Source organism: Netta rufina, assembly GCF_964035555.1.
Source record: "Netta rufina genome assembly, chromosome: 1".
Lineage (NCBI taxonomy): Eukaryota > Metazoa > Chordata > Aves > Anseriformes > Anatidae > Netta > Netta rufina.
The window spans coordinates 121,943,825-122,014,003 of record NC_140123.1 but is presented as its reverse complement, the minus strand read 5'-3'; the positions used below and the strand labels follow the sequence as shown (position 1 = coordinate 122,014,003).

Below are 70,179 nucleotides of genomic sequence, written 5' to 3'. Positions count from 1 at the left end.
TCCAATACGGTAGGTGTCTGTAACAAGTTTTTCCCACAGAGTCTTGTGCAGTCCTAATAATAAATAAGGTCTTTGTGTGCCATGCATATCACACACACGCATCTTATGTGGCACACATAAGGTCTTTGTGGCACAGAGAAGGCTTCCTGGCAGGGTTTTGTACGTCTACCTGCTTGGAGCAGAGTTGCACAAAGAATTCAAACAAGTCTTGAATTACATTTGTCCTCTCTCATCCTGCCTCTAATCCACCCACCTTAGTTCTGAGTACCCAGTGTGTACTCAGGCCTCTCTCATCCTTGGTAAGGTGTTTCGTTTTCAGCAGTTCTTGTCTAGAAGCGTGAGGAAAATCTCACCCTAGCTTAGGTGCAGCTCTCCTGGTGTTTACCAGCTTAACATGTGGCTGCTGGGGAGGCTGGCAACAAAACTCTTCCGAACTGGAGCTTGGACAGCATGACCTTTTAGCCATAATAGTATAGCTAAGCCACTTACTTGTTGATCGGATGGTTTATTATAATAATTACTTATATTGCAGTACTGCTTCTGGCCAGCCACTCTGTCCAGATATGCTGGAGTGCCCCCCGTCCTGGTTCTGCCATGCCTTGGAGCAAGCAGAGAGGCTGCCTGCCTTCCCTCGCTGGGATGGGAGCAGAGGGAAGGATGTGTGGGACGGTGCTACAGAGCCTTTTTAGAGCTGGTGAAAGGCTGGATGTGCTGGAGTTTTTTTTTTTTTTTTTAAAGTCATTCTGCAAGTTTTGAGCTCACTCTTTCCTGCAGTGTGAGAGAGGTAACAGAGGGCTCTTTATGGTGTGGAGTTTCCTGGCTGAAAAGCGCCTGCCGCTTGCTCTCTGTGCTTTTTGCAGTGACTGCTTTGCAGGAAGGTGGGATGTGGCGGCAGCAGCAACAGTGAGTGGTTTAATATGCTTGTTTTCTTTGGCTTGAAGTCCGGAAAGAGGGGTGGAAAAGGTGTTTGTGTGAGGATTGTGGGGTTTGTTAAATGGCCCGTGACTTCTCTGCTACTCAGTGCAGTCAGTGATTCTTTAATAAGAAGATGCAACAGTGTTGTTTAAGGGATAAAAAAAAAAGTGTTGTTTAAGGGATATTAAAATCCATTACTGTAATGCCTGACAGCTGAAGATGAAGAAATGCCTGCAAAAGGAACAACTTTAAACTCAAAACTCAACAGCTCGAACTGTTTAGCATAGGGAAGCTGATGCTGTATAGTGATCCTTCTGTCTTAGCACCTGTAAAGAATTTAATTATATCTAGGAGGGTTTAAGGAAGAAACTTCCTATGCTTACCTATTGACACTTCTGATTTTTGCCTGGATAAAATACTAAATAAGTCTGCATAGTACTGAGCTGATAATCACTGTTTCAACAAACTCTTTTATGACTCATTTTCTGCTTTCACTTAAGAGGGTTTTTCAAGTTAGATAGAGGTGAATCCTTTTTGCGGCTGTACCTGATGTGTCTGGAATCTGTGCGTTTCACCCAGTTAGAGAAGGCTGCAGGGGCTTCTGGAAAAATTGCATGACAAGAAACGTCTCCTTTCCAGGCAGTGTGAAAGAGGAAGAGTCAGAAGGTTAGATTGCATACGTTCCAAAAATCATCTATTAAATGCATCATGCATCAAACAAAAATCTCTCTGGAGCTGTTCCACAGGTGTTCTCTGCAGGGTGAATTGTTTTTAATACAGGCATGTGAGAAAGAGAACTGAGGCAACAAGTGGTTTCTCACTGATAACTTATCAAACAAGTTTAACAGTAAAAATTACGATGTGAATCTAAGTCTTAGTTTAATTGTCATCATGAAAACCTTTATCTTAAAAACATGTAGGTAGAAAACAAGTGTTTGAAATTAATGAGGTTTTTATCAACTCCAGTTGCATATCAAAGTTTGTTTTCCTTCACTAACATAGAGATTAGGGCTACCGCTAATCTACCTGCTGATACTCTCGTCCACCCAGGATTTTTGTCCAGATTAAAAAATGGCTTTTAGCCTAGGGCTCCTGGATAGCCTAGGTTTGGTTTGGTTATGCTTCACTGAAATATGTTATTTCACAGGAAGAGTTGCACTTTAGGTTTCTGCGAAGGTTTCTTGGGTACCTTTGAAGGTCAGACATAGCTAGAGGCAGGTTTGAGGGCTATGAGAAGAGTGCAGTTATGCCCCTTAAGTGTTCCCACCCTTATTGAGGGATAGTCACCCTGAGTCACTGAGTGTAGAAGAGGAAAGAACCAGTTTCCAGCATCTTGGAGATTATAGCAAGATACGTTTAATCAATAAATTTTAGAATTGAGATTTTGTTTCTGTTTGCATGTGATATAACATCTGACTGGGTAATTTCACCCCCGGTATCTGCTGGAATTTGGTGATGGTTTAATTTTATCTATTAGGAAGTTAGGAAGTGCAATTCATCTGCTGTGTTATTTCTTGTGGGTTGTAAAGGGACTGTTAGACTTCAAGGCTGGATTCCATGTAATTATTCCAGCTGGTATTTTATTAAGGCTATTCTAATTGTTATGGCTCTAGTATTTATGCTGCTGCTTGAAGTGTGACTTTAACACTAGGCCCTGGGACTAACTTTTTTTTCTTGAAGGCCAACACTAGTGATCTCAAGTCTGGGTTAGCTGCCCTAGCATCCCAGGCACACCAGTCTTTCAATGGTGAAAACTCACTTTTTCAAACCAAAAAGTTGTTAGATTAAGTAGCACAGAACATGAAGAGTCCTTAGCCTGAAATGGTAAAATGACACACTCCAGCGAGGTAATGGTCAAATTTTCCTTTCATTCATCTGATGAAGGTTAAGTATTAATAAAATCTTGTCTTACTTATCCTTTCATTTTCTATTACTGTCATCTTCTATTCAGGAGTCCTTAGTGGAGGCCATAAAACACCATCTCTTCACCGTGTTACACAGCCGATTTCATTCATGAGGGTGCAGTTTGAGGTGTATCCAAGGGATCTGTTCCATGACGGCCCCCTTGGCAACACAACCTGAGATGTGGGTGACACCAGAGGGGCTTGGTGTGTTGACTCTAAGAGAAACACCACAGAGGGTGGAGCGGAAACACCATGGCCAGGCTCTGTGCTATCGCCTCAGGGATGGGGAACTTGGCGGTACTGTGGAACTAATAAACTGCATAGCCAGCCCTGAGCCAAACTGATAACCAAATCCTGTCCTCTGGGTGAACTCTCCTCGTTATAATCTCACTATAGTGCCAACTCTCCTCATTATAATGCCAAAGCACACCTCCATCCCAAAAGGCACCCCCCTCCCTGGCCTGACCACCCCTCGCTGTGTGTGTGCTCTGAACGTCTCCAGGCCTATACCCTTAAAGCAGAAGTGAGGAAGTTTTATACCGATCACAATGAATGTACGCATGACTAAAATCACTCGAGCTCCACCTAAAACTGAGAAAATAAAGCCTCTCGAGAGGAAGACTGGTATGGAAGATACCATCACAAACAAGTCAGGAGGTCACACAATGTTTCAGAAGCTAACTCATGTGCGGTTGGCTGTATCAGTTTTGGTATCTGCGTGTACTTTGCAGGCAGTGAGCGCATTTATCACCAGCAGTCCAAGAGAACCTGCACTCCTTTTGCCCCAATACACTGCCCCAGTTATTAATTTACTAGACTGAAGGTGTGTTGTGCTGTTTGTGCATCTGGGATCGTGGTAATGCAATATATTGAATGCAACCAAGTGAGTGCCGAATTGGGCCTCACTCGGAATCCATGCCCGGCCACCCTCAGCCCCTCTGATATTTCAGGGTGAGCTGGAACTGAAGGGGCTTTAGGTCCTGCCAGACCTCATAGAAAACATCAAAAATAACAACCTTTGGGTTTATGAAACAAAAATGCGCTTCTGCATGTGTTGTGATGAGTTGAAAATGCCTAATTGTTTGTGATGGTGCGTGCATATTTCTGCCACTCTGTAGAAGTGCTCCAGTGTGTTTTAAGCAAGATTGGCATTCAGTTAGTGCCACAGAACTCAGTGAAGAGGTAGCTTTGGTTATCATAAAAATAATTCTGATTCTATGACTATTGTGAACTTTTAATAATACCTGCTTGCAGAGGAAACTCATAAAACTGACAAAAATCTGTATGTGTGAGCTTCCACATAGCTGAATAGTAGGGGAAGAGAGTAGAAATAAGGTTGGTGTGGTAGGGTCAGAGTTTTTCATAACTTATCCTTGTATCTTAGCAATTTTACATCTAAATGCTATTCATTATATAAAAAATAAAATCGAGCAATGTATTCTTCTGACTGATACTTCTGATATGCCTCCCAATGTTTTTTCTTCCATCCAGGTGTTTTTTCCCTTCGATTTTTATTTTTTGTTGTTTATTTATGTGGAAAAAATTAAATTATTATGAGGGTAGGCCCATTTGTGCTAGGCTGTGCATCAGAGTTAAGTGGCTATCAACTCTTTTTAAAAGAAGAATGTAGTCCACTTCTGAAAGACTGAATTTAAGAAATAGGTTTTGATCAAACACTTACTGGTAGTCATTCCTGCGTTTTAAGTTTGGTATCTTAACTTGATGTCGTCTGTCTGAGCTGAGGTTGGTCTAGAATGTGTTTGGATTGGGTAGAGGAGAAGCAAATCCCCCTTACAGGTGCCGATACCTTTGGTTTACTGAGAAGGGATTACCACCATTAGGGAGAGTGCTTCAGCTGCAAAATGGTGCACGGTAACAGTGGGGTTGTAAAAGGCAGTAATCTAGATCACTCCCCAGAAGCTTGCAAGTAGAGTTTACATAAGCAAAATATGTAATTTGCAATGATTCATAACTCCAGGCTAATATTGCCCGTGTTGTCCATAGGGTTCTCTGTTCTCAGGTCATTTGTATGTAGGTTATCACTGATGCCCCTCCTGTATGGGGCTGCTGCAGGGTGTAAGCTGGCAGAGGAAGGAGGGGTGCACGTCCTCATTTTGATTTGCATCCCTATTGTTTTGGCGTTGATATACAGTGGGGTAACAGGGTACAGCGTTTTGGGCTGTTACTTCTTCAGTCAGCGCAGCTGTGAATCGGAGTCCAGAGGGACCACGCTGAAATCGCTTCTGTCACGCAGCAGCCTTTTCCTGGTATGACAGCTAATTAGGAAATGATGATGGGCTGAAAGGAACGCGCTGATGTTTCAGCAAGCAGTATTCAAAAACAAACATTATCCTGTTTAATGCTCATTAGTCAAGCTTGAAACTGGAATTATTTAACTCCAAGTGTATCAGTATTTCTGCTGTTACCTCCCAGGGCATCAGGGCTGCTAATTCTGTTATTATGGCATGTCTGCCAGCAAGGCTCAGAGAAATGTAGGAAGTAAAACTCATCGCTGAAGTAAAATGCATACATTGAAAATCTCAGCATCTTTGTCTTTCATTGTTTTCCTGTAGTTTTTCCATTTAATGTCATTCCAGTCACTCTTATTTTGTTGTTTTATGCCTCGCTCCCTTTAGTATTTCATACATGGTAGTTTAATCTGCAGCTTGTTCTAGTTTGGGTGTTTTCCCCCCCAACTCCTGTTACAGAGAGTGATTGAATTGAGGTTCTAGAGTCATGGGGACACTTAACTGATTTTAATCCATGTTCTGTTTAAGCCCGTATCAAACTTCAATTCATTTTTCTTCATTTGTAAAGCAGCAACTGCTTTCTTACAAAATATCCTGGGCAAACTGTAATATTCTGCTTGCTAGAAAGCAAATTTCCTCTTCCCCTGTGTTTTTTTTTTCTCTTCTTGAGATGTTCCTCTTCCCTCTTTGATATGAAAAAAGCAACAGGCATGGTCTGGTTGCACCCATTTTAATGCATTCCAAATATTGTGGTTTGTACATTATTTTGATATTTTAGCTGTAGCCTACATGTCTGAGGAAAAGAATAAAGAATGTCAGAATAAATGGTGTCGATTACTGACAGCAACTGCAGCAATACCTTAAAGGTATTACAAAATGGTGTTTGGGGCTTATGGAGATTCTTATTTTTAATTTTTGTCACCATGTGTTTAACTGGTGTACAGATTTGAGTATTGAGTTCCTTGCACATTGCAGGCCTGTAGAACAACAAATTCCACCAAATACTTTTCTGTTTTGTGTAAAGGTGAAGAAGGAATGGTGTGCTTGCAGAGTCACACAGTAATTAGAAAACCCTACCTGTTGTAAGATAATGCCTTCAGGTTCAGATGGGACACATGAGGATCTCCTGAAAGGAGGGCAGAAGGTGACAGCCTGGCAGCACGCAGGATGAGAGCCAGGTTAGACAGCCTTTGGAGGAACACGGCGAGGGAAGACGAGCAGCTCATCCACCTGAGTGGTCAGGATGGCCCAGTTTTGGGGAAGATGCAGCAGGGTTGTTACCAAAATGCTGCATCTAAGCTTTGCAGGGGTTAGAAAGAACAGTAGGACTTCTGAAAATACCACAGCTTTGGTCTGTTTGTTTTTTAGGAACGTGTATTTGCAAGTCTCCAGCGAGCATAGTAATCTTAACGTGGGAAAATAATAGAGTGACGGGTCTATTTTTGTCTTTAAAACACGGAGAACCACCACACTGTAATAAGGTGGTGAAGCTTCTGTAGAACAGATGTCGGGTGCCACCCTTGAGGGACAGAAGCTGGAGAATCCCTGTGCCTGGCTGACCTCACCCTTTTTCTTTCTTGGTTAATGACTTCTGTTCTGGGTGTTACAGAGGCTGTATTTGAGCAGTTGTTCACAAAACTCGGAGCCAGTAGGAAGATCACCAGGTCTGTTGCAAGCTGGCATCCTTCAGTGGGAAGCACTGTGTCATATCAGCATGCAGCTTAAATCTGCTGATCCTCTTGTGTTTGTTTCCTTTATTTCTAACTGTATATAGCTATGCTGAACTGCATAGACTTGCTAATTCTGTAGGTCGGTTCAATGCTAGGTGTTACTCTGAAGCTGCTCTTTTCTGTTCTGACAACAGAGCTAATGGATACCAAGAGAACGAAAACTGGGTCTGTTCGTTCTCAGATTTCCTTGGGGAGTAGTAGGGACCCACGCTGTCAATACCTTACAGGCTGTTCTGATGATTTCCCATGAGGAAAACTGGGGGAAAGGATGTAAATGAGAGCACTAAGTTAATCTGTCTAAATCTCAAAACAATGAGGCAGAGACCTAGGCGGTCCTTGGTGTCATTTATCAAGGAATACAAACAATTCACTGAAAATGTGGTCTCAAGGGATAGGAGACAAGGAGGCAAGGAGGAAGAACGATTCAAGCTTTCGTTCCTGTTTTTTGGTGATACTCGGTGTCCTCGTGATACTGAAGATCAGGAAAAAAATCAACAGCCATGCCTAAACCAGGTTATTAGCAAAAAGTGTATGCTTTTTCCCTTTAACTTCTTCCTTTAATTTATTTTATTATTTTTTTTCTTGTAACCAATGCCATTTTCTCCCACATAACCTGTCTTTTTTGCTCTCTCGTTTGCCTGTTGCTGAAGTACCTGTGGAGTTTCCTCACTTTCAGTGGTAAGGTCACTGAATTTTCCTGCCTCTTCCTTAAAGAAGCATGAGTGATGCATGTGCCTGGAAGGAGGTTAAACTCTCTGCAATGTGCCTCCTGGGCACTATCGAGACTGCTCATTCCCAGCAAACCCTGAGGAGCTCAGCAGCGTATAGAGGGATTCATCTCCTCAGTCCTAGGTTTGGCTCCCGTATACATCCACATGAATCAGCAAACTTCTGCAGAAAACACCAGGGCTAAACTAATAGGAATGTTACCGTATTCCTTCTGCCTGTGATGCCTCTCTGGGGTCCCTTCTGTATTTTGAAAGCCAGTGCAAAATAACCCTCTGTGGTTTCCGTGCTGCTGCTGTTTTTGATCTAGCCTCTTTCATATGCATGGTCTTTAATCAGTGCCTTTGTTTCACTTAGCCTCCGTCTCTGTTCTTTTCACACGTAGCAATTTTCTTGTGTTTTCCATATCAAAGTTTTTCTTTTATTAAAATTTCATTCTTTCTCTGCTGTGCTCTGCCAGACAGAAGGATTAGCGCCGTAACTTTATAGCGTGATGGCAGCGAAAGCTGGGCTCTTAAAAAGGTCAGGAGACAGAATAAAGAATTGGATCCTTACAGACCTAACACTGAAGAACTGAACCTCTCCCTTGAAAAGCAGGAAGATTTGCATCGGTCTCATTTATTTCTCATTGTAGTAGAAGGATGAGTGAGAAGATGGTTGAAGATGTAGAAGGCAGCAGATGTGGAGGAAAGATCTCTGATGCCAATTTAGGGTTGTGTTACATTGCGTTGCACGTGGCAGTGCAACACAGATGATATAGGTGAAGAATTTAACTGCTTTCTTCTGGAAGTTATCTTGTTTTTCATTTTGGTGGGGAGAGCCAGCTGTATTCACGGCCAGCAGAATCCCTTGTCTTGCAGCTGTTGTGAGTTCTGATAGAAATAAAAGTAATAAAACCTGTGTACTGCCAAGAAGTGTACACAGACATAACATGGGGTAGAGGTTGCACTTTCTGATCTTCAGAAAAGAAAACAAACCACAAAACAACACACAAAAACAACAAAAGACTGACTTGGAGTGGGGAACAAAGCAGGGAAGTGATTTGCCTAAAGTCACGCAGCTGGTTGCAGCTGAGCTAGGACCAAAGCTTAGTTTCTGATCAATAGTTCATACTTGCTGTGCCTTTCATATTTTGGTGGTTTCATATTTGGTTCCTATTTCTGATCTCCCATGGCTTGCCATGAGCTCTTCTCATAAAGTTCAAAAGTGCAGCAGCGGAGGGCAATAGAAACTAACTTTTCCCTTCCTTTTTTTTTTTTTCCAGGTACGTCATATTTTCTGACACTTGAAGAACAAACACCACTGCAGCTCCGTGAATTGCAAAACCGCAGAAAGCGTGGCAACCCTCCCTACCTCCAGCTTCCTTTCTTTACTGTGATCTTCTTCGTGGGACCTTTGGTTTCATCCCCACTGGGTGCACAGCGAGAGTGGCCTGCCAGAGCGGAGGAAGCAGTTTGCAGGTCAGGGAGAGCCATGGCCTTGAACTTGTATATCTTTCACGTCTTCTATAAATTCAAAGTGCTGCTGCTTGTCACGCTGTGTCTGATGTTGCTATGGGCCACGTTCAGTTACTTTGTGGACTCTGGACAGTCAATGCCTAGACCTAAGAACGTGGTGGAGGATTTCAGAAAGGCAACCAGCCTGCAGGAGGAAGGCAACAGTTGGAAGGACGAGAAGACGAAATTAACTGCAGCAGTTCCTGCGACAACATCACCTCAGGGTCACTGTCCAGCTCTGTCTCCATACCTGCGTAAGTGATGTGGCTTTCCTCTCCTCGGATTTACTTTTCCTCCTTGCTGTTCTAGTTATACACTTCTGTGAAATAAATACCATGCAACCAGGTTCAGTAAGTGCTTCTTGGTGAGTGGCTGTGCTGTGTCTGGCTGGGATAGCAGCCCCACTGGTGCCGTGCTTTGCATTTGTAGGTAAAATGGCACTGAGAACAGATTTGACTACAGCTGAGACGAAGCTGTATTCTTCCCTCCTCCCTGTAGTCCAAAAGCTTGCTGTCTAACAATTTATAGCATCAAGCCTGCAGTACTTTTGCTCATGCTTTATGCAGAGATGAATTCTCACAGCCACAGTCCTGTGTCTCTCTCCATTTTGCCCTCCTTTGCCCTGGCAGCTGTTTCTGGCCAACCTTCTTGCAGCAGGGTGGAACTTCTCTTGGAATTTGTATGATCAGTGCTCTGTAATCAGCTTAAGTAAATGCTCAGTACCCTCTCCTTTCACTGCCCCTGTAATATCCTTCTAGCACTGCTTTTCCCTCGGAAAGCTAGGGAAAACAACTGTAGGCTTGAATCTGGGTTTCTTATGCCATTTATGGGGTGCCTCATTAGCTGACTGGACTAGCCACAGACAAATCAGAAAAAATTCTTGTGCTTTTCCTACAGGAGGTGCCAGCAAACTGACCTTCAAACCCTCTCTCACCCTAGAAGAAGTGCAAAAGGAGAACCCTCAGGTGGCCAGGGGCCGGTATCATCCCACCGAGTGCTCAGCGCTGCAGCGCGTGGCCATCCTCATCCCGCACCGCAACCGGGAGAGGCACCTGCTGTACCTCCTGGAGCACCTCCACCCCTTCCTGCAGAGGCAGCAGCTGGACTACGGCATCTACGTTATTCACCAGGTGAGGCAGCTCTGCAGAGGTTTGCTCGGGTGGGGAGGATGCTGCTGCTGCCACCTCTGCTGCTCCTCTGCTCCTCAGCCTGCCCGGAGCACTTCTGCTCGCTGAAGGACACAGCAGCGCTTGCAGCCACTGCTGCAGGAGCTCAGCTGTTGGTAGCAAAGCTGGGAAGAATTAACAAAGGGTGTCTTAGTCAGAGAAACAGGCACTAGTTAAAATAACTTACTATTTCTGAGTTACTGCTTAAGGTAAGCATCTCCTGCATTACTCACATCAGAAGTGCACAACTTGCTTCTCTTGCAGTATACATGCATGCAGCGAGGCTGACATGCTTTTTTGTCTTTAACTTTGGGGTTGTTTTTATCAAAGGCTTCAGTTTGTAGCTAGGTCTTCTCTCCAATCTTGCTGTCATGCTTAGTAAGCTCTGCTTATCATGTGGTCATACTTCTGTCTCAAAACTAACCACATCAGCTACAGCTCGTAGGTGATTTACTTTGCACAGCAAGGGCTGTGGGAAGAAATAGCCGTGGTGGAGCATTTGGTTCCATAGAGGTTTAGTAATCTCCTATTTTATATTCTTTTAAGCTCTGTGGAGTCAGTGGCTAACATCTGAGCGTACTGACGTGTGCTGCATTGTCTTTTTTTATGTGCTTACATTCTGATCACATGAGCTAAAAGCAGTGCAGATTTCTCTTGTGTAATGTGTTGCCCTTTTCTTGAACTTTTGTTTTACTTGCTTTATCTTACTGTCATTTATGTATGTGCTCTGCTTTGATTCTAAACAGAGATTTCAGACAGCAGGAAGAAAAAATAAGGTGATTATTACAGCTTCTCTTCCCCTCTGTTTGAAGAGGATGGAGTCAAGCAGAGGCAGCACAACTTAGGTGACAGCTTACAATTTTGCTCAATGGCAGCTGGAATTCAGTTGGAATATGCAGTTCCTGCATTGTTCTGAGTCACCATGAGGCCTGTGGAGTGGAAAAGCGAGGCTTTTTCTGCAGTAGTATATACAGTAATTGGACAAATAATGCCTCACTCCAGCTCGCAAGCAGTGGTTAGCAAAAAATCATCGTGAGAGTGGGCATATACCTTATTTATTGAAATACGTGATGTGGGTACAGGCAGTTGTGTTAGCAGAAAGTATTAGAAGAGTCTGCAGGTTGCGTCTGATGTGAGCAGCAGAGCTGAGTCTGGACTTGTTCTATCCAAGTTTTTACTTGGAAGATTGGGAACTCTTGCTTAGCCTTTCAGTGTGGCTAGGCACACCCAAACACTGAGGTGAGGCTAACTAAAAAACTCTTTGTTGGCAAATCTGTCTTCACTCTCCATTTGTGATGTCATTAGTTGCTTTAAGTATATTTGGGGAAAGAAATGGAGGAAAAACATGCTTTAACTACAAAAATACACAGAGCTTGCTTTGCAGGAAGATTAATAAATGGGCCTCCTGTATTTTTCTCCTCTTTGTGGGCTGCTTCTAACATTTCAAAATCATGTTTTGCTGCACAGACGTGTGTGTACACGAGTGCAGTACTGAAAAAAAAACCTTGTAATCTCTAAAGGGTGAATAACTTCTTTCCCAACAGAAGTTTGTCATGTCAATGTTGTGTTGAAAGTCAGGAGGAGAATTCTGTCTTCTGTAGCAGATGAGAGGAGATTTTGCTGTTTGTTCAGCACTGAAATGGCTCTTCCTGGAGGGCAGTTTTACTGCTGTTTGGCTGCCTTTGTGCAGGCTGGGGCTGCGCTGGCTGCCTGTACTGCTGAGGGGGACACAGCCAGCCACTGGTAGATGCTGCTACTGGGTTTGATACACAAGTGGAGTTCTCTGTATGTGCTTCACCAGTTACCTGAATTGTTCTGTTTTTCACCCCATAAACTATGTTTTCTTTGTTAGGAGGAGGTTTTCTGACACATTTCTTCTTAACGTCCTGTATACAAAAATATTCAGGACTTTAAAATCATAGATTTTTGGGTATCTATTATTTCAGTATCTATTTTTTTTTTTTTTCTTGGAAAACATGCTTCTTCCCTTACTCAGAATGGAAGTAATTGATGATCTCTCCTTTTTCAGAACAGGCCCTATTTCCCAAAGGGTACATGTAGTGAGCCATAAAGCTCCTAAGTCACCTTTGTGTAGGAGCAGATGGTTGGTGGTAAAGGGGAGCAAATTCCTTCTTTGAAGCAAAGCATTACTTAGTGGAAGGATGAAACATGCTATGTATACAACTGCTTTTCCCTACAGCTACCCATCCCTCCATTTGGGGAGGCTGGCTTCTTTCTGATTTTTCTGTGGAGCCTCTTTCTGTCCAGGTACCTTCTAGCAAACAAGCCCTTTATCTTGGAAGATTACTTTTTTTTTTTTTTTTTTTTTTTTTAACTATATCAAGTACGTCAGGTTGCCAGGTCTAGAAAACGAATGACCTTCTGGTTTCTGGAAGCACGAAGCTGGGCCTTTTGACTCGTGGTTAGAATTTGAAGCAATTTACCACCTTGTCCTCAGGAGCAGAAGGTGTTCTACAGGCTAGCTTGTGTGTACAGTCCAGATAAAAAATAAATAGCAAGATAAGCACCCTTGTTGCCTCTGAATCAGTGGTGTCGTGGTAAGCTTACCAAAGTGCCAGGTGTGTGTGTACACGTGTGTGTGTGTGTGTGTGTATATATAAAAGGTGGAAAATGGTACTTTTAAAAAGTGAAGATGTACTAACTTGATGTAAAAGCAAACAATGAAGATTAGTAAATAAAAAAAAAAAATAAATAAAAATGAAGCTCCATTCTAAGAAGAATCCCTGTGCAGCATAATAATTCAGTTACAGGAAGGAGGTAAGGAAGAGACCTGCATTTTATTTCCCACTCTGCCACCTACTGTGTGGTTTAGGGAAATACAGTGTACTTCTTAAACACTGCTGTCCTCTGAAGTGAGCGGCAAGCATAAATCACCTGTGTCGCGTGCTCTGACATCTGTAAACTAGTAACTATGGGATTAATTTTTTAAGCTTTCATAAGCCTTGCTGACATAGTTGCATGGATTGCCAGTTTCTAGACTGTTTACTGATGCCTCTTTTGTTAATGTGGCTTGATGGAGTGATGGGAACAGCAATTGTAGTAGAATTGCACTGCAGCATGCATATTTTTCTGGTGGCCTCATAGCCTTAGGCTTTCCTGCCCCTACCTGTGTTCACTCATGACAAGTAGAGGCCACAGAAACACGAAACACTGCATCGGTGGTTATTTTCATGCTGTATCTCATGTTTTGGGGTAGCAGTTAGTGTAGTTACTGCTGGAAAGGCTTTGAGGTGCAATTGTGGTTGTGAACTACATGATCAGAAGAAAAGCCTGTGAACAGCTCTAGTTAAAAAGGTTTGACACGTTCTTCAGAGTTTTTTTTGTGTTCTTTTCCGCAGGCTGGCAACACCAAATTTAATCGAGCTAAACTGCTGAATGTAGGATACCTAGAGGCCCTAAAAGAAGAGAATTGGGACTGTTTCATTTTCCATGATGTGGATCTGGTGCCGGAGAATGACTTTAACATTTACATGTGTGACAGACAGCCAAAGCACCTTGTAGTTGGCAGGAACAGTACTGGATACAGGTAGGAAACCATGAACGTGAAAGGAAAACCAGCTGGAAAATGCCAACTTACTGATAATGTTCCTCTTCTCAGGGAGCTGTATACTTGAGTGTTCCCTTCTATCTGACACCTGGTTTCTGGTGGTAATGCTCTGTTTCTCTGGAGCACCTTCTGACGAGATTCTTACAGACGTCTCTGAAGTTAGCTCTGTCATCAGCTGTAAGAATGGGCATTGTCATTGTTCTCGTTTCTGAGAGAAAAGCCACATGCCAGAGACCTTATGTCAAAGCTAGAAATACATCTGCAGTCTCCTGGTCCTGTGGTTTGACAGTATGATCTTAGGATTGTGCTGATAAAATTTGCCACTTACCTTTTGCTGTTGAAGAGGTAACTTCTGATACTGAGATCTGCTCAAGTGTGAAAATTTGCCAAAGGATAGGGTTATCCTTTAATTGTTTGGCTGTATGGCGTCCAATATAGGGTTTTTCTGTTTTTAAATGAATCAATTAAGTGCTACTGTGATGTAAATCATTTAAAATGAAAAGTCAGGTTCAGCCCACCTTAGAGGAAAAAGGGCTCCTGAGCTTGGTGAATTTAATGACTAGAGTGGTTTCATTGAACATCGGTCTTTCAAGATTCACTTTTTATGTCATGTCAGTCTAAATATCAATTAGAAGTGAGTTTTGCAAAAGCTGATTGCAAAGCACTTTGAAGTAAAGCCCTGTTTCACTTCAGTGTTTCCTTTACTAAGCATATGAGAGAGGTGTTTAACCTCCCCAGTTACTGCAAGTGCTTTGGTGAGCTAAGCATGCAGATGGATTATTGTTTTTTTATTTGATTGTTACTGTTTTTACAAAGGGATCTTCTTATGATTGATTTCCTCAGACTTCTGTTTGTGGAAAGGATCTGTTATAAGTCAGCTTCAAGTTTTGGCTTTAAAGTCTTATACTAACAAAAGGATTACTATTATTACTGTGAATGCCCCGTGCCAGTATTCACTAGGATACTGGCGGTTTGGATTTGATCCACACTTTCACTTCTGTGGCACTGCCTCTGCTTACACATCAGTGAAGTGGGGATAATTGCGCTTTACTTCCCGGGGAATTCCTCCGTTTGCTTGAAAGAATTCAGATCCTGAGCTCAAGAGTGAGAGCACAGGTAGAAATCTCAGTTAAGTGGCCTCAGTGTTGTGCTTTGGCTGAGGTGGGCATGCTGAGATGTGTTGCTCAGATGAGGTTGAGGAAACTGAAGTCACACGTGTCCTGTATTCATACAAAATGTCCTGGGCAGGAATATGTTTTTTTGGTAGGGTTGTTCTTTATTCGTTTTCTTCGAGGGAAATACCTTCTATGGTGATGCTGGACATGGTAATCTTGGCAACTGTGCTCCTCTGGAGAGCAAATATAATCAGTTTAGTTATATAAACTGAAACTCAGATTCTTTATGAAAAGATTTGTATATTCAGACTTCGAAGGCAAGGGTGGGAAAGCTTTTTGAGCTTAGCTATTTCCCTGAAGCCGTAACATCCTTTTCTAAGTGACCATTTTAAATGTATTTTTATTAGTCCAGTTTTAAAGATCCTAGAGGATCCGATGTTTTCTTGTCCTTGCAAGAGGTGGTTGGACACTGGGTATACACCATAAATCTGTGGGACCTGATGGGGTGTAGCCATGAGTGCTGAGGGACCTGGCTGCTGTCATTGCAAAACCACTCTGTTACCTTTGAAAGGTTTGGGGGAGGTTCCTGGAGCCTGCAACAGAACAAATGTCACTCCTGTCACAAACGTCACTCACAAAGGGATAAAGTTTGGGCAGTGAGGTGAACTGAAAACCAGCTGGACTGCTGGGCTTACGGGATTCTGACTGGTGAACACCTTCAGTAGTGATCTGGACAATGGGGCAGAGTGTCCGTCCTCGGAAAGCTTGCAGAAGATATGGAGCTGGGAAGGTTGGGGTTGATATACTGCAAGTTTATGCCCTGCTGGAGAAGTTGGCCAACAGGAATCTTAAAAAGCAAAGGACGAGTCTAGATCCAGAGTTATAGGGTGGTATTCTTGGTGGTGGCGTAACTCAACCTTTTAATTCTTTGTCCCCTCTTCCTGTGTATTTCCAGGTTACGTTACCAGGGCTATTTTGGAGGTGTAACTGCTCTAACAAGAGAACAGTTTTCCAAGGTGAATGGATTCTCTAACAACTACTGGGGTTGGGGTGGAGAAGATGATGACCTTCGAATCAGGTAAAAAGAAGGCTGGAGGGAAATGGGGTGTGAGTATTGCTCTGTGGGGATTTGGAGTGTGAAGGTGCAGTTCTGTGAACAGTTTCCTCTTTGAAAAGATGAGGCATGCTTAAAATCTGGTCTTTCTGAGAGCTGTTGGTTTGGTGGGGTTTCTTTTTGTTGGTTGGTCTTGCTTTTTGTCTCAGCCACAAAACATTTTTGTTACAGCTTGGAAATTGGTTGTAAGCAAAATAAGATTGAAGTCTGTGTTATGATTTTGCCAGTGACACATGTATTGAGTTCCACTACTTCTGCGAGAGCGTGGGAGTATTTGGGTTTTGGCTTTTTTTCCATTCATTGACTACCATGACTTCCTCAGAGAAGGGCTTAGTTTGCACGTGGGTGGTGTTGATTGTAGTTAAGATGGTGAATAACTTACATTTGAGAAAGGCTGCACATGTATCCATCTGCCCTTTGCTCTTGTTGAAATTACTTTTGCAGATGTGGCTTCAAAGTAGGAGCCTGTTAGTTTGAGATATTTGGTGGTAGTAAAGACTAAACTTTCATGTTGATCTGTCCCCCTTTGCTTGGGAGGAAACCTCTACAGACCAGCATTACTGTTAGTGAAAGGAAGGAAAAAAAAAAAGTCAATTTGTAACTTGGGTGTGCTCTGTTGTCCTTAGCTGAAAAGGATAAACACTTGTTTAAATATGCAAGCAAACATTTCAGGGATGTAAAATTCATACTTGTGGTGATTTTTAAATGATCACACTGAAGAAATCGAGTGTGCTAAAGTTAGGAACTTCCAAGCAAAAGTTTTCTAGCATATTGGTCAGCTGCGTCTCAAATAGTCTAAGAGGACCTACTTGGAGATATGGATTTGTCCCTTCTTAGTAATTCCTTTCCCATTCCCTGAAGCTCTAGCTAGAGACACCAACTACTTTGTGCCATCTTGGGGCCTGAAAACCAAACCGTATGACCCAGTGTGCACACTGCAATTGGCTTTAGCTCACGCCTTTCCTCCTGGTTACAGCATTTGTGGTGGGTAGGGAATGGGAAGCTTGCTTTCTTAATAGTGTTGTAGAGAGATCCTTGTAGCCTTCCTCTGCAAAGGCAGCAGATGGCAGCAGCCCCTTCAGTATCTTCAACAACTCAGTGCTGGAGGGCTACTACCTCCTGTTTGGCTTCTGTGTCTGATTTGATTTGCCTCCGTGCTAAACCTGACGCTCCCTTATGGGCCCCTTTCTACAGAGAACATCAGAAAGATTTTTCAGTCCAGCTGTTGTATTCATTTGATAATTTGCTGCTACAAACAGTCACTGGAAAGTTATTGGGGCTGTTTCTTGGGTTCCTGTTGCTCTTTCTGCTGATGTATGGCTAGCAAAGACCTGGGGTGTTCCTTAAATCCACTGCCATAAAATTAACTCTTCTGCTGCTGACAGCAAAATTCTTGTATTCCACAGATATGTTTAAGGCCAAACATTCCAATCAAGTGCCTGTTGTCAGGCATTATAATCTCTGCATGAGATTTAATGTTTTTGACACTGTTCTCAGAAAGCTTTCTTCATGTAGACAAAGTTCAGAATTGTAGGGCTGCCTGCCAGCCATTAGAAAGCAAGCTCTCTTCCTCTTTTTGGTGGAGAACTATTGTGTGTAGGGACTTCACTATAGTAGTTGAAATGAACTCGTCAGAGAATGTGTAATCTTGCTATAGACATCCTAGATTAACATGCAGTAGTAAAACTGGACCAGAAAATACTAATTTAATTGTATTCAGTTACATAACATGTCCTTGAGGCAAGCTCTGTATGATATCTGCTGTAATAGCTACCTGTTTCTCTTCAAAAGACAGGAATATATGTCCATACATGTCCAGAAACCCAAATCTGAATCTCTGTTTCTCCAGCAAAATGGGTTATGGAAGAGATGGAGAACTGTAGGAAACATCTTCAGTGCCTGCTTCTATGACGCGTACCAAAACTGAAGTGCCAGAATGTCACTTCTCCTTAAGAGGTGGCTTATAGGGGGTGTCTTGCTTATGGCACTGCTATTTCTTCCAGGGTTGAGATGCAGAAGATGCGAGTGGTGAGACCATCTGCTGATGTAGCCAGGTACACGATGATCTTCCACAACCGAGACCACGGCAATGAGGAGAACAGAGAGAGGTGAGTTACAGCAGGGTTCACTTCGCCTTGCTATAGAAGGGGGCTAGGAGCCAGACCAAGTGGTGGCCCAGTTCCTCACATTAGATCAACCAGGCATTTTGTGGTACCCAAACTCTCTGGGTGATGGGTTTGACACCACTGTTTGCAGCTGGCAGCTGTTTTTCAGTGCATGAGATGTGCCTGTAATCGAGTGGGTAATGTTCAGTAAAACCTTCCGAAGCTATAATCACACGGATATGAATTGAACATAGATTTTGGAGATTAAATGGCTTAAATCTCTCCTCCCCAAACTGTAGGACTATTTTCCCATGTCTGACTGCCCATCTTGATGACAAGAAAAACATGATTTTGCATTCTGAGTAGATACAGACTGGCTGTGGCTCTGTCTCTAAGGTTACCAGACATGGGAAAGAGCTCAAACTCCTCTTGTGCATCTCAGTTTTGTGCTATGAAGACTTTCTCCTCTGCTCTGTCCTCAGGATGAAGCTTCTACGCCAGGTATCTAAAATGTGGAAGACAGATGGGTTGAACTCCTGTTCATACAAACTGCTGTCAGTGGAACACAACCCTTTGTACATCAACATCACAGTGGATTTCAGCATACAGCCAAAGATCTCGTAAGGGTGAGCACCAGGCAGGTTATAGGAAATGGCAGCACATCTTGTTTGTGGTTGCTGCTGCCACAGCTGAGGGGCAGCACACTGCTTGAAAGAGTACTTCAGTAGCACAGAAGAAAGTTTCTCTTCACAGCATCTCGTTGGTCAGTTGAGAATCTCCTTTTGTGAGACAGGACTGGAGATGGGGACTGACCTGAGGCCAGGTCCTGGTGTTCTTGCGTGCACTTTCTTCTGGGATGTGTGTGTAAGTTTTCTTGTTTGGGCTGGTCCAGTGGAAGGACTTGAACTAAGTCTCCTGAAAAAAAATCTTGCAGCTATTCCTAAATTTCCAATTTGTCATAGTGGGAAGACAACATTGCCACAACTTAAGAAGGAGCAGGCCAGTCTGCCCCTTAAAAGCACAAGAATTCTTCACCATTTACAGCCTCACTGAGGTTTTTCCACTCTAAGGAAAAACTGCTTGTGTGGGGGGCAATGGCAATAATGGTAATAGGTGAGGAGACGTTAAAAATCTCTCAATAAAAGACAGTCTACTTAATTCAAAAGGCATCTCTTGTCCTTTATAAGCTCACCTCGCCATGCAGTGGGAATGCTCAAGCATCTTGGGGCAGAATGGAAGTCTCATTTAATTCTGCAGCAGGCTGCAGGTTTGTGCATTACTCTGGAGAGATCTGGAAGGAAGTGCCCTGGTTAACAGAGCTGGAGAAAGACTGGGTGTTAGCTGGATAGAGCTCTTCAGTGAACAGAGAACAGGAACTTGATTGTAAGATCTCCGCATAACAAGGTAAAATATCCTATCTCACACTTACTGACTGACATAAAGATTACAAAAAAGGGCAAGGTGTAAAGAAGACTATCAGTGTTACTGGTAGGAAAGTACAAATGTGTTCCTGCCAGGGTCACAGCTGCACTGTTGACAGACTTTATTTAAATTTTTTCTCCTGTATTTTATTTCTTAGAAGTGTTTTATATTGAAGACAGATCAACCTTGAGAGATGATTAATGTTTGAGCAACAGCTGAAATACCAGATGAATTTCCCTATGCTGAGCAGGAAGTTAGGCCAGGAGAGAGCCTGGGGTTTCTTTCAATGTGAATTACTGACATCTACAGTAAAAACTCTGCTGATCTGGCCACACAACCACAAATTCAAGCTCTATTTTCATCTGATTTCAGGGCAACTTCCTCTTTTACTCAGCTCTTATTAAATACGCTAGAAAATCTTGATCCAAACATACACCTCAACTTTACTCAAATTCACAGAAGTATTTACAGAACTGTAATATCTTTCAACACTGAGTTCTTTCTCAAAATACAGCATTTCAGAGGCCTGGCTGACAGAATGGCTTGAATCCCACTTACCACTTGCATAAGCGGCAGGACAGAGCTATCCAGCTATGGAACAAAGGTTCCAGAAATCTTGGGGTCAGCTTACTGTCAAGGAGACCTTAATCCCCAGAGCCTGAGGGATGAGAGGTGGATTTGGTTCAGTAGTTTTTACAGTGCTTTAAAGGACTTCTACAGTAAGCCAGATCCTGTTTGTAGCTATCATACCCTAGTCCTGAAGCCTTTTCTTCTAAATCCTGTACACTCAGAAGAAAAGTTAAACGCATGAAAGACAACAGGATTAGTCTCAGGCACTGCAGACTCTGCACTAGAACAGGAGGTAGAGGCTGAATGCCTGTAAGCATGCTGCCGTGGTGAACTCACACTCCACTTTTGTTCACATTCTCTTAAGAAAATGGGGGAACGTATCCAATGTCCACGGTGATGTTGGTATAAAGAGGATGCTTTGTCCTAGAAAGAAGCTTGAACTCTAAGGAATTCATTCCATCATCCTTCCACGTTTTTCCAGTGTTGTGTCGGGAAGCAGACCTGAAGAAGGAAGAATAGCTGCAGTTAGGTAAAAGAACAAAGGTGATGTTTACAGCTGATGCTTTAAATGGAAGTAACAGAAGAAACAGTCTTCTAGGGGGCAGGGGATTAGCAGATGAAAGCTGCCAAAGCCCCCCCCAAAATTCTCCTTAGAGAAGGAGGAGGCTGAACAGATCTGAACTTCATGCTGGGTGTTACAAATGAGGACAACTTGGACTGGAACCTAATCAGAAAGGGAGACTGGTGGAGTGGCAGCTACACTCCAAAAAAAAAAAAAAAAAAGAGCCTGGCAGCAAGCAGAGAGCTGGGAATACAACAAGGAGGCTTGCAGGAACGGTGTACATAGGCTGCTGTAAGTACACTTAAGACAGGGTTGTTATGGAAACCTGAGTTTAAGATGACAGGGAAATCTGCACTGTCAGTGAGGATCCTCCACCACACTTGACCCAACACCTTCTACCAGCTTTTTCGTACAAAATTGGGTCTTTGCTAAGGTCTGTCATGTACCTTAATCACCTCCTCAAACTGGAATGCTGTTTTTTTTTTTTTTTTTATTTTAATGGCACACTGAATCTGCAGACTGTAAAGCAAGCTTTGTTTATCTGGAAATTGTAACAAAGAGCCTCTTCAAACAGAAACCTCCCTCTTCATAAGATGGACTGTGGTAGCATTTTTGAAACTGGTATTCCCTGAAAAAATTGATATTGAGTAGGAAACCAGGAGAAGTACATTTACCCTTCAAATGCAGAGACATGAGCAGTACAGTTCACTTGAAGGTGACTGCGAGCTTCCTTTAAACAGCAGCATGAAAGCAGAAAATAAGCAGTGGCACGAGACTTACTTCATGTTTTGAGGAAGATGAGGGTAACAGACTGCTGCAAGGCAAGGAATGGTTTCCCACCTGTCCCTCTCTAGACAGTTACCTTCTCCAAGGCTCTTCTGTCTCTTTGTTGGAATTCATCATTTTGTAGCGTCCAAGGTGAGATGGGGTCCGGACAATTTTCATTCCTGCTAACTGGATCCTTTAAAAGGAAGAATAAAATGTTTGTTTAGGTATAAGGATGTAATTTTGAGGCTTAGCTCTAGGGAAAGGTCAAGGGCAGAGAGGATGTTCAGTGTTAATGCAATCAAAGCAAAATACAAAAGCTGAAGGGAATGAGTTTAACAGTGCCAAATTATCCTCTCCAGCAGGTTCTGACCAGGCTTAGGCTAGGATGCTCCCAGCTGCACTGTATTTTGACAGGGTACAAAGAGGATTAGCAAGCAAGGAACAAACAACAGCATACAGAGCCTTCAAGAGCAACTCCCCTGCATCTGACAAGTGAGCATTATTTTCACTTCCTTGTAAGAGCAGAGCTGTTACTGCCTAGAGCTCCATCACCATTTTTTTTTTTTTTTAGAAAAAAATTGCCCTTTCTGAAAGAATCCAGGCCTGAGTTTCAGAATGAAGTTAAGTCTGTTCTTGAGAAGTGCCACTGCTGCAAATAGCCTTGATGAGAGCACTGCCTTCAAGAAAGATTGCTGTTCTGGTGTCTGTATGTAGCAACTGTGACCTGGTCAGCTGCAGGACAGTTTGCGGGGGGAAAAAAAAAAAAAAAGCAATCTACAGCTTCAGAATTCTAAATTAGAGCTTGCTAAAAACTGCATTTTGTGTGACTTTAAGCAATCCATTACAGACGGCATCTGTTAGCTTACCAACAGAAATCACCAGTAATGCTGCTAGACCCAGTGAGCCTTTGTTATTGCAGGACACTGCTTATGCAAAGACAATTCCTGCAAACGTACAAATGAATGTTTGCCTCATTTAGGTTATTTAACTGGCATGTTTGCAGCATTTGATTGCCTTCTGTTGAGATCTAGTACCACAGCAAGCTGCACTGAAGCAGGAATGTTCTGAAGCTGAAAGAAGCTACAGAACCGAGTATTTGTTAGGCTGGAGATATCAGATGATTACATTTCACTGACTGACACTTATTTCAGTTTGGGTTTTAGACAAGGCAGCTTTTTGAACATCACTTATTTTGATTAAATGTACAATAAGAAAAAGAAGCACTAAACTAGCTTTGCTGTTGCAATATTAACTCTTTCATGAGGTTATTAGTTTAATGCATTCATTTACTGTTTTAAGAACCCAGATTTCCCTGCAGCTGATGATATTAACACAGCAGCAGTTCTAATTAGAATAGTATTTTATTCTAATAAAAGGTAAGTCCTGATGTTTACTAGGACCAACTTAAGTACCACAGTCCACCAACTGTAAGTAGCAGCCATAATTATTACTATTTTTGCTAATTGTCTTAATGAGCAGTATCCCAGCATGAAATCTTTATGCAGGACTTTTGGATATTTCACTGATGCTGGTAGGTTTTTTCTCTCTACCTTAAGAAGTGCTTGAGTACTCCTAAAAATCCAGTCCCACTAGGGGCATCAACCTGGTTATCCCAAACCATCGATCTCAGTTCTAGCTTTTGCAAGGTGAGACTTCAGCATATGAATAAAGCTTTAGTTAAGTCACTGTCTATGGATTCCACAAACCTAGAACCCTCTTTCTCTGAAAACTTGTGAGAATAGCAATGCAGGACTAATTTCCCTTCAAGAGGGGGCTATTTTGGGATCTACATAACCTGCTTGCCTTGAGACACTTCTGCAGGGAATTGTGCTCTCATGCATTAATTGAGATGACTTTACCACTGGTACTTGAAAAATCACACTAGAGGCCAAAGCTGTACTGAGAACAGCATTGTAATAGTCAATTTAAAGATGTTTTCTAGGCATCCTGTTATTGTAATAAGTGCTGAATCTCTGAACAACCATCCACCATTTCAACTAGCTAGCCCTGAAAGGAAAATGAGGATTTGTGTTAAGCAAACTGATTTCAATTCTCAGAAGAAAGAAAAGCTTTGTAAAGCCTCCTACAGTTCTCAACCAGAGAACTCCGCCAAAACTGTAATTTTGTTACAGTCTTCAGGACCAACAAAGCATAAAACTAAACTGACAATAATGGCCTTATAAACCACCCTGTAAGCTTGCCTCAGTGCAAGACAATAAAGATGCACAGTGCAACTACAGAGGTTAATAAAGATACAAGCCATGATTTTGTACTTGAAGCCATTTGCATGAGGCAGAGTACTTGAAACTAAACTCATTGTATTCACTTGCATAGCATGCTGCTGCCATGGCAACCACCCTACAAGAAAAAATCCTGTCAGAGCTCCCTGTCACTGACTCAGTGGTACGCAGACTTCTCCAGCGCTCAGCACAGAAATCAGACTTCCTTGTGTTCCTTAATTCCAAGTATTGGTGACTAGATAGTATTTAGAGCAACCTAGGTTGGCAACTGTTTGGGAAATGATAAATAAAGAGAAAGAAAAATCAGGGTGGCTCATAGATTCCCTTCCTTGGGGCTGTTTATGTCAATGAAATCACTTGTCAGCTACAGGCAGTTACAACCCCTTGGAAGCAAACCTGAGCAAGTCAAGGCACTAGGATGTTTTACCCCCCAGTGTCTGAGGAAAGCTTTGTCCTCCCATTGCACAATAATTAGTCGGATACTGAGCGTTTTCTGACAGCCATCACACCCAATGCCAATAGCATTTGGATTGCAACGATGCTGCAAGCATGTTGAGGAGCCACATCTTAGTTCTTTCTCAGAATAATGCTAAATGTTTCACTCAACACCTGGGCTCTGTTTTTAGTCTGCCCTGTGCATCAGTACCTTGTAGCGATGTCGTCGTTTTCACCACCACTGCCCCAGTATGTGTTTGGAAACCCATTCATCTTCATGTAGTGCTCTGGAGTCAAAGCAGATACACCCCCAAAGAAGGACTTATAAGGAAGACTAAAAAGAGAAGGGGAAAAAAAAAAAAAGGATCAATATTGAGGGCTAATAACCAGTCCTTAACAAGCAAACAACACAATGCAAGTCACAGACATTAATCTCATTCCTTGCAGAATATTTGTAGAAGCAGATGGCTGCAGAGTAGCTGGTTTAACAGTACTCCTGTGGAAAGTTTTAAGCCCAGAATTAAGACACACTCATTATTTACTGAAACTTGAACCAGCAAAATCAGCGTAATTCCTGCCCCTCCCTCCGAGTAGGTCAAGGTAAAGCTGGTTTTAAAATTAACTTCTCAAGTTAGTTCCAAATACCTACATTGCATCATGCATCTTCCATGTACTCCAGTAACTCCTACCCCATACTTTTATCCTGGGAAGAACTGGCAGATTTCTGATTGCCTTTATTGGCCAAGCTAAGCTAACAGTGGAACGGGGAAATACATGCAGAGAACTGTTCATGTTACGTGGCTTAGGTCAGCCATACCCCTTCCTGGGGAAGCCACTAGTGCAAAAACAAAAAATAAACCCCCCAGATCTTAAAGGCAGCATGAATGTGGACAGAGAAAGATGCAATCTACGAGGAAAGAGAACCCATTAGGATGCAAACATCCCAAAGCAGAAGGAAGCACTTACTTGTAGTGAAACTTATCGATGGCGCTAGCCATGTGTTTGGGATAGTATTCATCACAGATGTAGAGATTATAGTCGTTCTCAGGTACTAGATCCACATCATGCAGAAGAAGGCAGTCCCAATCTTCATCCTTCAGGGCCTCCCGGACACCAATATTAAGCAACTTTGCTCGGTTAAAAGTACCATTCCCCACCTGGAAAAAAAACACACCACACCATAAGTTGCTTCACCTAAACCAGAGGATCATTTGATTCAAACTGATGTTAGTGCAAAAGCCTTATCAACTGAATGACACTGGAGTGTTTCACCACTGGCTGAAAATTTCATCCCTAAACCCTGAAAGTTTTACTTCCTCTCTTCAAAATATTCTCAGGAACTGTGATGCATCAGGGGCCATACACCATTGGCACATGAGGAAGACAGACATAGAGACCAGGTAAGTCAATCTTCAGGTCTACGCACGCACATCAACACTTCTGTCCTGACTACTGCTTCCTAAAGTTTAGAAATAAGAAAAACAGATCCCTGCCACAAACAAAAAGCTTCCTTTCAGCCCTACTCAGCTATCAGTTTCAATTAATGAACCCAGAACTGTCCGTCTCTCCACTGATCTTTTGCAACACCGGTCCCCCATCAGCTAAGTCGCGGCTGTTTGCCCTGCATAGGCTGGCACACAGCAAGGTCAAGCCAGATGTTTTCACTTAATACAGTCTAAAAATACCTGATTTGAGTTTAGCATTTAGTCTCAACAGTTTTACTCAGTAGCTATGCTGACAAGCCACTGACAGACAGCCCACATTCAACTCTTGAACTGCTGAAAATACAAGTTACCACTTAATGACAGCTTTATCCCTCTGGAACTAAAAAAAGCACAACAAATCAATAGCAGAACAATGATCTTGACAAGTGGTAAGGTATTTCAATCAGCAGCAGCCATGGAGGTACGATGGCATATAATTGACCTGCTCGACCCAGGCATAAAATGGTGCTTCCATGTTGCAGGATTCACATTTCTTGCTCAGAGCCTGCCCTGGAAAACTCAGCCTCCCCCCAGCAGGGGGGATCTGATTTAGGCTTACCTGCTGAATCAAGTAGATTCTGTAACTGAGCTGCTGGCGCTGCAAGAAAGGATGGATATAGTAAAGAAGATGGTGAAGGTCCTTCTCCTGGTTGCTGTATGCTACGAGGATGGCTGATTTGTAGCGGGCCAAGCAGTGAGGTGGTCTGTAGAGGCCTCCAGACTGAACGAAAGGATTTTTTTTGATGATCATTCTTTCACTAGGGAGCGCCCTGAAGGAGACGATTAATGGACCAACTGTAAGGAGAGAGAAGAAAAAAAAAACAAAAAAACAAACAGAAGTAAGCTCATAAATGCTTCTCAACTTTTGTGTAAGAAATACTGGATGAGTTGCAAATGGTCACTGCTGAAGACACCAGCTTCTCTTTTTCCTGGTATTGGCTCCCTGCTGCACAAGCAAAGCTGTCTTGTGTTACTTAGATGGTCTCCTTGAATAAATGTATTCCCTGTAAGAGTAGAGTTGAAAACAAATCTATGACAGGCTTTTTCTTTTGGCTGCCTGTATGGAAAAAGTCTCTGAGGCTCTTTCAGAGTAGATTCGAGGATAAAGACATCCAAAAAGATAATCAGCAGGTTGGGAGGAAATAGCCTAAAGTCTGGATGAATATAAATTATTTAAGAAACATAAATGGTTTAGGCAATGTTAGCTTTATCTCAAAAAAAAAAGTTTTAAGTTCAGTTTGATGTTAAAATCACATGACACAAGGGCTGTATTCACACTTTCCTAACAAAATTTTAGGAGAAACAGACAGCAGAGCTAAGAAGGGAGATGTTTCATAGTTACAGCAATAGGCACGGGGCAGCAATATGAGCTAGATAGGATAGTTCCTCTACTCAGAGAGTCAGTTTTAAATGCAAAACATCCACTGTGTTCAGGAATTTTTATCTAATTAAAATATACATTTTTTTTCTGCATTTTTATCTGAATTCTTCAGAATGAAAAAGCTTGAGAAAAAAAACAATATTAAGTATCAGTCACTTTGTTAACACAAGTCTTGCACTATAGCAATATGAAAACAAACAAATGCACGCTATGGTTATTCCTATACCTGTAGTGAGAAAAGGCTCAAGAATTAGGATAAAAAAAATTACATTTGCACACAAATCAGCGTATCTTAGTGGTTTCCAGCCACTGTCATCTTCTCTAAGAAAATAAAGCACAAATGCAGAACAAACAAGATTAAATCTATCATTTAAATAAGCTAGGAGGAAACCTTTTACCTAGATTGCAATTAAGATCTGACAATCACAAGATTGTGGTTTTAAGTAGGCCCAACAATCCTCTGCAAGTCATGCTGCTCAAAGACAAAATACTTTTTACTCCAGAAGCCTGTGAGACAAGTTACTTATTTATTTGTACAGCTATAAATAAGACTTTCTTTCGCTTCCAAGCTCACAGTTAATCTTGTGACTGTTTTGAAGTGAGCTTTCGGTATCTTCTAAGCCAGACTCCCTCTTCAGCAGTGAAATAAATTATCCTCTCTTGAAACGTCTGATAATGAAGCCTGGGAGAGAAAGAGTAAGTATTTAGGCCTGGTGTTTAGTAGCTTTCATGTCAGCTGGGAAAAGGACGCGTTTGTCTCAAGTCTGATGCATATTTAAGCAGGTGAGCCCACAAGGTATTTCTTCCAGCCCATCCTACGTGCAAGTCTCTGCTACAAATCTAACAAAGAACAGAACCGAACCTGTGTGCACCCACATCCTGTGTAACTGATGGAGAGGAAGCAACACCCCTTCAACTGGCTGGCTGGTTTTTGTGCAAGACTCAGGGAGTAACTCTGGAGTAAGACTGAAGCTGTCCATCCAGAGCCAGAAGTTGGTACACCTCACATCTCTGACAGGCAGACCTATGGCCAGTAGCAGTCTCCTTTTCCTTCTAAAAGAGCAGATGTGAGTGTTTCCTGAAGATCAGTAGGAACAGCCACCGATCCCATCCCTCACACAGTCAAAAGGGCTAGAGGATTAGCCTCTGCCCATGATAAACTCATGAGCAATTTGATTTCGGCTACGTTACCCCGTGCAGGGAACTGGAGGATGCTGCTGTACTTGCCCATCTGAAGCAGAGGAGTAGTTGTTCTTCAGAGAACCACGCTGAGTTTCGTGTGTCTAGGTCGCATTTATTGTTTATTACTTTTAGGCAGGCAGTTTCCTGTGCCGCCTCTAAGGCCACCGCATTTCAGTCCAACAGTGTTTTAAACCTGTAATTTATGCTGCTTTGCAGATTTATGAACTCCCTGATTATCAGTTCTTTTAACTAAAGCGCCATTACCCAGCAATTTGATGACAACTGGAGCTTGCTGAAGAAACGTTATCTTCAGATTGGATTTCGTCTACAGATCATTGCTCCCAGGAAAACATAAAAAAAAGGAATTAATCCCTTTTGTTCTCCCACAAAGGCATGTTTTTGTTTTCCCTACCACAATCCAGGCTATTTGCATTACAGAGGAAGATTCTGTAGCAATAATCCTTAAATCCCCAAAATTAAATCTGAATTTTGACACAAGGGAAGGAGTGAGATAACGTGCATGATCTTCACTCCTGTCACCTCCCTGCATACACAAACACACGATTCATGAGGATAACACATGAATTTTATCATTTTATTTCCAGATGTCATCTTCTCCTGAGCTGCCTGGCTCCATACCTCAAAAACCTCAGCTCTGAAACTCAGCATATGTCAAGCAAAAACAACAAAAAAATTTAAGCCTGTGACATATCCCCCAGACCTCTGGCTGCCCTACAACTTGGCTATAAACAAAATTCTGGCTCTCCGCTCTCCTTCCTGTCCAGTTTCAACTAACAACCAGCTACTGCACTGTAATCCAATTAAATCCCACACGTGAACAGCACGGTTGCAGGCTGGCCCAAGTAGGGAAAAATACAACAGCTGAAGCTCAGTTTTGGGAAAGGACAAAGAAAAACAAAACAAAAACACCACCTTGGTCGTGCTAGAAAGCACAGGATCCCAATTCAGACAAGGTACAAGATCAACCCCTTGATATACCCAGTCAATTTTCCCCACAGCCTGGTTCCTCAGCTCCTTCTGTGCCTGCATCACCGCAGGGAGAGCGTTTAATTGATAGGAAACCTCAGTGCACAGAGAAATAAATACAAGTCCCTGCCCATATTGTCAGCTGGTGCCTGGGACAGCTTACTCCCTGCTTGTTTTACTTCCCAGGCAATACATCTGAGTATCAGGGGACCCATTAACTGTGACCAGATCTATTCCACCTTAAGGAAGGAGCTACATGACTTCTAAACACCATCTTGCTATACATTTAATTCAGAATAAGCCGCTGTAATAATTGAGTTTGATAAGTAAAGCTTGCACAAGCTAAACAAGCTGTAATGGTAGCAGGGATGAATATATCGGTGAAAAAGTGCAGCAGCACACAGTATATTACTTACGCATTACTTTACTTCATATTGTATAATTCTACCACTACCTGGATGAAAAAGAAATAAAAAGCAGTCTGACAGCCTTAATTTAAGCATCAATTTCCAATGACAGAACATGAGGCTGCCTCAGCAGCAGCTAAAGATAAATCTCAGCATTATTACCTCTTCACTTCCCTTTTAAGAGGAGAGAAGCTCTAGTGGGAGAGCACCCGTTGCAAAAGGCAGCAGGAACAGCTCAGTGCCACAACAGATGGTCCTGCTCATGAAAAGGTTATGGCAGGAGTGAAAAGGAATAACTGCTACAGGAAGGGCCTGAAAAAGTTCTTCCACTGCATGACAGGATTTCAAAAAAATCAGAGATGCAGATGGAACATGGGACTATTAAGGCTTCAAAAGCCAAATTAACTCATTCAGCACACACCATGCTGGAAGTAAGGTACCCCTCCAAAAAAACTAAATCAGAGCCATCTGCCATCGAGCTTTTTCCTGGTAAGAGGAAACGATGAACTGACAAAAACAACGCATCTCACACACAATGTGAGAACACCAAATTTTGGGTTTAAATGCTGCTCGGTTAAGTTTGAGTGACAGCAACTCGAGCGTAAGAATGCTCTGCTTTTTCCAAAACCAAAGGTGGAAACAGGCAACTGGTTATTTGTACAGAAACTTCGAAGGAACTGAAGTAACAGCCTCAATATTATTGAAGACATTGAGTATCCAGTACAATGCTTTGGGAGTTATGGACCATGAAAGGGTCAATGGGCACCACTGAGCATTAAAAAGCTAAATCCAGATCTTCTTCCCAGGCAGAGATGTTAAGCAATTACATTTTCAGTTAATTCTTACTCCACTGCCCTGGAAATGGATTCAGGTAGCTGAAAAAAGACAGATGGAGCTGCAATCTGATCTTCTGTTCAAGCAATTAGTTAAGTGATCTACTGTATACATAAGTGGGGAAAGCACTGCACTTCATAAAAGCCCCGATCCAGGAAACATTTATGCTATTTGGCATTCTTCCAGTTACTTTAACATGTTTTGGAGTGGACACGGTGAATTATTACCAGCTCTGAATTGCAGACTGGAGTCCACAAGAATTGATTTGAAATCTCATTTAATGGGTTTATGAAATTAATATTAATCGCTCTCTCTGATGTAATGCTTCCAAGAGAGATCAGTCCCAGGAGCGATGGTAACAGCCAATCAAGACAGTTGTAAAGTCTTTATACATCTGTTTTCTATGTGATGGGCACATCTGAATGTGAGGGGCAAGCACCTCACAGAGCAGCATGCTTTTCTAGAAGGAAAAATAACAAAACACCCTCAGAGGAGTCTGGCATATACCAATAACAGAAGGAATATGTTATTTCTTGTATTTAAAAAGGTAATATCACCTAGCAGTAGCAGAATGTTTGTTTTTCTTAAGCTGGAATTGTATCAATGCTCCAACAGATTGTTTCACAGCAAGGGTCTTCACATGCTCAATTCTAACTTTTGGAGTTAGTAAAAACTTCCTCAAAACTTAGGAAAAACTTCCACAGTCATGTTGCCTCATTCTTTCTCCTAGTCAACTTTACCATTTACCTCTGCCTGTAACTAGCATTGTCCTTATTTTAGCCCATGCAGGCCAACCCACCCTCTTCTTAACTCTCCCAAAGATGGGGAAAAGAGGTCTTAAGAAGGTTTCATAGCTTTGAAAGCACCGATTGCTTTAGCATAGTTTTACTTTGCATGTGCCTCTTCCATGTGCATCATCACTACTCTTGCTTATCTGATTGTTTGCAGATGAGCTGCACAGAATCACACTTTGTTTGCAAGGTGCAAGGACATTTCTGCTGTGCTTTCACGTAAAACTAATGAGTCTGAAACACAGAATTGTAGCTTCCCAAAACAATTGATGGGTTTTGGTTAGAGGTGAACTGAGACTACACTAAGACCATTACAAATAGCACTTGTGCAAAGAGACTCTGTAGTTTCGGTATTTCAGTAACATAGCAGAGCTGTTTCCAAGAACAGTGCTGAAGCGCATACCCAAAAGTTTTACAACTTCATCATACATACTGCATGGGTTTCATTGAACTTCAGCAAGGGGAGGGAAGAAACTCTGTGAAAGAACACACATCCTTATGAGGATTGAAGAGTCAAAAAAGGCTCATCTGGAGCACCCCAGCAAAGCTCTTAAGCCTAGATAAGCAACTTGACACAGAAGGAAACGCAGCCACAGTTTCCCACAGTACTTGCACCTGTGAAGCAAGGACAGCCACTTTGCTCTCACTGGGCTCCATTTGCAGTCAGCTGCTTCCCTAGAACACCAGCACAACTAAGCAGTGCTTGACTACTGACACGCAAGACCTAAAAATCACAGAAACCAGAACAGTACAGATAAAAAGACCACAGTAACTTACTGCGTTGTAGACTCTGAAGCAGAAATAGCCAAACCACATGCACGTGCACGCTCACAGAACTCAGCTGTCTGGCTAGAAGTGCTCCACTAATCCCACAGACAAACCACTTCACCACCAGACTTGCTTTAGGGCTTGGACTTTGCATCTGCTCAAAGTTTCTGAGCCTTTTTAGCAGTGCAAGAGCTGAGTTCACGCTGCCTCTAGGACCAGCTCTGACCTGCTGCGAGTTGGATGCAATCTTTAGACTTTTAAGCTTAATGGAGGAGTTTTGGGGTCTAAATGGCACATAGTCACAGGCCAAAGCAATCGCCACTAAGAGCAAGGTGCCAAGACACACTCTCTTTAAATATTTAGAGTACTTAACATCAATGGATATTGAATTACAGGCTCGACATAAGGCTGAAATAAAGAAATCAGGAGTGAGTCAGCGAGCAGGGAGATCCAAATCCCAAAGCACAACTGTGGGCACACTTTGTGTAGGATGACCAAGCTGAGGGGGGAACAAAGGAAGAAAATAAAAGCTTTATTAGCTTGGGATTAACGCTGTGCTTTGGTTTCACTCGTTTCCCTACACAATTTCTAACCAAACCTTTAGCATGGAAAGTTTGTAGCTCACTGACACACTTTACCTCACGAAACCAATGAAAATGAGTCAATTAACACCGTGAAGCTCTGCCAGTGGAAGAATACCACTTTTAAAGCAGAAAAGCTGGAAAAACATGCACTTGAGCGGCAGCAGCAGGCGGTACGTACCCAGCAGCGGCGAGCGGGCCGAGCAGTAGGGCAGAGCATCCTCGGCGGGGCGGCGGGCGAGCAGGCTGAGGTTGGTGTACACATCGTGGGGCTTGGAGAAATCCAGCACCTGAGGCGAGCCCGACAGCCCGCGGAACACCCCGGCCGGGCCGCCTCGGTACAGGATGAGGATGAAGAGCGCCTGGAAGGCGAGGAGGAAGAGCAGAAAGCAGGGGTTTTCGACGCGAGGCAGGGACATGGCTCTCAAACTCCTTCACACCGGCACCTCCCGAGGCTCTGCCTCACGGCCGGTGCCACCCCTCCCCGCTGCCGACACCGCCAGGAAGGGAGCGGCCGCCCGCGGCCCCCCGCAGCCCCTCTCCGAGCCCGCAGCGACCGCTCTAAGGAGGGGAAGGAGGGGGCGGCCGCCATTTAACGTGCCCCCGCCCTTCCCGTGAAACTACAACTCCCAGCATGCAGCGCGGGAAAGGGCCGCGCCCGGCTGCGCTTCGCCGCCGCGAGGCATGCTGGGAGTTGTAGTCCCCACGGCGGGGCCGTGGGGCCCTGAGGGGTAACGGTGCTGTGGGGCGGGTAGGGACCCGCTGGTGTGTCGGGCTGTCACAAATCATTTTTTTATTTTTTTTTATTTTTTTAACTTTTTATTTTTTTTAACTTTTTATTTTTTTTTATTATTATTATTGTTTTTATTTTATTTATTTTTTATTTATAAGGTACTTTATGCGTGATTCCTGTCGAGCAGCTTTTGGGTAGAAATTAAAATTCCAGGAAAATGCTGAAAATGAGCGCTGTAATATTGGTTTTCATCCGTTAAGTCTTCCTTGGAGCAGTCAGCCTGGTGGCACATGAAACAGTCTGATGGTACAATAAACATATATATTCTTTAAATCATATTGATTTATTGGGGAAAGGTGATGGTGTCTGCAGTGTGTGCGTAAGGGGAGTTGAAGTAACTGTTTTTGGCAATGGTGTTTTTCAGGATTTTTGGAAGAGACTGAAGGCACGCCTGACATGGCCGAGTTTCCCTCACAGGTGGGGACAGGGAAAGCTCTTCTGCACTTCCAGCACAGTCACTGTCCTGCCTTTAAATGACCGAATCGAGCAATATTTGATCAACTGAAATAAATGCACCGCTCTCTACCTGCATCTCAGGAGACTACAGAAGTGTTTCACTTGTGTAGACGCCACAGCAATGAACCTCCTTTCGTTGCCTCACTGCCTATAAAAACTTTGGCTTTTACACCCCCGTCTTTTCTGTTTGTTTTCTTAATGAAATGGGGCATGTGTGATTGTGCTGTCAGTCTTTCTGCCTTCTCTAATAATGGATTTAACGTGCTGTCCATTTTCACTTAATTTTGACAGAGAAAAAGACGTCTTCTGTAAGAAGCCATCTAGGAAAAGGCAGTAGCTGGGTTTGCACTGGGGAAAGTAGTAAAAATCAAATTTTTCCCTTGCAAGAAGGGGCAGGCCTCCTCAGCTCAGCCTCCCATCCCATTCCAAGACAAAGCTGTCCCATATGCTGGCTCATCAGTCAACATGCATGGCTCCAAACCAGGCAAAGCAGCTACCAACAGGAGGTTGCATGGGAAAAAGATGGGGCTAGAGGTGGTACCGTATGTGTTGGGAGTACTCCTGCTTCAGAGCTGGATGAAGGGATGTCGGGGGACACATCTATAAGAGACTTGATCTCATTTATTCTGCTGGACAGAACAACCTGTTATTACATGAGGCCTGAGTGTAAACTATTGCCATTTCACATTTAATTTAAAATAATTTGTTGTGGTTTTGTTGTTGTTAAGAATAAATGTATTTAACACTTCTTTTGCTGGGACTAAGTCTGTTTTTATTGAAACCTACCCAATCCTGCAGCAAAGTCTGCTTTTCTTGCACACTGCTTTGAAGCTCTACCATTTGTGTTCTTCCTGCGGCATTCTCTCCATTACCATGGCAAACACACCCTGCTTGTCTTCATGTTCATAAAACAAAGTGATGCCCTCTGCTCTTCTGAAAGCTGCAGTGAGTACAAAGCCATGGATGGGAAAGAATCTCTGCATCCATCACAGGGGAACCTCTGTGTCTAAAACACGCATGGGAACCAAGATTTTAGTGCTGACATAGGTTTGCTGGCATTAATTGTTTTAGGAGCTGGTACTGCCTGAGTTTACACTTGGATCACAGTGGGAAGTAATGGTGTAGGAAGAATTTGGGCAAGGCTTGTCTGTCTGCATCCATTTCTGAGGCAGGGAGAAGCCAGACACACTGCAGCTGATCTGCATCAGCAGCTCTGCTAACTTATGGCAGTCAGGTGGTGTAAAAATTGTCACCTTGTGCCTGTTCTGGGACACAACAAGGTCAGCTGGAAAGGCAACAGCCTGCACCAAACTTCAGTTCAGCTTGTGCACATATACATGCTAGTTTCATGGGAAACTAACATGTAACTAGCCACATCAGCTGTGCACAGAGGGAGCCAAACAACACGTGTTTCTGTGCTGGCTGGGAGAGCTGAAGCTCCAGGAACATTTCCTTCAAGATTCTTCCAAAACCAAATGCAAGAATCATGATCCTTCTCATTCCCCTTCTCCCACTGTCACCAAAATGGGTGGATCAGAAACCACCAGAAGCCTTTTTTTTCTCACAAAAGAGCAAGCGTGGACTGGAGAGCTGAATGCAGATCAGAACTCCGTGGTGCCAGCAAGCCCAAGCCTTTTCAAGGTCACTGCACTCCTATTTTTTACCTGCCGTAGAATGCCGGGGGGGATTTGAATTAGAAATGAATTGGATTGCTTAAATGAAAGAAAAAAAAAAAAAAAAAAAAAAAAACACAAACCACCAACAATCCAACCTGTCTCCACTGAAGCATGAAAGGGAGCTGGCAAGCATTTTAGCAACCCCTGTGCACAGATGTATTGAGGGCACTGATGGAGGAAAACAATGTGAGACTGGATCTGTAAGGTGCAGGAACAGGGCTGTCTTGGCAGTCAAAGGTCTGCCTTTCTCATTTTCACGTCTGCTTGAGAAATTAAACGAATGCATAGGAAAATAAAAAAAGACAAACACCATCTTCAATAGAGCTTGAAATTAAGTTTGTGCAAGAGCCTCTGGATGTCCCAGGGGAAGGAGCTTCCCCTCCCTCCCTCCCTCCCTCCCTCCCTCCAAGTGTAAATTCACCTCCAATCAGTCCTGAATGTGATGAGGGACTGAGAGAAGTACCTCACCATTTAACAAGATTCATTCTTGCTTGCTCTTTCTCCTCCTTCTCCCTTCCTTAACTCCAGGGACCTGCACCAGTTCCTGGCTTAAAATGCAACCGTGTGGCTGGGAAGCTTAGCCTTGAAAATGCAGGGCTCAAGAAGGGGAAGAGCATGTACTGGGGTGACAGAGTGATACCAAACAATCCCCAGGGTTTCTATCAAGGAAAGCAGCATTAATCCTTGTGAAGGCACTGCAGAGGCTTTCAGTCACCACTGACAAGCAGAGCTGTCCCTCTGTTTTGGGGGGGGGATGTGGCACATTTTTCTAGTAGGGTGGAGATTTCAGAGGCCTTTGGCTACCACAGTTCTTTCTCAGCTTTTCATACGATGTTTTGCTTGTACACGCCATATTGCACTTTAAGCAAAACCTGTGTGAACAGGATTTTTTATTATATAAGCAGCTACGGATTTTGCTTGTACTCCAATATGCTAAATTTTTAGTGATACTTCTTCAGAATATCCTTAAAAGTGTTTCTGTGTTTCTGAGAGGCAGGTCCTTTGTTGTAATAAAAAAAAAAAAAAAACACAAAAAAGCATCAAAGTTACAGATAGCTGATGTGAGGTGCCTTGGCCAAATGACAGAGTAAATCAGTGAGAGCAACCTGCTTGTCCATGCCTGCTTCCCATCGCTTCCTGTCCTTAACAACTGCTTCTCCTTCCAGGAAAAAGGAAGACGTTGAAAAACCTCTCTTGGGAGGTTTCATGGCCTCTGGAACTATTTGGGAGAGGCTTTTCACAGAGCAGAGAGGCCAAATGGGTGCATGACCTTGGATCAATGTTTGCTGACACCTGAAATGTCACCCAACCGACAGCTTGCTGCTGGAGATGCTGTGGGGCTATGGAGCTTACACTACATACCCCCGTTCCCTTCTGTCTCTTTCCTTCACCTCCAAAATGCAGACATCAGTCTCAGGGACCTGAAATGTTTTGCTTGAAGTTCTCTCGTAGCATCTGGGTCAGATGAAGACCGAAGCGAGTACCCTTGGAATGAGAACAACAAAAACCAATACATTTTCCAGGAGCGTCCACTCTGTTTTCCTTGAAAAGAAGTAAGCCCTCGTGCTACAAGACAGACAACGGTGTAATATTGTACTATTCACATCATATTTAATAACGCGCTAGTACCATTCAATATAAATAAATAACCATTAAAAATTACTTCCTTGACATTCTCTTTCCTCTGTCAATAGCATTTTCTGCAACAAGAAATGTTAGTAATATTCATCGGTTGGTGAATTGGATGAATTTCAGAGAACATGAGTATCAGATACTAAGATGCTAGTAAAAAACAGGCGCTGGGATGCCTCCTCAAAGCACTTCGGGCTTGATCTGCAGCTTTATTGCACCCCTCATTCACTTTCCCTGAAACCTGTAACTCTCACTGCTGCTCCATACCTGGGCTCTCCCACCAAGCTCTGCTAACAAAACTAACATCAGAGCTGGTGGTGTCTCCTGCTGACCTACCCTTAGATGATGCAGCCAGGCTGGCAGCAGCCTGTGCTGTCCTTAGTCTGCTCTACAGGGAAAGGAATATTTGTGCTGAACTGGTTGAAACGTCTGCTAGCCTGGGGTAACACTTATGTACATCCACACAAAGTCTCGGCCCTGAACAATTTAGTGTCTGGCAGAATTTCTTAGTTCACCGATTCCTTTCTCCACAGGGTCAGGCTGAGGCAAGAGTGGAAATGGCATGAAAGGGACAGTCTCAGACAGGCACTGAGCGTACCATATCACTGCAATCCAGGGTCCCAGGGGGAAAAATAAGAACAGTAATTTTGCTTTCTTATGGGGACGGAGTGAGAAGTCATTTCTAAAAGCACGTGTGCTTTGCAGCAGGAGCAGACCCTCGCTGCAAACATCCACTGGCAGTGCCAAAATCCTGTGTAGGCCCCGCATGAGATTAAAGGCTGGGGAATTAATCACCATATCCCCTCCTTTTCATACGGGCAGAAACCATGCCCATCTTGGAGGGGAAAATGGAAGATCATAAATCAACTCCTTTACTCCCTTGCTCTCTGCTCATGCACTAAACCCACAAAGATAAGGATGTAATCTTGTTTTAATGGTGTGTGGAATCACTGGGCCCGCCTGCCTGATGGCGGGGACGGGTCAGCAAAGCCCGCTGGAGTGCAAGGCCTGGTTACCTCATACAGAGGCTGGGACATAAAGCTCTGAGCAAGGCCTGGTTACAAAGCTCTGACATTTGGAGAATGAAAAGTGTTTTGCAGAAGCCAGGCTTCCTTCACGCCATCCACTTCCAATATGCCAGACCCTTGCTCTGTAAGGACTTTTCTAGGGTCTCGAGACGACACAGTGCTCATAGCCCATTCCGTATCCCTTTGGTGCTGAGATGCTAGCAGGGTGGCCTTGTCATACTAAACACAGCCCCCCTCTCTCTCTCTGTTTGCTGCCTATTCTTTGCTTTCTCATGCCTTCCTCCCCACTAGGCTTCATCTCACTCCTTTTGCTCCTTCCTGTACTTTAACCCCAGTCCCACAGCAAGATGCCTGGGTGCTAGCTCCCCAGTGAGGGAACACAGACCAACTCTCTCAGATACCCTTCAAAAAGCCCCTTCATGGATGCTTCCCAAGATCCCATGGGGACTATCCGCTGAGCGAGGCAGTCCTTTGCACATGTTTTTTACCTCGCTATGATTGCTTGGGAGCCAGAAGCTTAGTGCCACCCACGTCTCTTGCATAAAGGAACCACAGTTCCCTTTGCTGTACTCTCCTCCTTGCTGTGTTTCTGATTATTTTGCCAGTTTAAGACACCATTGTAAAGAAACCCCGGAGAGCAAGAAACATATGACATTCAGAAGTGAATGCCAAGCTCTACTGTTCTTCTGTGAGAGTCTGGGGCGAGAGGGGAAATGTTCTTTCTTCACGAACATGTCAGATGATCTAAGTTAAAAAACAAAACCGAACAAGGAATAGGCAGAGAACTGCAGTATAAATAAATCAACAAATAAATGTCTCCTGCCAGCCCAGAATTTCTTGGGCAGGGGGTGGTTTGATTGCTCCTAATTTCCCCCCCAGCTATGAGATTCTTGATGCGGTTTGAATGCCCCAAGCCTTGTTTCTTATGGCCTGAGTGGAGATGGTTTTCAGGATGTGCTCAGAGGGGTTTCTGGGTCAGTTCAAGGAACTTTCCTAGAAAAGTCAGAGACATACTTCTCCCCACGCACACACAGTACAAACACTTGTGCTTTTAATCCAGTGCATCCTTCCTTCAGTCCTCATTTGCCACCTGCTCCTTTGTCAGTTGCCTCCCCGCGGGCTGTCTTCCTGTTTCATTAAGGGAAATTTCTCTGTTCACAGGGCCAAACGTGCCTTTCAGAGTTCAGCTGGAGAACTTGTCACATTTGCTACTTCACTTGTCATTTACGTGCTCAAGATACGTTTCCTGACGATGTCTCCCCACATTCCCCAACATTCACGCAGGAGATGAACGCAGGCTCAGGGTTCCTCTTCTCTAAGCACTTCTCTCACCCTCCTCCGCCCCAGAAAGGTGTCCTCCTCTCCAAAGCTTTAGGAAGCAGCTTTGTATACGTGATTTGAGGCTACCAAAGTGACTGAGGGTGCTGCAGCAGGGTCGCAGGCTAGGAACAAAACTTCCAGGTCCACCCACCTTTGCCCCTGCTTTCTGGTCTTTGCAGGGGGATGCTCCACGTGGATGGCCTTTGAGGTACAGTACCTGCCAGAAGAACTTTATCCAGAGGGCACCAGGCCTGGGAACTGGGACAGCATTTTCTGAAACAACTTATGTTAGGGCAGTTCAAGTTATCAGCTGAGATGTAGGCACCGGATCCTTTCTGAATTACCAAACCCAAAACAAGGTGCTTCAGCACAGCTCCCTCCCCAGTACCGATGGCTGATCTGTGCACGTATCTGAGTGTATCCTTCAGAGGAAGGGCCTCTCTCACGCTAGCTTTGCTTTTAAATTCTTCTCCAAGCATACCTCAGGGTGACAGATTCACATTTGTGCTTTTGTGACAACTCCTGTCCTTGAAACACTGCAACTCATAACTGCTGTACCGACGCTCAGGTTTCACCATATGCCATGAGACATCTTCAGAGGCACCTGCACCCATCCTGGATTTCAGCTTCTTTGCCGGCACAGCAGAGAATGGAGATCGCATCTAATAAATTTCCTGTTTAATGAATGGTTAAAAACACAAAGCCCACGAGGGAAGGGAGGTGCTCCTCTCCCAGATGGGGAGTGGGAGACAGAGCACGAAGTCAAAAGTGAAGAGCTGTAGGATCACAGGGCACCACATCAGCTCTGTCCCTGCTCGTTACCACCTTTTGGGCAGTGGGAGCTGATTGACGTGGCTGCGTTTTGGGGCATTTATCATCCTCTGGTGGTGGAGCTGAGCGCTGGGCAGAGCAGGCAGCGTGTGCCGCTGCTGTGGTTGCTGACAAACTTCAGGAGCAATCGCTGCCCGCTGCCTCTGTCAAAACAAACACAAGGCGAGGTTAGAAAAAGATAGAGATCTCAGCACCACATCCAGTAGATCAGGGCAAGAAAGGCATTTCCAAGAGAGCTGTCCCCTGGCACAGGTAAAAACTAGGCAGGCATCACCAACCATTTTTTCTCAACCACGCTACTTATACCTTCAGGCTGCAGATATGGCGGGGGTGCCGCTTGTTCTATCTGCACTGCAGAGTCCTAGCAGGGATGTTTTATTTATGAATTAGCAAAAGTTTTTGAAGGATTTTTCCCCCCAGTGTTTTTGAGATCTGAGGATCCCTCTCTGGAAGCTCTGAAATGCAGGTGAACTTCTTTCCTAATTCCCTATTTCCAAATATCACAAGGCAGCAGGAGTCCAATGCTAAACCACGTTCTTCTTGTTCTGATGCCTGTAAATACACGTTTGCAGTAAGAATAAGTAGGTTTTATAACACCAGTCTTGAGCAATAGCTTTCAGGGCTTTAACAAAGAAAAAATACAGAGAGAAATTAATTCCCACCTCCTGCTCTCAGAAGCCAGAGTCTGCATTTCTAGGGACTTCGGTTTCAATACGCAGTCTGCAGGGATGCATGCTGTGAGAGTTTTTGGATCTCACCCATGATCCTCAGTCCCAACACATTTCAGATCCTCCCTAATGGTTCTCAGGGCTGAAAAAAGGCAGAATTTTTAGTGCAGAAAAGCACTTTTGAAAAATAAACGTTGAACTCTTCTTTTTCATTTTGTTGCCTTATGAAAAGGCAAACAGTGCCACATGCATTATTGTCCCCCCTTGATAGATCTGCCCTAATGGAGTTTTCTTCCCTAGACTCACAAGCGCTGCCATGGTTCATCTAGACACAGCCAGGAGCAGTGGGAACGTAGGCAAGGAAGAAAGTGGACTCCAGCTGGGATAAAATAGCTGCTATTCATGCAATACCCACTGAAGCCTGATCTTTGCAGTTTATGTGATCAGCAGGTCCCATCACGCTGCCTCTGTGGCAATCCAGAGAGCAGGCACACATGCCAAGAAGCCCTCTAAGTGGGCTAACTGGAGATTAGCAGAGCACCAAAACCCACATCAAATAATGTCTGCCTGGCTCATGTCCACAGGCATTAAAGGGGAAAGAGGTCTCTGGGAGGTCTGGAACTTGACTGGCCTCATCTAATCCTTAACAAGGACGAGTTCCCAGGAGGGGAAGACAGAAATACCCTCCCTATTGTGTCTAAGAACAGAACATCCTCAGGGGAAAAATTTTACCTCTTTTTTTTTTTTTCTTTTTTCTTTTTTTCCCTCAGCGTTGTCTCATCTAGAGCACGTCTGTCAAGGTTCTGAAGCTCAATAGTAAGAACCTCCAAAACTCAACATAGCTGTCAGCAGACACGTCAATTTAAAACTTTACAGGGGGTGTGGGTGTGGAATCTGATGATTTGGTTTGAGTGCTCTCAGCTGAATCCACTAAGCTTCTCAAAGCAGCACATTCACACCCAAAGCCTTTGCAGGTGCCTCCTGGGGTGGATGCTACCTGCACACTTGGGTCAGAGCAGCTGCCCCAAAGGGCAGATGATAGTGCAGAAAGGATTTGGATCAAATCAATAATGCAAGTGGAAAAAGCTCCCCAAAATCTACAGAGCTGACCCAGTAGAGACTCTGGCTTGAAGGCAGAGAAGTGATAGCCCATACCAGTTAGCTGGAGTCTGAGTATTTATGAGCTGAGTTCAGGCAATTGTACCTTTAGTCTGCCACAGACCCAGCACAACTGGGTATATAAAATGAACCCATTACCACTAGAAGATTGCACACAAGTGCAGGTTAAGAGAGGTGCTGCTGCCTACACGTAGGACTAGCATCATTTTACATTTGCCAGGGTATCTGAAATATTCATGAAAAGCTGGCAGAGACAATGGGGTTTGTGCCCTACAGGAGGGCCAGGTAGGATCCCTGTGGTGGCACCAGGTGCCTACGTTTAGGCAGCTGACTCCCATGCCTGCATCTGCTGCTGGATGTGCAGGTGCTGGGATTGCTTTGCGCTTTGTATGGCTGTCACTCAGAGATGACGGGATGATGTGGAAACGCTGTACGCAGCTACAAGCAATGCTCATACCAGATCAGTGCAGAAGCTGAAACGCTCATGACTGCCTGTATAACAGCTGTCAGTTTTGTTTCCCCTGGCAGAGCTGAGCTGAATATTGGGGTCAGGACTGCAAGCAACCGTAGAATATCTTCCAAAGCAGGAGTAAATCATTCAGCATCCTGCATTCTGCCACAAGTATGAGTCATTCCAGGAAGAGTTAGGTACTCCTGAGTTGGATGCCTTTATTTATTTTATTTTTTTTTTTGTGAATTTTGGGCTAGGAATCTGCCAAGGGCAGACACTGAGATCAAAGGGCATAGCAGCTGACGGAGGAGGACATGGCTCCTCTGAAACCTGTTCATCATTCTCTATTTCTAAGAAGATATCATTGAACTGTTATACATTCCTGCCCTCGCCTATGGTGGTTGCCATAATCCCTCCCCCTCCTGCTTAACTTTGCTCTGTGGACCATGCAGGAGCTCATAGTGCCTTCAGCATTTCTCCTCAGCAGCAGACATATTCCTAGCTCTGGTAATGTTGGTAGTGAGTCCTTCAGGCTTTGTTAGAGCCTGTGTAGGTTGCTCTTTGCTGGTTCCTGCTTTCAGACAGTCTGAGTGTCCCGTCAACCTTTCCCTGCAGCACCCACACCACAATTGTTCACACAAGACAAAAGCAGAAGGTGGAGGGGCAATTGGGGAAAAAAAGTCATCTGCAGAACAGTGATCTCGTTCCACGTGCTGTTGAACAACTCCCCCACTGAAGGGAGTACGGACCTGGCAGAAATCAGGGAGGAAGGAATTTGGCTTGTCATTACTGAGTGAAACCATGAGATTCTTCTGCCATTCTTCTCTCTGCTTCCATGCAGGCAAAGCTTCTGTGGGGACTGCAAGGAGGTGTGAATGAGTACAGCATGCAGACAGCGAGTAAAGATGAGGATCTTGTGCAAACGGTGACATGATAGGGGAGTTACTGGGACTATCGCGTATGCAGTCTTTGAGGAAATAATAGTAAAAATAAGGAAAGACATACAGACTATTTACCCTGTCAAAAATGATAAAGAGAAGGGTACTCACATCGGGGAGCTGGCTCTCTGCCTACACCTCTACTCTGGGGTCTGTGAATCCACGCTTGCCTTCGTTAACCAGAGTCGGCCTCTCCGTCCTTGTGTGCCAGACCAACACCTAGAGGGAACCACAAAGAGTTCAGGAGCTCTGGATGCCTTGCAAATGCTGAGAGCAGCGCATCTGCCAGGGGGAAGGATCCTGAGAAACCCAAGGCTTGTAGCTGTTGGAAGCGTGTGGTTTAAAGGACTTCAGACAGGGCCTGTGGAGGCTTTAGAGGAGCATGAAGCAGTGACGAGGAGGAGAGATCATTTTGGAGTGACACCCCACTCAACCCTCTGCCAGTTCTGGGTTTGAGAGAAGTAATGTGGGCACAAATTGTATGGCTGAGGCTCTTTATTAGCACAGTTAGTGTGCACAGCACTAACTGTTCCTCAGCGCTCGCTGAGCTTCTCATCTGTAAAGCATTTGGCAGGCTCTGCCCGCCTGCCTTGGCACCGTTCAGAGCTGAGGTGTGCTGGCACAGAGCAGGCACGGTAGAAGATGGATGGGGCATGGCAGGAGGCCACGAAAGCGGCCAGGATCTAGCAAAGAGGATGTACTTTCCAGGTCTCTTGTGATGCTCACCTTTGTGCAGTTGGCTGCTTTGGGCTCCAGCCCGTCCATAGTCACTAAATCCTTCAGCAGACTGGTTTCCTGGTAGCCTCCTTTAACTCCCTCCAGCTTGAAACTGGCTTGAGGCTTCTCCAAGATCAGCTTGATGCTGATGGCAAATCCAGCCATGTCAATAGCAAAGGGCCGGTTCGGGTCAAAGACGGTTTTCCACCCCACCACCTTCCCTGCTGGGCTCACTTTTGGGGATTCGTACCGCAGCCCTCCGACGAAAGCCACCGGCCAGACTGACACCCTCCTTGTGTAGCGCATCTGTGTGCCAGAAGGAAACAGTGCTGTGAGAAAGCAACCCTGCCATGCCTGTCCCGGCCCATTAGCACACCATCCTCTGTTTTCTTTGGCACCTGTCCTCCCCCGTTGACTTCCTACACAATCGCATAGCTCCAGGCAGCACAAGATCTATCTCCTTCACCTGTGCTGCTGTTTGAAGAGCTACAGCCTGCAAAGCCATGAGGCTCTGCTTGAACACTCCCTTCATTATACACCCAACTCGCTGCTTTTCAGTACCCACGTTCAGTCCCTCAGAAGAGGGAAAGCCTTTCTGATCTCATCCGAACTTGTATCACTTTTTGTAAATGACAAATACAACTTCTACGAGGACTCCACCTCCATACCAACTCCACTCGCTCCAACTTTACCCTCATACAAGTCACCTCCCTCCCAGACTGATGGATCTTTGTCCTCCCTTACTGCAGCTTTCCCCCGCCCCTATTCTTCCATCCGTGGTTACTTCCTAAAAGAGTGTGGTTTTACTTTATTTGCCACAAAGGACCTGGAAAGAAATAAGAAAGGATGAGCTTAACAGAGAGCTAAGAATTGCTGAAAATGGGAAATGTGTTCTGATGCGTAACGTGGTATTCTGACTGGTGTGTAACAGTTTGGCTTAAATTGGTGACAAGGGAGTTTACTGAATAATCATTTTTTGCGAGTTTGCAACAGACTTGGCATCTCACAAAAGCCAGGTTTCCAGCCAAAGTCTGGGCAAGCTTCTGTGATCCCAGGGGCACAGATCTGCTGTGGTGGCTGGAACCCAGAGTATGGAAGGGCAGGAAAGGAGAAAAAGTGGATTAGAAAGTCAGTCAGCTTTTCTAATATCCCCTACTCATCACACCCCTCCAAGAGAACTGATCCATGCTTTGCCAGAAGTTTATCATCGGTGCTTATTTAAATCATCAGATCTCTTTGAGAAGAGGTGTATATTCTGGGGTACGTATTCTCTGACCCCTCTGAAAACAAACCCAGGAGGCAGTAGTTGGTGTAATGCTGTGTGAATGGCTATTGACATCTGCAGCACACACCACAGCAGATGTGCTTTTTGCTTTTTCAGCCCTCTAGAGAACGGCTTCTGGGTTGCATAGCTGTAGGCTTGTGTCTGCCCTATACCCAGCTGCCACCGAGTGCAGGGAGAGGAAGGCTCCAGGCAGCATGCCACAGCCTTCGTTTCCCATTTAATGCTTGCAGTCCACACAGGAGACCTGGCTAAATTCATTATTTTTTTTCTGTCCCACGTAATTTTCCGGCTCTTACCTCTTCAAACAGCTCCAGGCTGTAAGTGTTATCATCGTCGGCGAAATACACTACCCCTTCTGGCGGCGCGGTGTTGCTGAAGCTGTCCCTCAGCCAGTGCAGCCCCAGGTTCCTCTGCAGTGTCCCCCGCGGGGTGTGGGATGGGATCCAGGACAGCCCCAGCTTCAGGCTCTTGGGTGTCTCCACGTTGAGGTGGGTGAAGTTGAGGCCCGCCTTCTCCAGCAGGTTGGACACCAGGTTGGTCCTCCGGGGCGAGTCCTCCACCACCACCCAGTGCAGGTTCTGCACGTGCAGGAAGGTGTTGGCCAGGCGGGTCAGCTCAGCTTTCTGCACCGGCCGCGTGTAGGTGGGGGTGATGACGAAGATGGTGGGCAGGGTGTCTGACCACGGAGGGGGCCGGGAGTAGACATAATTCTGGATGACTTTAGGTGTTGCCCTTATGCTCTGCTGCTGCCGAACGCATGATGGGAGGCCTTCGTCTCTCAGCGCAGAGGTACCGTTGAGGAGAGCTTTCGAGGTCGCGTTCTCATCTGTCTCTTCTGGGACAAAAGGAAGGAAGAAGAAGAAAGAAATTAGAGAACTACCCACTGCTGAGCTGCCTTCTCTCCAGGGGATACTGGGGACCTATATTTCTGGAGTCAATGCTCAGCACATCAGTCCTCTCCCTGAAGCCAGCCGAAGGTGCACACTTCTAAGAGAAATCATCACACTCATCACAGCCACAAGCACGGTGACAGCAGAGCTCTTGCACTTACTTCTCAGCAGGCTGAGGTAGCGGGTGGTTGGGTATTGGTGCCACAAGGTTAGGAGAAGAGCCCATGGCAAGGCGATCAGGAGCGTGGTAAGAAGGTTACGTCTCCTCAGCATGCTGCAGAGAGCTCCCAGTGCCCAGGCATCTCTCTACCTTTCAGAACAGAGAAAAGAGTAAGACCTCTGAATTATCAGGCAAAAAAAACACTGGGACAGGTAGGTCTACAGGCCAAACTAATAGACTTAAGTTTGGTTTGCTTGGCAGGAGGCATGATAAATGTTGGGCCCCGATCCAGCGAAGCATTCGTCTAAGTGTAAGTTTACAAGGAGACCCATTAACGTTGCAGGCCTGAACCATTATCCAGCTGCCCTGGCCAATTCCTGTGCTATTGAGCAGAAGCTTTTATCTATTTTTGTTGCTGTAAAAAACTTCCCGCTGCCCCAAAATGAACCCACTGACCTTGGCTTCGTGTTGGCAGAATCTTGTCAGAAACCTTGCAGAATACAAGCCCAAAGAGGACTGTTACCTGCTCCCTTTTCAGAGGAGAAATATTAATTCCTGACCTGAGTTTGTTTTGAAGATTTATTTTTTTTAAACTATGTGCAAGATTTGGGTTCCTGCAGGAAAAACAGAAAATGTCAGGATGCCCAGCATCTCTTTCAGCCCTGCAGTTTTAATTCATTCTCCTTATGCAGATTCATCGTTGCGATCAGTGATGCACATTATCACCCACTAAGTTTTCCAATAAAGTCCCTGCCTCGGCCATTCCACAGTGCTGGTGATGCTTGCTGCAAGTTTAATTATTCCACATCCCTTCCTACCCCTGGTTTGCTGTTTTTGGCCACTGCAGAATTTAGTCTAAATCACAGAATAATTTCTTTCTTAGAATTTCTTTAATGTACATGACTAAGACATCTGAGAAATCACAACAGGTAACATTTATTTTTGGAACTCCTTCTTAAAGGTGAGAGGAACTAAAGGAAAATAAAGAGAAATTAAGGACAAAAGTATCAGGAATAACCAACAGGGGGTTGTTTATTTACAAATGGTCCAAGCTACATTAGTCGCGTGCTTCATCGTCCACAATTGTTGGGCTCCCACTAAGTCAACATGACTAAGAGCAGTCAGTCTGCCTGGAAATGAGACCCTTGGCTGCTTGAGGTAGATATGCCTTCAACAAAGCACCCAACATTAGCGATTAGTTTGGAAAACACAGACTGAAGGACTTGGAAGTCTACTGGAGACTCCTTGTTTGGGGACTTAACTCAGCCCTGTGTAGCCAGGGTGCGATGAGATGCCAGTCCTGGCTCACATCCTTGAAAATACCGTGTATAGTCATATGGGCATGAGATCCAAGGGATGACTTTGGGAAGTCCAGCATTAAATGGGCTTGCCTAGGGCATATGGTGCCTTCTGTATGGCTCTGGCACAGTCAGGAACATTTTTCTCCAAGTTTTCCTCCAACTTCCAGCTTCTGCTTTGGTCCCTGTATCCGTATGAAATCTCCCAATACTGTTACCACACACCAACACAAAAAGCAGTGGTTTAGAAAGAGAGATACACTGCAGAAACACTGAACAGCAAAAAGCAAAATTACTTGTTGCCACCTAAGGACTTTCTGCTCTCTCTACAGCAGGATGCCTGATGTTTGAGAGACGTGCCATTGCTGGATTTTATTCCCCTCTCCCTCCTGGTAACATCTGTAATCTGCTTCCTCTGGGATTCCTTTTTGACGCCAAATACTTCTCCTGGTGGATTTCCTCCCTACCACAGAGATGCTCACTGGGAGGCTAAAGGGAGCATAAAACATCCATTAACCTCCTGCAGAGACATTTCTGTTGGAAAACTGCAGTCCCACCCCCTCGGAACTGGAGAGCTACTGTATGGCACAGCCCCTCCGGGCCCTCTTGCTCTCCTAGGCTGAAACCAATTTAAGGGAAGAAGGCTACAGCATCATATAGATATAAGCGGAGGAAAGGGGGTTCAAGATGGATGGCTCTAAATTCCTGCCCTGCAATGTCTTTCCAAGGTGTACTGAGGGCTGGCCATCTAAACCCAAGCTCTTCAAAGGGACACAGGCGCACCAAATGCAAAGGAAACTCTTCTTGCCCAGCAGCTCCTCTTCTGTCCAAAGGGGAAGGATTGCCCTGCTTCAGCCTTAGAGAATCATATACGAAAGAACATGATTACTGGTCTGAAAGGGCTCTGCCTGGGAGTGACAGCAGCCACATGGTAGTCCCAGAAGACATAAGGGGATGCTATTCCAAATTCACCCTCTGGGGTCTTCTTGGGCCCTTTTTTTTTTTTTTTTTCCTGATATTTTGCTTTGGTCTCCCTGCTAAAGCAAGGACCATGCAGTCACAGGGCTCATCGCTGCTCTACCACCACCAAAAATCAAACCCACTTCAGCTAAATCTGACAGAAGCCTCGTATGCCTCAGCAGGTCTTCTGGCAGGCAAGTACATACAGGTAGCCATACTCACGTGCCCCCGTAAGGAAACTGCCTCAACATGAGCTTATTCCTTATTAGACACCAACGGTACCGAGCTGGAGCAATCACAGTACAGAACCTGTCTCCTCAAACTAACCACTTAAGGTGACAATCCCGAATGCTCCTTACCCCACACGCAGGGCACGCCATGGTGGCTCTTCCTCCACTTTGGAAAACTGACCAAGAAATGGGCCAAAGAACTGGGGTGGCTGGGGGTGCACAGGAGTTTGGTGAAGCCTTGTGCTGTAAACATGCTGTCTCTGCTTAATTTTACTGCTTTCTGATGGCTGGACCCAGGGCAGGTACAAGAGATCCTTGAAGAATCGGTGCCGAAGGCACGGGCGCCTGGTGAGCTACAGGATGGTGTTACCCACAGCGGGGCTGCTCTCCCCCCAAGAAAATCCCCTCTTTTACCAGAGCAGCAGCACACAGCAAAGCTTCCTGTCACCTGGGGCCATGAGGAGAGACAGAGACATCAGAGAAACCCTGGCCCTAAAGCAGAGCTCCTGCGCTACCTCGTAAGGGCAGCAGACACCTAGGTCCGTCCACCCAGGCTCTGGCTTGAGGGCATGGCAGCTCCTTGCTTCCCCTGAGATGCCTGCAATTCCAACCAGCTCCGCGCTAGAGTCAGGCAACCAGTGTTTCTTCCCGTTAATAAAAGGCCTTAATTACACAGGCACGGCTTCCCCACAGCGGGCATGTCATTCTGCAAACTCGGGTCGCTTCTGGAGGGAAGGCGAGGAGGCGGCGGTGGCAGCTGTGTTACCAAGAGAGCATGGAGGAGCGGGGATCAGAGCCTGAACAAATTCCCTTTCTAGTTCTTTCTCCTCCTCCTCACAGGCAGCCCTGTTCATGCTTCCTGAATGCTGCAAACAAGCGGAGATGCTGCCTGTGCGTGCAACTCCCCTGTGTGTGCTCTTTGCTCATTTATTTCTGTGTGTACCTCCTCGCTATTGCTTTTCTGCAGCGTGCAGTGCTGGAGAAGTTAAGCCTCGCATAAAGCACCGGGTCACTTGCGAACCTCACAGAGGGGTCTGACTTTCATCCTGTTTTCAGAAAACCTGCCTTGGGATGTGATGTTTTCTCTTTAAAACCTTACCTTCTCTCCCCTACCGCTGCCCCCCTGCATCCATCATGCTTGTGCTCTTCTCTGTTCCTTTATATTTTTTTCACCTTTCTTTTCTCAGTCTTTAAGAGTTTCTCTTATTCCCTGTTTCCAGGACTACAGGAATGCCCTGCCCTACTGATGGCTTTAGCCTTCATCCTCCCTCCTTCCCCACACAAATACCCTTAGCATTTTCTTAATGTCCACCCCGCATGAAATATTTCCCACAAAGTGGTCCATTAAGGCATCAGCCCATCCTCTTGAAAACACAGCATCAAAACCCAGTCACGTGTCAATGCCTCTGGGTAGCTTGCTGATGGCCCCAGTGGGGCTTGCAGAGGTTTACTGCACATATTTTTACCTACATTTTATAATTAAAAACAAAGTCCCCTAAGTGGCTCAGATTAATTGCATGCCTGGCTGGCAGGCATTGCTGCGCCTGTTCTTGGCACGAGCAGCTACTCTCCTTCTGCCTTTAAACCCATTCAGAGCAGATCCTATTAAAAGAGATCCAAGATCACAAGAAAATTTTTGTGATTGGCTAAATCAATCTCCAGCAATCATCCCGTAATTCCTGGGTTTAAGCTGTAGAGGGCAGGGACTGTCTCTTAATGTGCTTGTACAGTCCTGCACTGATCCCAACAGGAGCCTCTGGATGCACTTGCAATACAAATATTATTGATTGTACTCTCTCTTGCGGGCTCTTCTCCTCCCTTGCTATTTCCCCTGTCCTGCCTATTCTCCTTTCTCCTCCCTCTTCTTTTTTAACTAGTGTCTCCTGCAGCCCTCGTTTGTGTTACGCACCCTTAACAACATTAGCTGGATGTTTGATGGATGCCTTCAATATGCTGCCTGTAGCCTTCCTGAGCTGTTTTCCAATTACACATCCCTCTTCTTAATTTCATCCATCAATCTTTTGTTCTCTATTAAAAAATAAACACACACACACAGAGTACAAAGCTGAGCACAATAGGGACAAAATGTTTCTTGTGCTACTCTTGGCTCACGGTGCTTTGTCAGGCTTCTCAATTCCCAGGACACAACAGCATCCAGCCTCCGTTTAAGCCCGCGTGCTGGGGGGATTAGTCTGAAAGGATTTGAGTGAAGGGAATGGGAGAAGCACACAGAAGAAGAGCCCAGCCACATCTTCTGGATGCCCCAGACTGATGCTGAAGAGAAGTACGATCTGGCTGAGGCTCAGAGCATCACGTGTGAGCGACCCCTCCATCCGCTAGGACCACAAGGAGTTTGGTACTTCTGTTCTGAGATTTCAGTTCTGCTCTCCACCTGCCTGGTTCAGCACGAGAACGACACCTTTCAAAGAGTTTGCTGTGCAAGAAAGGCATTGCATCCTCTGGTTCAGGGCAGCCGGTCTGTTTGACCCAGGCACACAGACCCTGAATGCTGGACCAACCCCAGCCCCAGGACTGTGTGTCTGCAGCCTGAGACGCAGGCTGTAAAGATCGCTATTTTCCCAGAGGGACAAGTTTCACAGTTCAGACAGTCCCTCAGGGACATCCCACCATCCGTTCTACGGACTTTTCTAGGCAAGCGCCCAAAGCAAACAAATTGCAGCTGAGAGAGCCAAGAAATGCCCCTGCTCTTGGTTTGAGCGGTGTTTGCAGCATCCCCTGTGTACCTTGGGAGGAGAGCAGAGAGGAAAAGGGGGATGTGGGGAAAGGAGAGGGGCAGAGCCGGAGCAGAGCTGCCAGCAGGGCACAGATGACTCCTAATTTCACGCACCAAAACTGTCAGTAGTGTTTGGGCTTTGTTTTGCTTGCCTTTTGCTGCCTCTCTCCATCAGTCCCTAGCCACCTTGAGGAAGTCCATGCAGATTTCATGAGTTCCCTAACTCCTGGTGTGGGAGCCGCGATGCTGAAGGCAGAGCAGGGAGCTTTCAATTATTGATGAGAGCGACCTCTCTTTAAACAAGGAATGCATAATTCATGGCAGCACCGGTATTTGTGGTGATCAGCAGCGGCTCTGTCTCTGCTTTGCTCAAATCCACAGGAAGCCGCTGTCCCCTCTCCCCCAACTCCCTTGGGCCCACCGGAGCCTTCAGCCGAAACTTCAATGCTGTTTCCAATCGAGACGAGCCAAGATGCTGCAGCGCTTCCCCTCACCGGGCAGCCTCCTGCCTGCTACAGATGTGCACAATAAAGTGGGAGGAGGGATCCGAGGAAGCACGGAGGTGGGTGGAATGGGTTATTGCTTGGGGACAAGCAGGGGTAATTACTGTGCAAACACAGCCACCAGAGGACATCGCTCAGCAGCGGGATTCCCCTGGCCCTCAGACAGGTCTGCAGGCATGGTGCTGATGTGGGACAGAAAGGGCAGACTAGATGTGAAGGACAGCACCCGAGGGCTCGCACCCAGCAGTATTTCTTGTGGGAACAGGGGTACGGAAAAGCAAAGAGACAAAACCAAGGGAGAGACAAAACCCAGAGAACCGCAAATAACAAAACAATCTGGGGAAGGATAGCCCGGTCCTTCCCCAAGGCAGGAAGAGCGGGGCTACCAGCAGCTGTGGGGTTTCAAGGCTTGAGCCCAGCTACAGGCTGTCGCTCAGCACATGGGCTCCCATGGGGACAACTTCCCCGGGAAGTGAGTCACTCCGAGTGAGGCGGCCGCGCTCCCCAAGCCCCCGCTTCTTCCTTGGATGTAGCACGAAGCCTTCATCCCATCCTTGGCAGCTCCAATCCCTTCGCCATATGGGACTGCAGTTCTTTTCAGCCCAGAAGGCAGGCTTTGGGGAAGCCCAGAAGTCAGGCTTTTTGTCTTTGGGGAGCTTGCAGTGTGCACCCCCAGCCCTCCTGGGCCTGCACGAACCCAACTCAAACATCTTCCTCCAACCTTGGACCTGTGACATCTGCGGGCAGCTTGGCATGGCACAGAGAGCACAGAGCACCATCATCCTTATCCCAGGTCATGCCTAAGCAGTGCAGAACCAAGGACGGTCAGACTTTATGGTGGGTTTTGTTCCAAAGTTATATAAAAAATGCAGAAAAAGAAAAAAAAAATATGTTGGAAGAAGCTAATTAGATCTGCTGGAGAGGTCCCATGGGAGCCAACACTTTTGAGACAGCTCAGCCTGCTGTCCCCAGGTAGATCAAGGGTATGCAGGCATTATCTGGGCTATCAGCGGGAATGGAGATAACCCAGTTCAGATATAGACTAGACCTTGAACTTGTCTGCGAAGGCCAGTTATGCAGAGCCCAGGAAAGGAGGTCTGAAATAGGTTATTTTTAATCAGCATGGACCCAAACGTCCTTCACGACTGACCCGTCTGACCTGTAGCTGCCTTCCCTGAGCATCAGTGAGGATGGGCTGCGACTCGCAGCGACGCAGCCCTCGACCCAGTTCTCATTTCCCTGCATCCGTGCCGCCTGTTCCCAACCAGAACTGCAATCCAGGGGTGCCAGAAATACCCAGGGAAAGATTGGCAGCCTGGGCCCAAACAGAAGAAAGAGGGACCAGATGTCTCCTGAGAAAGCCAGCTCTCTCCGGAGAGACCTATCTGCCTGGAGTTATCCTTTCTCAAAAGGAGCTCGGGGGCTTATTTAAACTACAACTTCTCTCCCCTGCTGCCAAGCACTGGCAGAAGTAAGGTCCTTTATAGGCACTGACGACTGTTATAGAAATAACCACTCCAAAGGTATCAGTGACAATCAGCCCCGTATCTACATTGTCAAAAAAAAAAAAAAAAAGAAAGGGAAAGAAAAAGCTTTCATTTTTTTTTTCCAAGGAGGCAAAATAATTCTAAGGAAGCAAAAACAATGCTGAATTGTTCCAAAGTGTCTGTGCATTTCATCCAGAGCTTTCCCTACTGTGTTAACAGCTGATGCCTGTACAGCGGGAGTGGGAGCTGTCATTTTACACGTTTCTTACAAAAGCAGAAAGGAAAAACCCGTAGTTTTTCCTTCCAGAGCATTTTCAAAGATGGAGAGGAATTACTTTTTCAGAGAAAAAGGCATTAGGTATTATTTGAAGGATAATTACATTTCACAGATGCTTGTTTGGGGGAAAAAATAAAATCACCTTGATCACAAGCTCCTTGTAAAGATATGGGGCCCAAAGGCCTCTGGTAGCAGCCAGAGTGCAGGGATGGGCTTTGATCTTAGCTGTGTGTCAATACGACATCAAATGCAGACCTCCAGAGGAACACGCTATCACTAATGCATGCTCTTGATTGATTTAGATAGCTTGTTTTCCCCCTGCTTTCAAAGGCAGTGTTGAAATGCTCTTCCCTGCTGGACTCCCCAGATGCTCCTAGGGAGGGCAAAAGAAACCAAAGGAGAAGCTGCTCTGGCTGAAGTCACACTGCCAGCGAGCAGAACAGCCTTTATGCCACTTACAACACAAGCAGAGCTGGGGATGTCAGCTGTCTGCCTGAAACAGGTGGAAATACTGACATTTTAATGCTTACACATGTGCGCTGGCAGAACCCAGAGCCCTTCATGCACAGAAAGAAGTGAGGGCAGAGGACACGCGCAGTGTAGGGGCAACAACCCCCTGGTGTTTTTATTTGGGAATGCTGGCCGGATTGCATGATCAATGAAAGCACCAGAGCAGCTGAGGTTGGGAGTGGAAAGGGGAGAAAGGCCTTGGTCTCCTTGATGGACATTTTTGCTGCGGCGGCTCTCCGAGCGGCGTGAAATATGCTAGCTCCGTAACCAGCTGAGATGGTCCAAAATGCTAATTCTGATCTTTCCCTCCAAACAAATCTTCAGCGCTCATTAGATCTGCCACTTGCTGTGTGGCGTCCAAGTGTTGTGCAGACGCCTTTAAAAACAAATGGAGAATGGAGAAATAAAGTGGCACCTCGAGAATTTTCATTTGCAGTAGATATGCGTTATGGTCCACTGCTTGATTTGTACCTTAAATGTCACAGCAGATCTGTACGGCTTCAGTTCGATTAAAAGAAAGACCGGGATGAAAAATAGCGAGCCAGAAAGCTGCAGCATTTGTCCTCTGCCTTCTGTGGGTGAAATGAAAAGGGAGGAAGGGAAGAAGTGGCAGCAGGATGATGGCCAGGGCACTGCTATGGCTGTCCTGCTGTCCTTCCCTGTCCTAACAGAGGCACTATTGCCACTGGACCATAAGCAGGCAACATCCAAACTACATGCCAGGGCATCTGAGACCAAGAGACCCATGTGTAACTGATAGGTCCCTCTTCTGGGCATGCCAGCACATCAGTCAAAATACCTCAATTAGGCACCAGCAGCCAGAAAGTAGCCCCACATCATGATGTTGAGGAGTTTTTCTTTGTAGAAAACGTGTGGAAAAGCACTTAAGCAGCAGATACATTTTGGTGAACAGATGGAGCTGCGGAACAGCAACAGCCACGTACCCCTTCCTGACAACAATCCAACCCTTCCAGAAAGAAAGGGTGCAGCTTTTGCTTTCTGTTTCTCCACGTCTTGCATGATTGAAATGAAAGAGGTTTGTCTGCTGGGAAGGCAAGGAAGACAAGCTCACAGCACGAGAAAGAAACTGCTCTCTCTTAGAGCATACAGAGATTGTTCTCTTTCTCTGCTGTGTCCCTGAATTGCAAATGAAAGTAACCTGGTCTGGAAGTGGTCTTTGCACATGGCATCTATGGTTCTTCCCTTGGAGGGAGGTTGGTCTGTGCTGTGCTGTATTTCTAAGCTTACCTGTGATTTTGTGTGCTTCAGGCCGCTCAAGACCTGGATGCAGGAAGGGCTTGATGCTACCCTCCAAGTTGCTAAGTTGTCTGCTCTGCCTATCCCTTCAGCTTTGTGTGATCTCTGCACAAATTACAGCAAGAAAACACAGGGAGGTGCCTCTCCCCAGCTCTCACATCCCTGCACTCACAGATGCTGGTGAAATGCCCTCCTTGCTAGCTCCTTGCCACCTGTACGGGGTGCCAGCTGGCCTGGTGCAGAATAACTGAGGAGCAGAGACTTCGGGTTGGCAGGGAGAGGTGAATTGGGCTTTTTTGGAGCCCTGGGAGCTCACTTCAAAGGCAGATGCGGCTGCCCTGAAACATCAGGGCAGATAAAAAGCAGTCTCTTGTTGAAAGAAGAAACGGGCTGATGATCTAAGTCTCAGAGGTGGATTTGAACCTCTCCCAGTTCTGCGGGTGAATCTGTCCCTCTCCTCATGCTGGGGGGAGGCAATGCCCTCTGCTTATCGAAAAGCTCTCAGAGCACCAGGCCAAGGTGCAGGATCCCCACAGAGAGCGGTATTGGTAACAGCTGCATGGCACAACGAGAAACTGGATCTCTAGAAACTCAGAAATGGCTTAAAATATGGGCACAATTTGTCCTTACTGGGCAATAAACTCCTGCTCCCAGGGCACGCTTCTGGCTGCTTTCCATAGTTGTCTTCCTTCACCAGATTTTATACATGATGTGACTGGTGCACAGCCTTTTCTCTCTTCCTGCAGTGAAGTCTCTTTCTTTAACCCACTAATTCTGTCCCACTAGAGGGATGCTGGGTGTGTGTTACCCAAATTGAGCTAACCCAGGAGACTGGCCTCCTGCTTCTGGTGCTGTACCTAATTTCTAGGCCACGTGTGTTTGCCAGCTGATGCTCAGGTCAGGACCCACACAGGAGAGAAATATCTAGCATCAGATCTTAGCTGTCTGCTCAGTGGCATGCAGAAGGGAGCACAAAAGGGCAGAAATCACATTTAGAGCCTATTCTGCACCAGGGTTTACCAGCTACAGGGCTCAGCCTGGCTTTGAGGGAGCAACAATCCTGCTGTGGTATGGTTTGCTGAACAAAGCTAGCTGGTGGCAGTGTATATAACGCTGAATGGGATCCTCTGAGTAGGTGTTGACACCACAAGCGTCCTCTGCAGCACCTCCAGAAGAGGCTGTTGGGTGGGATGAAGCACACAGGGTTCGTCTAGCAGGATCATGTCGTGACTGGGTGTGCGAGAGGGGAGGCTGATCGCGATACGGGGCCTGTGTGGGACTTGTTGTCAAAGCAGGGGACAAGGGAAGGGAGAGCTAACCCCCAAGGCTCTTGGAGGTGGTACTTTTAGGAGCAACTTTTAATTACCCTTTCCCAAAGAATCCTTGGGGGTAGCCTATATTCCCCCACAGAAGTCTTTTCCATATAGAGGTCAGCAGTGATGAGCTGATGCTAATGAAGTGCTGAGCAGTGTCCTGTGTCTTCCCTTGTGATGGAGCTGCTGATGTGTATCAAGTGATAAGAGATTTGTTGTGTTTTCCTCACTGCTCCAGGAGTCCTGCTCTAGCACGAAAGTTAGAAATGTCACTTTTGCTGTCAAGAGAGCTCCTGCTATCGCTTGGTAACATGATTTTGAGAAGCCACATCCAGCTGCTGACAAAATGGAGGTTGTTGGGAGTAGGAGGACGTTTCAGGGAGCAAAAATGGGGTGAGGGGAGAAATGCTGGCCATGCAGTCTGCCACATAGTAGCACTTGCCAAGCCACAATCAACTTCTCCTTCCCAAAGACCTGCCGGGGGACACCTGGGCTAGCAGGAGCCAGTGGTTAACCCCCCTGGCCTCCTTTCTGTTGCTCCAAAGAGCTGGCACATGTGCCTGAGGGATAGAAGAAGAAAACTTGCTGTGTATCTTGGAGCCGGAGGGCTTGTCAGCTTGCCTGCACCGCTGCCCTGCACAGCCCCGCAATCCAGCTCGGCTGGGCTCGCGTTTGGCTTCAGCAGATGCTGCTTGTGGGCTTTGTAGAGGTGCACTGGGATAATCAGGATTTGCTTTCTGTTTGCCTGCTAATTTGAGCCCCCGCTGTGAGATTTGGATGTTTCTGAGGATTCTGTATTAGCTTTAATGATTAAAAAATTATTTCAATGCTTAGCGAAGAAGATGCATGATCTATCATTGAAGCCGCTTAGCAACAGGACTCGTTAGGACATGTATTAGTGCAGAAAGATACCCTTGCCCCAGTGTCCTCCTGCAACGACTATCCACTCATCTAAACAAGATAAAGGTCTTTGCTGGCCTCCTCTGAGGCCAGAGGATAAAGCACTCAACTGTGAAACAAGATTTCTCCGTTCTTTTTGCAGCTTCAGCTATGCATATGTATGCAGATCCAGGCAAATCACTTCACCTTCCGCAGTGCCTCAGTTCCCCCACAGGTAAGATAAGCACAACGATGTATAAGCACACTGGAGAAATGACTTTCGAGTGCCAGAGCTCATTACAAACAAAACAAAACAAAAACCTATAAAACCAAACCCTTGCAGTGAATAAAAAGCATCTTAGCCCCTTTAGCTTATATGAACCACACAGTGTGCATTGCACTCCTGAAGCCCAATGTACAGTTAATTAATTATAGGGGAGAACAAAGATCTTCTCCGAGCTCCTCAATGCCTGATAGCAGCCGTGCAGAGATGTTAAAAACTTGTTACCTGGATTAAAAAAACATAACTTTTGGCAAAGCCTGGCAAGGTTTTTCTGGTTTCCCTGGGGGCTATAAGCAGTAGGATGCTATTTTGCTCACAGGAACGCTGAAAAATGTCCTCTCTGGGAGGAGTGCTCAGTGTTTTTTATCCCTAGTCATTCATTGATCTTCCCAGGCAGCACCACGAGAGGGAAACTGAGGCAGAGAGGAGGAAGCAGGTATAAAATGAATCATTTTGGTTCAAAGTATAGGAACTGAGGTATTACTGGGCTTGCACTCGGGCCACTGAGCTTTATACCTGACAGCAAGAGGCAGAGCCAGAGCATCTGAGCTCTTTTTCTGGAGATTGCCTTTTTTTTTTTTGTGATCCTTCCTTAAAATTGCAGGAATGTGGCAGCACAGCATTGGCGCTCTGATTTATTAATTCCATCCCATCCCACCAGCCCATAAAACAAAAGCATCTGTGTTTGCTCAAGAGGAGCACATGAAGGGCCTCATTCACGTCAGAGGTGGAGAGGGAAGCTGGCAGATACAGGCAAGTCGTCGGCGCCTCCTTCCTTTTCACCTTTGTATGGATTCGGGCTGGGGGAAGGGTGCATGGAGGTGGAAGGCAGCAGTCCACGGGGTATCAGGAAGGAGAAAGCTAAGGTGACTCTGGTGGTCTTCATGAGCTGGGCAAAGTGGAGGGGAGGAGGGACCCAAGGAACATGCAAGACAGGCATCCCTGCACTTCAGAGAGGCTTCTGGATCCTTTGTGGCCACCAGGGCTCACCCAGAACTGTCCTTAGAGGTGGCCCTTCATATAGGTTTGCCCTAATGAACCCCACTCTGCTGCTGTGGGCACTGCCAGGGCTTTCGAGAAGCCCTGAGGTTGTCCTTGTGGGGAGCCCAGCACTGCTGCTGAACCCACAGATACGGGCACCACCAGAGAGCAATAAATTAAATCTGCCAGCCAGAGGAGGAAGATCCCCTTACAACAGTTTATAGCATGCTTTCAGAATGAGAAAGGCTTAGAGCGAGACAGATATTAACCATCCTACTTTATGGGGCACGGATGGGGAAAGCAGCAAGCAACCTCTACTCCTGCTGGGCTAGGACGGACCGTCCTGCTTCTAGCAAGAGGTACTGAGAGTTTTGTCCCACACAGAGGACCTGGCTAAGACTGCTTTTCTATCTCTGCCCCCAGAGGCAGCATCTTCTGGAGCTAGGCTGCCTGGTGGCACTGCACTGGGAGCATCACCACAGGGCAAGCAGGGGCTGCAGGCTGCTGCCTGCCCAGTCCTCGGCTTTTCCCCAAGTTCTCCCACACAAGGGCTGCCTAGGAGCGAACCTTCCTTGCTGGCAAAACGCAGCTCCCATGTGGCCTGTACTCCCACACACAAACCCACCGTGAACTCACAGAAGGAAACAACGCTGCTGCTCTGAAATCACGTAACCAGAACCGTGACTGTCTGACTGCTCGCCCTGTCCAGCTCCGGGTAATCCCAGTGCTTCGCTCGGCTACAGGCAGGCTGAACTAGGAATAAGTGCCCTTGCTCTCGTTGCTGAGGGGTAGCATCCAATTTTCTTTTGTAATGCAGCAGTATTCATAAAGCAGCAGCACACGAAGTTGCCCAGGCTGCTGGCAGCCTGTTCAAATCAACAGCAGAGGTAGGGGAAGCAGCAGCGTGAGCACCACTGGACCAGCTCAGATCTCAGCAGAACTTAACCTGAATCAGCTCCCGCTGACAAAAAACAAACCTGTGTGAGCTAGGTGTCAGCATGCAGGCTGGAAAACACAGATTTTTATTTTTTTTTGCTTCTGCATAGAAATGAAAGTAGGAATTGACCCAGTGGTCTCCATTCAAGCACATCTGTCTCCTTTCATCCTTTGTCTCACATTGATCACTGTTGTGTGTTTCAGAAGGTCCAAGAAATCCTGCGCCAGACAACCGTGAGAGGTTGAGGCCTGAAGATTTAGATCTATTTCAAATGGACAGTCCCGTCCAGTGACGAGCGATCTATAATCCATCAAAATGCCTCCTCCTCCCTCAAATCCTTCGCCCAGCATCAGCAGCACCTGGTAGCAGTGAGTTCCGTATGTCACTACGCGCTGCATGGGAAAATACTTTTCCCATCAAATTGCTACCTTTCGCGTTTTCCTGAGTGCAAGCCAGCTCTAAGAAAAGTGATGTAGAGAAGCATTTATTCTCCTCGTTCTACGATGCTGGCTGCTTTGTTTTTTCACCCCGGTGTCCCTCCTCATTTTTCTCCCTGAGCTAACTAGCCCCATCTTAAGGCACATCGCTGCGCGCACGAGGCTTTTCTGGGAACACCTGCCTGAGGAGGGACAAATGGCAAGCACAAGCTAAAGGACCCTGTGCTGGAGCTACGAATCCCAGCTCTGTGTCATAACCCTGGGAAAAAAAAGTCTCTCCTGGGGAAATTTAGCTCAGATTTTATAAATGTGAGGGACGTGCAGAGTGCACTGGTTTTAGCTCGGGGAGAAGGCTCTCAGCCCCCCGCGCCGTGTGGCAGAGGAAGCCAACAAGGCAGCTGATTGAACACTTGGGAACACGGGCAAAGCAGATAAATTTGAGCTCTTAAGGGAAGACCTCCGGGAGCACTAATGTCACTTGAGAGGGAGCTAGAAGAGACTTCTCCGAGCTCTTAATTATGAGCCTGCACAGCTTAGAACAGGATAAAGGATGGAGCTCTTTACAAAGGCACCGACCACAGGTTGGGGCGCAGTTTGGAGGCACATTGCAGCCTGGAGGGATGGGTCGGGTCCGAGAGGAGGGTGATGCTGGCTGCAGGTCTCATCTGCATGCTGTATTTCTCAGTCTGTTTACGGTTTTAAACTGCAGTCCTGTTAGGCTGAGCTGCTCCCCAGTGCTTCTCAGAGAGGCAGGGAGACGCCGATCTGATCCGATCCGATCCGGGGCTGTCTCAGCTCTGATGCTATCAGCTGCAGCATCTCCCTTGTGAAGAGGGGGGTAGTCACACTGACAAACAGCTCTGCATGTGGGCAGGGAGTGCTCTTCATCACGTATGCGGAGTACTTGGGGATCTCTGGATGGGAGGCTGTGCGGGTGAGCATAATGCTTATTGTTAAGCAGAAAGGCCGGGAGCACAAAGGGCAGGAGGATCCCGGGCTTCTCCAGGGCTTTGCAGGTGCCTTGGACCTGGCTTCCAGCCTGCCTCATTCCCACCTTGTTAGGCTTCGTCTTTTCTTAGGAACAATTAAACACAAGGAGGAAGGGGACAGATATCATCTTTCCTGTGTACATCCTGCAGAATAATTGCAGAGCTCTCCCAGGGCGATTTTGCATGCTCGGTAAAGGGCATCTTTGGAGCCTATCAGGTATCTCAACCCTCACCGTCGCAGCAAGGCTTGCGGCATACATCGGGAGCGCTCTGCTCCTCTCCCAGACGTCACCCTGATGGGACAAGGAGGTGAGGGGCAGCGGGGGCCAGCTCTGAGAAACAGGGGGCTGCGAGGAGGTGACCTTCACCAGGGACCACCCTGGGGACGAGGGGAGGAAAGAAGCCCAAGGGTAAGGCTGGAGTGAGTCTGCCCCGTGCTCTTTGCTTTGCTCTTGGGCACTGGGGATGGGTCCTGGCCTGCTGCTGAAGCAGAGGGACGTGCCCTGCCATGGAGCACCTCCACCAGCATGGACAGGCAAGGAGAAAGGGCACTAGGCACACAGGAGACGCCGCCTTGAGCTGCCCAAAACAACATTGGCTGCTCTGCAGGGAAGATGCCATTGAACAACGCTGAGTGCTGGTCACAAAGACGTTCCCAAATCACAGAAAGCAACGTGAATTTAAGGGCTGTGGGGTTGTACGCCTGGAAGTACGCTCTCTCTTGCATGCATTTGGCTGCTCTATAGCTCTGTACAGCTCCCTAGGCAACAGTCTTCCCAAATGGCACCGTAACGAAACCCAAAGGTGCAGGAGCTAAGCTCACTAAAAACCCTTTCCACGGGCATGAGTGCCCGCAGCCCAGCTGCCTTACTTTCTGCCCATGTCTCACAAGTCAGGTTGAGGCCCTTCCCCGTGAAGGTGGCCACATCTCAGCCATCCCCCGTGCCAGCTGCTTGAATCGCTTTGGAATTGCAAGGTTGCCTAAATGGTTTATCAATTATTGTAATTATTATTATTATCATTACTGCCACACCGAAAATGTCAAAAGAAGCCAAGAGGCCCTACATTGACACCATCCAATTCCTGAAATACCCGACACCACAGGCGAGCCACTCAGTGCAGCCACCTCTGGCACGGGCTGCCCTGCGGAGCCCGAACTCAGCGCAACTCAAGTGCCCTGCAAGTGATACTGAAGCAGCTCCCGGGAGGGAAAGGGGGGGGGGGGGGGAAATAAATAAATCTCAGCCTCGTGCCAGGACACAGCGTGTGCTCAGCCGTACAGCGTGTGCCCTGCCAGCAGAGAGCTTCCAGGAAACCAGGGGGTGAGCAAGAGCCATCCTGCTTCGAGGTATGGAAGGAGGGGGCTCAGTGGCATGCAGACAGATGTGATACCTGGCCCCACCGGTTCCCCCCCTCCCTGTTAGCTGAGGCTCATCTCCCCAGCATCCCCTCCAGTATCTCATTTTGGAGCAGTGGCAGCCTCCCATCTGCAAGGACCCCTTCCTGCTGCTGCTGTGCACCCAGCCTCATTCCCTGGTCCCGTCTCCCAGCTTTGGGCTCTCCAGCAGCACCAGGGATGTGAGGCATGCACCTCACCTTTCTCACCGGAGGAAATTTGAACCCGAGCAGCATCAGGGGACCAGACCTGCGTGCGTACCCTGCTGTGCTCAGCATACGTGCTCTGCACCAGGAGGCCTCCTCCGAGCACAGGGAAGGCGCTGAAAGCACCTGCAGAGGCTGCATCGCTCGTGCTCCCCGGCTCACTCGCGGAGCCCCTGCGAGCCTCAAGTTGCTGGCTGGGTATTTATTGCCAGTCATTGCCGCTCTGCTACGGGGATGCTCGGCGCTGCCCCGAGCACCCCTTCTCCCCGAGGTGTGCGTGGAAATCGCCCCCCGGCAGGCCTGCCGAGGGAGATGCTGAGGAACCAGCTGCTTCTCCCCAGCCTTGCTAGCTGCAGGGGGGGGGAGCTGCCAGCCCCAGGGTGAGCAGCAGAACGAGGAGGGAGGAATTCAATACGATACAATACAATAAAATAAAAAGTACTTTCCAACTCACCCACCCCAAACTCAGCATCCCCAAAGAACCCCCTTGCGCATGGCGAAGCAAGAAGGGGCTGGGACCCCCCCGGGGCTGGGAACCACCCCTCCTGGAGCCCTCCCCCGTTAGGGTCTCCCCCCTCTCAGGGTTTTCTTGGGGTTTGGCGACGCACGGGACCCCAAGGTCACCCCCCGCCGACCCCCCGTCCCCGCAGCCGGCGCTTACCTGGCGGCCGCGCAGCCTGGCCGGGGGTCGCCGGGGGCGCACGGCGGTGCCGGGGGGGTGCTGCTGCCGGGGGGCATCGCCCGACACCGCCGCTGCTGCCACCACCGCGGCCGGCAGCAAGCCGGGAGGGCTTGGCGGAGCCGATTTAAGGCCACGCCGACGGGGCGGGAGGGGGTGGGCAGCATCCCGCAGCGCCGCCCTAAGAGGGGAGAGAGGGAAGGAGGGGGGAAAAAGGGGAGCCCTGCAGCGGGTCGGGGGGCTACGGGACTCCCTCGGTCGACCTGCGGTCGCGGGGAGGGTGCTGAGGGTCTTTGTGTCCCTTATGGGGTCGCCCCCCCCACCCCGGTTGTAGGGGATGGGGATGGGGATGGCACGGGGAGGGGCAGCGGGTGGAGACAGCCGGGGTGGGGTGGGGTGGGGAAGGGTGGTCGGGGTTGGCCCCCGGTTCCTAGGTTCCTGCTGTGGGATGTGCTGAGCAGAGAGAGAGGTTTGGGGGTTTTGAGCTCCTCACCAGGTGCTTGGAGAGGTTCGCTTGGAGAAGGGCAAGGGGGCTCCGAGTCCTTCCTCGGCTGCGCTCCTGGAGTAGGTGCTGCTGAAAATACCCTGGAAAGGGAGGCATGGGGCGAGGCATTGCACCCCAAAGACCATTTACGAGGTGAACCCAACCTGGCCTCTCCCTTGCCCAAAGGGACACCACAGACCCATGGCTGTGCCCACCAGCACTGTGCCCCCTCACGTATCCCTCAGCCAGAGCAGGGCACACACAGCTGCCCTCCAGCCCACCTGGCTGTCCCAGGCCACCCTCACCATGGGGACACGAGGTGCAAACCCCTCGTGGCCAGCCAAGAAGGATGGTGACCCCTGGGAGACTCCCCCAAGTACAAAGGCAGGAGGAAGAGATTAGATCCGAGAGTGCTGGCAGCTCTGGGAATTTTGGGGAGATGTGCAGAGCATTTTTCTCAGTGGAGAAGCCAGAGGAGATTTACTGGAGGGGGTAGTGGGGTATCCAGTGTGCCATAATCTCCCTCATCCTGAAAGCACTGCCCGTGGCAACATCCCCAGCTGCATGGCAGCGGGGACATCCTACTTCCACTGCCACCATGGCTGTGTCCCTCAGTGCCAAGTCCACATGTCTTTTGAGTACCTCCAGGGATGGGGACTCCACCGCTTCCCCGGGCAGCTTGTTTCAATGCTTGACCAAGATCCTTGAAGGTCCTAGTACCAGTGGTTTTGGCTGTAGGACAGCAGGCACCTTGAGCAGGCGGGTGTGCGACCGAGGGCACCTGCCTGTTGGGAGCTTGCCCCTTCACCACACTCAGAGCAGGGGAGAAGCAAGCACAGGGTTAGTGGCTGGTGTGATGAGCCTCAAAACCAGGCAGGCACTAAGCTGACACCTTCCCCTTGAGCTGAGGGGGTTGCTTCCCCTCGAGCTGAGGGAAGACAAGTGGAAGATGCACATCTGAGGGATGCGCTGGGACCTCAATGGTCTCACCTACCAAGACCCTGGTCAGCCTGCAGCCTGATCCTGCTGTCACAGAGCTGCCTTCACCCAGCTGTCCCTCCCTCCTTCTCCAGGACAGAAATCCCATGCACACAAAACCCCTTTTCTGCCCAGCCTTTTGGGTTTGGTGAAGAAGCGAGCGCAGGAGGTGAGGAGGGGTCAGCGCGTGCCTCCCCGGGCCCAAGGCCGCTGCAGTGCCTCTCCCCCTCCTGGAAATCAGCCTCCGAAGGTGTGTGACAAGAACAAGCAGTCCTTGATCTGAAGCCTGCCATCCTTTGAAGAGCCCGTGCTCCAGCAAAGCAGCCAGCAATTGCTGCCTTGAAGAAAGCTGAAAAGCTGCTCTGCAAGCTCTGCAGTTTCATTCCTCTCCCCCTTGAAGCACCAGAGCTGTACACTAATCAAGCTATTTTTGCTACAAGCCGGGGAGGAAAGAAAGGGAGATTGTTAGTGTTATTGCTATTTTTAAATACTTTGCAGGCTCTTGAATAGGATGATGATGGGGGCCGTGTAAGGACCCAGACAGAGACAGATTGATGTGTGCTGAACGCATCTGTTATTCTCCAGTCGGGAGGCGGCTCCGTCGGTGGCACGGCTCCGAAGGTGCAGCAAGGAGCTGCACCGAGGATGGCTCCCGGCTGCCAGCAAGGCTTTGGCTCTGCTCTGCCAGGGCTCTCCGCCTCCTTCTGTACCGTCGTGAGGTGCCGTGACTGTGGAGGGGCTCCGGGTTTGCCAAAAACCCCTGGGAATTGATGTGCAGCGTGAATCTTTGTAAGGGTTGCTGCATGCGTGCCTGAGACTTCATGCACCTTCGTCTGTATTTGCGTATGCCTTGCACCCTAGGGTTGAAGTCTATCCCTGAAAAATTAGCCTGAGTGACTGCCTTTCCCTCGACAGGTCCTAGAAAACCAACCTGCTTCAAAACCCAAAGAAATGCAGCGGAGGAGGCACTCTCGAGCTTTGGCCTCACCCCAGCAGCGAGGAATACTCCCACGTGGCAGGGGGAGGGCAGGGAGGTGAGGATGAACATAATGCTGATGGAGGATTTTTTAAAAAATGCAAGCTCAGGTGACAACAGATTGAATTCCCTAGCCCTTGGAGCAGGTGAGAAAGTTGAAGATACGTGGTCAACACCTGAAGGCAGCCCCTCTCTTCTCCCCAAACTCTTCAGTGTTGGGTGGGAGCTCCACGTGCCGCTGGGGGATGATGCTCCAGCACCCCACCCCTCTGGAAAAGTTTTGCAGAAGGAAAATATGTATTTAGCTTTCAATCGATTTATATGCCGTCCTCTAATACCGAGCAGAGAGTTATATGCTGACGGTTGATTTCTATAGGGTAGCTCTGGAAAAAAAAAAAAAAAAGAAAGCCACTCTCTATTAAAATGTCAGCTTTAAGAATAGTTTTTATGCCATTCTGCCAGTCTCATCTCTGTTAAATTCGATAAGGCTCTTCCATAAAGGTAAGTAACTGCTTTTATAAAAAAATAAAATAAAATACTTCTGAAGCGAGCTATCTGTTGAAAGCACGGGTGTTGCAGCTTTTGAAGGCGCTGCCGTAGGGAACCCATCTCTCCGTGGAGGGGGAGCCAGGGCAGGCCCTGCCCCTCGACACGCATGGGAGCGGGGCAGATCCGTGTGTGCCATCATTTGATTAACTCGAATGTTCATCTCAAGTCCAGAAGGACGCGGAGGGCCCTGCTTTCCCCAACTGCCGTGCTGACAGCGATGTCAAGCCCTCCTTTTTCCAGCGGCGGATCATGACACGTCCTTTGTCTGTTCCCGTGGGGAGGCTGAGGGAGGCCGGGGGTGGAGAACAGAGGCCAGTTGTCACCCAGCTCCTCGGCTACATGAGAAAGTGGCTTCTGTTTCCGAGCTCCTCTCCGCTCCACGTCTTTCATCGACATCAAATTAAACAAGACTTTCTTTTGTGCGACGGGAATGAATGGTCCGCGTCAGGGTCAAATAGCACTGCCTGCAAAGGCTGGGACCTGCCTCGCACAGTATTGGCTTGTCCTGCAGGCACACAATCACCATCGTCGGACGTGCCCTGGAGGCAGGCTCCCTTCCTGGCACTGGACACATGGGGGCAGAGTCCAAGCACCCAGGCAAGGAAGGAGGCACACGCCGGAGTGAGATACCCGTATGACAACCAGTGGTGGAGCAGGACTCGTCTTGGCTTGGACCCTGCTCTCGGGTTGAGGCTGGGGTGTGAGGTGAGCATGCCTGCAGTCTGCTGGAGCCACAGCTGGACAGGCCTTTACGAGAGACCTGCACCTGGAGGTTGGATTGGAAATCTCTTGATTAGGTGGTGTCCTGATCTGGGTAATGGTTTCAGTTCTGATTTTTGGTCTTTAAATGTGAGGTGGCCCTAAATCCCTAGTGATTGTTCCAGCCAGCCACGTGCTTCCTCCAATGTGAGCCTGTGAAGGGATCTCAAAAACACAACAGAAGCTTCTGATCACCCAGAATCAGCCTCCCACTGCAGGTTATGGGCCAACAGAAAGCTACACGCTGTTCTTCTCTGGTATGTGTTCAGATCTTCATTCACCAAGTCTTGGTGATGATGTGGGTCCCCCCAACTACATCATCTACTGGTGCCAGCCTTCCCATGCTGGGTAGCGGAGTTTGGACAGAGCCTTTTCTCATGGAAGGTCTGAATCCATTAATGAATAAGCAGAATTTGTAAATGAATGCCATTTGCTTGTCTGCAGTGAAATCTTCAGCATGGTTTGTCTGAGTCCATGACCTCTCCCTCAACACGTGCAGCCTCCACCAGTGCAACGGAGTCATACTTAGGAGGTAGCTTGGATATCTGCTTCAATGCATTTAATACTCTACTTCTGGAGATCTCCTGAGCACAGTTCAGGCCAAGCTGATTACAGCTGTGCTGAGTGACACTGAAAAATATAAAATAATAATAAAAAAAAAGAGCTGGGTGCCAAGACATGCTATTCCTGTGTCAGTCAGCAGTGAAGAAGTGCATGCCATGGGCAAACCCAGGGCTTGAACAGGACAGCAGCCCGAAAATTAAAGGTTCTGCAGAAGTCTGAAGGAGTCTTGGTGATTGCTGTATTGTGTTACACTAGCAAATAGAAGGGTCACTGCACTGGGCTTTTTGTTAAAGGCATCTTAACCTTTAAGCTGTCAGTTTTGAGTGCTTATAATACAAGGCCAGGTAGGTCATTTTTGCAATGTGAAACTCTCTTTCCAGCCTGAAACAGAGCATTGAGCACAGGGGTGCCTAAATGATGTGCTGTGGCAATGCCATGAAGGGGCTCGGAAAACTTTCAGACCCCCCGTGCGATGATCTCCATGCGTTGTCCTCATGCTGACGAACTGCCTCTAAGATTAAGAAGCAACCCTACCCGACCTGAAACGGGAGGACAGACCCCCTGAGCAAAGCACTGGGATGAGCTCATGAGCACGGATATGGAATTCCCTTCCTCTCCATCCTCCTCCATCTGATGACCTCATCCCAGCTCCGGAGAGGCCACTCTGTGTGGGCGACTCAAACGGCAATTCAGTCCTCGGGCTCGTTTGGCTCTCAGCACCTCACCCACACAAATCCTGCCAATAGTCATTATTGTGATGCCTTCAGAGCTGCTTCCAGTGAGAAAAATCGGGAGAAAAATGACGGGTGGGTGTAACCTGATGTGCCTGCACCACACGCACCTCATATCCCCTCCTTATTTCAGTCTCATCCCTTATGAAAGGCTTCCTTGCTATTCCTGCACTTTCTCAGGATCAGACCAGGGACATGAGGTAAGTGTGAATGCACCAAGGCTCCACGCATGTACACACACATGTGTGTCTGCCCAGGGATGAGTGTGCACACCTATAATACACACCAGTGCTGCTCAGCAAGGAAAGCTGGTGTTAACTCCTCAAACGAGCCATGGTTCATCCTTCACCTGACCTGTCTTCGCAGATATTATGTTGTCAGGCAGGACTAATCTTGTCAAGAGGACCTCTGTAAATGACATTGACCTAAGGAGAGCTAATAATAAGAGAAAGAGTACACGTTCCCCTTTGTAGCCCTTAACACTCGAATATACTGGGAAGTTGACTGGTACGGCAACAAACAGCTGTTATTGCTCCAGCTACGTTGTTTTCACTCCTTCACGTGCATAGTCTATTCTGGAATAAGAGTAATTACTCCAAAGTGAAGAGGATGCTTCTATTCTAGAACAGCATTTCCCCGAGGGTGAATTATACTAAGAGCAGAAAATGAACTAATTTTTCCGGTCCCACCAAACTTTGGGATGCAAAAAAAAATGTTTTCTTATCTGCACCAGAATGAAAATCAGATTCTTTTGAGATTATTTTTTTTCAGGGAGAATAAATTAGAGACATCAGGAAGAATCCCCTAACAGCCTGGTGATTAGAGTGTCCATTTTGGTTGGAGGATCCACAATTTGAGGTCCCTTGGCCACCTGACTCACAGATGAATATTCACCCAGAAATCCTGCTTGGAGTGAAATGTCCTGAAAGCACTGCACTGTTATAAATGCGTGTTCTGACTCTTATTGTCTTCTCTGAGTTGAAACACGCTTGTCCTTGAGAGAAGTTTCGTCTTTGATAAAATCGGTTGGTATTTTCCAATGAAACGCTGGTTTGTTAAAAAATTCATGACCAGCCTTAGTAGTATTAGCATAGATTTAATGGCATAATTATCTAACTACAGCTATACTGGTCAGTTCCCTGAGGTACAAAAGCTCTAAGATTTTTTTTTTTTCTTTTTTTCATTCTGCCTGCATGTGAGCTCAATGTGATAATGTGAGCCAAGTAATCCTCTCCCCAAATGCCAGCACCTCATCCCTTCCCTGAAGATACCCTTGCTTCGGCAGCACTTATAGGGTCCTGCCTGTGCTCCCTCCTGC

The 70,179-nt window shown here is 46.6% G+C and overlaps 3 protein-coding genes across 3 annotated transcripts in view; 1 reads left to right on the top strand and 2 right to left on the bottom strand.

Annotated features, from left to right (window-relative positions):
* The window catches only part of B4GALT4 (beta-1,4-galactosyltransferase 4), a 26,408-nt gene extending 7,181 nt beyond the window's left edge, over positions 1-19,227 (top strand). Inside the window, exons 2-7 of the mRNA XM_084285690.1 lie at positions 8,789-9,274; positions 9,918-10,150; positions 13,546-13,733; positions 15,825-15,947; positions 17,987-18,091; positions 18,571-19,227. Of these exons, the coding sequence (XP_084141816.1) occupies positions 8,998-9,274; positions 9,918-10,150; positions 13,546-13,733; positions 15,825-15,947; positions 17,987-18,091; positions 18,571-18,712 (1,068 nt within the window). The 5' untranslated portion in view covers positions 8,789-8,997 and the 3' untranslated portion in view covers positions 18,713-19,227. The remainder of the gene's footprint in view (positions 1-8,788; positions 9,275-9,917; positions 10,151-13,545; positions 13,734-15,824; positions 15,948-17,986; positions 18,092-18,570) is intronic.
* Positions 19,228-20,204: 977 nt separating this feature from the next.
* Positions 20,205-32,997, bottom strand: LOC311210285 (beta-1,4-galactosyltransferase 3-like). The gene is made up of 6 exons (XM_084288121.1): positions 32,682-32,997; positions 26,129-26,364; positions 25,052-25,242; positions 24,297-24,419; positions 21,505-21,603; positions 20,205-20,581 (listed from the first exon to the last, which is right to left on the bottom strand). The coding sequence occupies exons 1-6, from the start codon at positions 32,917-32,919 to the stop codon at positions 20,440-20,442; spliced, it is 1,029 nt and encodes a 342-aa protein (XP_084144247.1). The 5' UTR covers positions 32,920-32,997; the 3' UTR covers positions 20,205-20,439.
* A 7,267-nt stretch (positions 32,998-40,264) lies between these two features.
* On the bottom strand, positions 40,265-63,912 carry LOC311215565 (galactosylgalactosylxylosylprotein 3-beta-glucuronosyltransferase 1-like). The gene is made up of 6 exons (XM_084296800.1): positions 63,803-63,912; positions 46,466-46,614; positions 45,711-46,249; positions 44,139-44,435; positions 43,524-43,631; positions 40,265-40,379 (listed from the first exon to the last, which is right to left on the bottom strand). Exons 2-5 carry the CDS (start codon positions 46,575-46,577, stop codon positions 43,545-43,547), a joined length of 1,035 nt encoding a protein of 344 aa, XP_084152926.1. The 5' UTR covers positions 46,578-46,614; positions 63,803-63,912; the 3' UTR covers positions 40,265-40,379; positions 43,524-43,544.
* Between the last annotated feature and the right edge of the window lie 6,267 nt (positions 63,913-70,179).

Excerpts from the sequence above, each read along its gene's own strand:
- LOC311210285 (XM_084288121.1), bottom strand. The coding sequence starts at position 32,919 with ATGTCCCTGCCTCGCGTCGAAAACCCCTGCTTTCTGCTCTTCCTCCTC. Across the intron at positions 26,365-32,681 it reads GGCCCGCTCGCCGCTGCTGG|TTGGTCCATTAATCGTCTCC; the intron begins GTACGTACCGCC and ends CTCTCCTTACAG. Across the intron at positions 20,582-21,504 it reads ACAGAAGAGCCTTGGAGAAG|GTCTGCTTCCCGACACAACA; the intron begins GTAACTGTCTAG and ends TTCCTTCTTCAG.
- LOC311215565 (XM_084296800.1), bottom strand. The coding sequence starts at position 46,577 with ATGCTGAGGAGACGTAACCTTCTTACCACGCTCCTGATCGCCTTGCCA. Across the intron at positions 46,250-46,465 it reads CTACCTCAGCCTGCTGAGAA|AAGAGACAGATGAGAACGCG; the intron begins GTAAGTGCAAGA and ends CTTTTGTCCCAG. Across the intron at positions 44,436-45,710 it reads GCCTGGAGCTGTTTGAAGAG|ATGCGCTACACAAGGAGGGT; the intron begins GTAAGAGCCGGA and ends TCTGGCACACAG.